This window comes from Hipposideros armiger, unplaced genomic scaffold (assembly GCF_001890085.2).
Source record: "Hipposideros armiger isolate ML-2016 unplaced genomic scaffold, ASM189008v1 scaffold_920, whole genome shotgun sequence".
In the NCBI taxonomy this organism is placed as follows: domain Eukaryota; kingdom Metazoa; phylum Chordata; class Mammalia; order Chiroptera; family Hipposideridae; genus Hipposideros; species Hipposideros armiger.
Genome location: NW_017732270.1, coordinates 79,231 through 151,319, shown reverse-complemented (window position 1 = coordinate 151,319; position 72,089 = coordinate 79,231). Strand labels below are relative to the sequence as shown.

Genomic DNA, 72,089 nt, shown 5'->3' with positions numbered 1-72,089 from the left:
TGGATTTTGAACTAAAGATTTTGCTATAAAGTGTAGGGAATTTTTACACAAAAATTCAGGTTTCCAGATTGTCTTTAAAACCTGAAAGTTCTAATGAAACTGGGTTGATATTCCTGCATGGCAACATACATACGCTGAAGCACAAGGCCAGCTGTCTCATTTGGGAAGGGCATATATGCTCTAGTTTGTTACCCTCTCCATCCCTTCCTATGACAATGCAGTTGCCTTGCTTCATTCATTTGTATGACCTGCTTGGGCCCTACAGGGCACAAGACTGGCCACCCTGGCAGAAGGTCAACTGCAACTCCTAGAAAGTTGACTACCAACATGTGCCTAAATGTGTCATCGCCTTCAAAGAAGAGAGGCATACATAAAAGTCAGGCACTAGACATTTGGAGATCTTTGCTTCCTATAATAGGGTTATGTTACATTTTTGCATGTTTTTAACATTTAAAATATTCATTTAAAGATTCAGAGCCAAATAAGAGCAGCATGGCAGAAAGCAAGGACTGAGGTTTTGGAGTCAGGTGCTTTGGATTGGAGCCCCAGCTATGCCAAGAATTAATGCATGATTTGGACATGTTCCTTAAAGCTCTGAATCTTTCCACAGATAATATCACCTGCCTCCTTGGTAGTTATAAGGGCCTCATGAACTGTTTAGTGCAGAGGCTGACAAACTTGTTTTAGAAAGGGCCAAACACTACATTTTTAGGCTTTCTCTGGGTCATACAATCTCTGTCATAACCACTCAACTATGCCACCATGACATGAAAGCAGCCATGAAAATATGTAAAGTAATGAATATGACTTTATTCCAATAAAACTTTATTTACAAAAACAGATGGCAGACCAAGTTTGGCCCATTGGCCATAATTGGCTGAACCACAGTTTAGTGCAAAATATATCTCAGTGCCTGGTCTATCAGAGATATTCAAAAAGTCGTACTTATAATTAATAATTTATATTTTTCCTGTATCTTGTATTCATAAGTAACAATTTGTCTTACTACTTGTCCCATTGAGTAAACCTAATGGAGGCTACTCAAAGCAACTTATAAAATGGAATTTGGCTTATACTTTGGTTTAGGTAAAAAGGCAATGGAAATATTTAGAAGATGGGTTCCCTATTGAATAGACTAGACTAGACTGTCCATTCACATTGAGTAGAATATCAGCCAATATCCAAAAATCAGGTGACCATCCTTGCCCAATAATGGCATCTCTGACACTTAGAGTTTTTTTTCTATTAACAGTAAAATGAGTTGGTTGGACTTATAATCTCTGAGCTTTTTTTTCTGGAGCTACAATGTTGATTTTAAAACAAACTCTAGAAATGCTATCCAAAATACTTAAGAAACTCATATAACTCAATAACAAAAAATAAACAATCTCATCAAAAATGGGCAGAGAACATGAAAAGACATTTCTCCAAAGAAGACATGCAGATGGAAAAAGACATATGAAAAGATGCTCACAGTCACTAATCATCAGGAAAATGCAAATGAAAACCACAGTGAGACACCACTTCACACAAGTCAGAATGGCTATTATCAAAAGGTCAATAAAAACCTGTAGGCGAGGATGTGGAAAAAGGGGAACCTGTGTGCACTCTTGGTGGGACTGCAAATTGGTGCTTCCCCTATGGAAAACAGTATAGAGGTTCCTCAAAAAACTAAAAATAGAGCTACCATATGACCCAGCAACTCCACTTCCTGGGTATTTATCCAAAGAAAACAAGAACACTAATTTGAGAAGATATATGCACCCCTCTGTTCATTGCAGCATTATTTACAATAGCCAAGATATGAAAGCATCCTAGGTGTCCATCAGTAAATGAATGGATAAAGAAGATGTGGGACACGCATACAAACACACGTACTCTCTCTCTGTACCTCTCTCTCTCTCTCTCAAATACTACACAGCAATAAAAAATGAAATCTTGCCATTTGTAACAGCATGGGTCTTCTGCTAAGTGAAATAAGCTAGGCAGAGAAAGACAAATACTGTATGATTTCATTTATATGTGGAATCTAAAAAAAACCAAAAACAAAACAAATGAACAAACAAAACAAAAACAGAGTCAGAAACAGAGACCAAAGGTATGGTTACCAGAATGGTTTGGAGGGATGGGTGAAAATGGGAAGGGGAATATAGTCAATAATATTGTGATAAGTTTGCGAGGTGACAGATGATTACTAGAATTAGTGGCATGTTCACATCGTAAGGTATAAAAATGTCTAATAACTATATTGTACGCCTGAAACTAATATAACCAATATAATATTGTATGCAAACTATACTTAAATTAAAAAAATATTTAACTCAGTAAATAAAAGAACTCTAGTTACACTGTTTAAAAAATAGGTAAATGATTTATTCAAATTTATTCAAGAAATGTTTACTGAGCACCTTCTATGTGCCAGGAATTGTTCTCTAAGTGCTGGTGATACAACAAGGCTCAAAACAGTCAGGATAGACATTGAAATGAATTATAGTCAAAACAGTCAGGATAGACATTGAAATGAATTATAGTCAGAAAATAATTGAAATATTTGGAACAGAAAATTTGAGTGCATCTTAGAATTGTGTATATAAACCCATACTGATTAGAGATAATTCAAATTTAGCCTGTCCCAACTGAAATGAACCCTGCAATGACACTAAGGTTAACGAGATCATCTTATATACTTTCATAATTAATGTGATCTGTGTGGTGCAAACTTATCTAGTCTACCCTAATTGGCTTCATGTAGATTGGCCCTTCCTTCCTTCCTTCATCTCTGCAAATTAGTAATAAGATGTGCATTAAAATTACCTTTCTTGTAACTGAAATTGAAACTGGTTCAGATCGAATTAAATTTCTCACTCCTAAATACTAAAGCTGGCTGTCAATAAAAGACATTAAAAAAAAAAAGATTATAGGAAAACCACATTTTATTTAAATTGACTTCAGATGAGGGCTTTTTTGTTGTTTTTGTTCACTTTTTTTCTTCTATAGTTTTTTCCTTTTCACTTACTACTTAATATTTTCCTTCTCTTTCCCATATTCCACTTAGAAATTACCAGAATATTGGGAATAAGTAATAGTACTGCCAATATTTTATTTCTATCTTTTGAAATAAGAGAATGTGCAACTTTTAAGAAATGTCAAACCACAAACAAATGAAGAAACAAAAACTCATAGACACAGACAATAGTTTAGTGGTTACCAGAGGGTAGATGAAGGTAAAAGGGATCAAATACATGGTGCTGGAAGGAGAACTGACTCTGGATGGTGAACACACAATGTGATATATAGATGATGTATTACAGAATTGTACACTTGAAACCTGTGTAACTTTATTAACAATTGTCACCCCAATAAACTTTAATTAAAAATAAAAAGAAATGTCAAACCAAAAGTTTATTTGTTTTCAAGGATTAAGATGCTGATTCTACCCCCAGTCCCAGTTCCAAAGATTAAAGGAATTGATCCGGATCTATTCAAGGTAATTAATGAATTATCTAAGTTATAAGAACACTAATTAAATGATACCTGAAGGGCACTGTCTTGTGTTGAGAGCTTTTGCAAGCTATATGGAACACACTCCATTTTTTGTACTCTTTCTGGAGAAAAATTTTTTAAAATATTACATCTCAACATTATGAGACTGTCTTATATGTTTAAAAACTCTTCACTAATGTATTTTTTTATTATATGGTTCCATTGCTATTGTTTTTATTGCGACCATAATTAGTCTCTAAATGTTATTTGTTAGATCACTTATTATGAGTTTCTTTTCATAAATTTTAATTTTCTTTGTTTCCTAGGAAGGGAAATTGGAAGAGGTGAACACAATCTTAGCTATTCACAACTATAAACCTGAATTCTACAACGATGACTCTTGGGTTGAATTCATTGAGCTAGATATTGATGACCCTGATGAAAAGACTGAAGGATCAGACACAGACAGACTTCTAAGCAATGACCATCAGAAATCACTCAATATCCTTGGGGCAAAGGATGATGACTCTGGGCGTACCAGCTGTTATGAACCTGACATTCTGGAGACTGATTTCAATGCCAGTGATGTGGGTGATGGTACCTCAGAGGCTGCTCAGCCACAAAGATTAAAAGGGGAAGCAGATCTCTTGTGCCTTGACATGAAGATTCAAAACAATCCCCCTTCTAATGATGCTACCCCTGCTACTCAGGAGCCTGGTGTTATCCCAGCAGAGGAAAACAAACCAAGACCACTTCTCATTGGTGGAACTGAGTCAACCCATCAAGCTGCCCATACTCAGCTAAGTAATCCAAGTTCACTGGCAAACATCGACTTTTATGCCCAGGTAAGCGACATCACACCAGCAGGGAGCGTGGTCCTTTCCCCGGGCCAAAAGAATAAGGCAGGGATACCCCAGTGTGACTTGCATCCAGGAGTGGTCTCATTCTGCCAAGCAAACGTCATCATGGACAACTCCTACTTCTGCGAGGCAGATGCCAAAAAGTGCATCGCTGTGGCCCCTCACGTCGAGGTCGAATCACGTGTAGAGCCAAGACTTAACCAGGAAGACATTTACATCACCACAGAAAGCCTTACCACTACTGCTGGGAGGTCTGGGACCGCAGAACAGGCCCGAAGCACTGAGATGCCTGTCCCAGACTATACCTCCATTCATATAGTACAATCTCCACAGGGCCTCGTACTCAATGCGACTGCCTTGCCCTTGCCTGATAAGGAGTTTCTCTCATCGTGTGGCTATGTGAGCACAGACCAACTGAACAAAATCATGCCGTAGCCTTTCCTTGATTTCTCGTGAGCTAAATATTTAATAGCAAAGAGTTGACTGGGGCATGAATGCTTAAACCAAAACAATGTTTAAATCTTTTGTGGCAGGGGATGGGGAGGTGTGGATTCTAAATGCCTTTTCCTGAAATGTTGAAACATGATATTAAAAAAAAAATAAGAGCGCTTAATCAGATAGATATTCACGATGTGAATTGTAAATATTTTAAAGAATTGTCTCAAAGACTGTCTAGTGGCAGTGATTGTCTTGTTATTGTGGGTGTTAATTTTGTGATGCTAAGCATTGAATGGCTGTGTTTGTAATGTATAGTAAATCATGCTTTTTGAAAAAGCGAAATATCAGGTGGCTTTTGCAGTTCAGGAAAATCGAATGCAAATGATAGCACAGGCTAATTTTTTTTAAACAATTGGGAACTAAAATTATAGATAAGAAGACAAAAATAGTTTGGATATGTAAAATTTATTTTGACACAAAATCGATGAAGATATTTTTAATAATTTACACTTCAAGCATGGCTATTTTATATTACACTATACACGGTATACTGTAGTTCATGCAGACCCATCTGAAGAATGTAGCAACTACAGCCTAAAGCTGGTTTCATGCTTTGGTCAGTATACCTAAAGAAAAACAAATAAACAGATTAGTTTCTTACATGGCCCTTTTTATACCTCCCCAAAACTTAAACACTTCCAAAATGTTTGTCATTACTTACATTATTGGAACATGCTCGTCTTACCTGAATTTTTAAACAAATATTTGTTAATTTAGAAAACTTTAAAAGGTTTGCACAGGTCAACTTATCATGAACCAAAAACAAACAAAAAACCCTTTCTTACCCAAACTTTGGTTCATGCAAGAGCACTACATACTGAGAGAAGTAGCAGTTATGGCTGGTTCATACTGACTGGGATGCTGAAGGGTGGCAGTTGCACAGGGTCTGAGTTTTTTAGGGCACGCAAATCCTGAGAGGAAAGCTCTAGAAACTCTGCAACAGGATCTCCTCAAACACAGCTTGGTTTTTTTTCCTAGTTACCTAAGAAGGGAGTGAGGTACAAGAAGCGTTTTGTATGTTGAAGCAGGTCGAAGTGAAGTTAACCAAATAACAGAATAAAAAGTGCAAGAAATAGGTTTTTGTGTCACAGCCCATAGCCAGACACATACTCATTATTTATGGTAACAAGAAACAGAAGAAACAAGATTTTAAATCCCCACAGATAACTCAAAATCTCCTTAAACCAACAGCGGAAACTATCTTCCTCACCAAACCTTATATAGGATTTATTTAAAGTAGTAAAAGAAGATGTTTCATCATTTTTTATTTCCCCTCTGAGTGGACTGGCCCCAAAGCAGGTAGTCAGAAGAAGGGGCCTGAGTAATTTATAACTTTCTAAAATTTTCAATCCCTTAATAACCCTAACATCATTATTAGGAGCATTGTGATAGCTTCCCACGAGGTTTATCAAAAAGAGAAAAATCTTATCTCACTGAAGAATGAATGCTTCTCATTTTAAGTATTTTTTAAAAGGTTAATAAAACTTTAAAGTTAGCTTTAACTTAAGCATTTGCCATTTAGCTCAGAACTTTTTAGGAAACAAGCCTAGTGGTTGGTAATTTTAAATTCCCTTTTTCTTGCAAGGACAGTGAAAAGCTAGAATTGGGTGTTTAAAGTTCAACATGTTACTTTGTCATAGATGTTTAATAGCTTTTCTGCTACCTTGCTGCTATGGTTTTTCTCTAATAGCTACATAATTTAGTTTCATATAAAAATTTCATCAATGTAGAACCTAATTCAACTTAAAACTGTGTTTGGGAAAACTATGTTACTATTTCACAATAGGCTGACAACATTTCTATAGCCAAAAATAGCTAAATACCTCAATCAGTCTCAGAATGTCGTTTTGGTACTTTGCTGGCCACACAAGCCATTATTCACTAGTATGACTAGTTGTGTCCTGCAGTTTATATTTAACTTTCTTTATGTCTGTGGATTTTTTTCCTTCAAAGTTTAATAAATTTATTTTCTTGGATTCGTGACGGTATGCTTCTCTTATCAAACACCCACATGCAAAACATCCTAAGCAGACTGTAAGCTGTTTTTCCCATTGAAAGGGGACCTTAGCGCAATTGGTTTAAACACGTTGACAAGAAGAATGGAGTCTTTTGTTATGTGCTGGAATATATAGATGGAGAGGAGACAGCTCCCTACCTCTCTTTTTTGGGGAAACAGGAGCCCAGCCCAGAATAGCCTGGCTTGCCTGGACTGTGCCCTCTAAGGCTCTTACAGTCGTGTTTTAGAGGCATTATAGTTTGCTTGATGTGTGTGTGTGCCGGGGGTGGGGTGGGGGGGGAGGGGCGGTGTAGAGTGATGCTTGAGTCTTTAAGCTACATTTCTAGGTTGAGCATGTTGCCTGGAAGGAGGAAAATCAGCTGTCCCCCTACCATTCCCACATTAGCACAAGTCAGTTTGTCAGACTAGCTACTTGTCATCATGGGAAGCAGATAAGCCAGTCCTGGAAGGGAGGCTGTGTAGGAGCCCGAGAGAGCAGTAAGCCCATAAAGCACGGACTTCTCCACAGTAGGCTCCAGGCAGTTCCCTACTAAATCACAACCTCCTGTGCAGGCGTGGGATCCTGAGAAGTGGGACTTTGTGGTGGCACCTAGAAGGCCACTGAACGATTAGTTATGACTTCAGCAAGTGGAACACATCCTGCCGTTGACTCTCGTAATACTAGAGAGTTTACATTTAATACAGAAAAAAAATTCTCTGCCTGCTGCCTTCTGCCTTTTGGCCACCGTTACCTGCAAGAGCCATGGGGAAACCCTCAGCGTTTCCTACTTTCTCATTTGGAAATATGGTTTGGAAAATCATGTCTTCTTTCACTGAGGTATTGGAACACATGCTTTAACAGTCACAAAGCAAATGAAGGTCCACCATTTCAAGCAGCAGATATTTATTTCTTACATGTGCTGTACCAACCTTATGATATTATACAGTAAGTTTATCATATAAACGTATATGGGTACTACAGGGAATTCAGCAGTGAAGGGAAAGGAAGGCCTGCTTACTTCCATAGATTGAAAAAGCACAATCTTTTCTATTTCAGGAGATTAATGTCATACTGAAGATGGCTACCCATGTGTTCCTGATTTAAATTTCCCAATTGTTCTAAGACAATTCTAACATTGAAATCTATTTTTGTGTGACAATATTTACTTATGTGCATAGTTTTACATCAAAATGCTAAATGCCCTTTCATGTTCCCTGTTTAGGGTAAGAAATAGAGAAAAAACTAGAGTTCCTTAAATCTAAACTCTTTAGTCTGGAATTCAAGATTCCACATAATTTGCCCAGGGGCCTTTGCAGGCTTAAAATGTAAGAGTTATGTTTAAAGGGCACAGCTTCTGAATAAGAATTTGACATTTGGCTAATTAACATTCAAGCTCTGTTCCCTTGGAAATCTAATAAGATTATTATGTCAACTATGTTACATAGGCAGAATTGCTCATGGTTAAAATGATCTCTGACTGGTAAATTCCATCTGGATGAGAAAGAACTCTAAATACCTGGAGATAAATCATACTTCGGACTTGAGTATGGTGACTCTTGTAATTGAGCATGTCCCCTATGAGGACACCAGAAGCTATGCATAGGATTGTAACAAGAGTTATTGGCTCCAAAGGGGCGTGGAGCTTCTAAGCCTGGGAGGGGGGGGACTCCTTTACCTGCCCAATATGAGACTCCATCCCTTGCACCGGAGCTGTCACTTGGGGAGGAGGAGAAAGAAAACACTGGACAGCTATATAAACAGCTGTATAGACTGCTATATAGACTGCTGCATGGACTTGGCCACAAATATCACTGTAAAGCTAAAAGCCTGATGCTGTCCTGTCCTACGTCCTTCCTGTCCTACATTCTCTTGAGTAGACTGGGGCCAAGTGTGGTCTGTGGTTGTCTGGAGGATGTTTACTTGAACCTAAGAAGAACCCCTTGCGATGCAGCAAGAGGCACTTGCCACTCCTTGAATAAAGTGTGTGCCCTCCCGTCTCTATGTCCTTGCTCATCCCTCTCCCCCCGTCGGAAAAGCTCCCAGTTTCCAATCTTGCCTATTGAAATCCGCCTCATCCTTCACGGCCCAGATCAAATGCCTCCTTCATGAAGCCCCCCAACCCCAATTCCCTCCATCCTTAAAAGATCATTCCCTCCTCTGAACCACTTTTAATGGTTCACTCTGGTTGTCAACTCACCTAACAACTGCCTAGGATGGGTTTACCAACATGTATTCTGGAGTATACCTGTTCCCTGCAATGTTCTTAAATGAGTGATTCTGTGGCCAAATAAGTTTGGAAAACACTTCATCCTACACTTCCTTGTGGGAAAGCCAGAGTGCATATTGACATTTTAAAGCTTCTACAATTAAAAAAACACCACTTTAACATTATTTCCAATTTATTTAACAATAAAAAATATCTAAAGGAGTTCCCATTATTATAGCTATTAACACTTGGGAAAAGCTACTCTTATAAGACCAACTAGCACAAAATAAAGTTACAATAAATTTCTGATGAATGTGAATCTAAACAAAGCATATTGATGTGATGCCATTAAACCTACTTTCTCAATAAAACTTTTTAAAAAGTAAAAAGCAATAGGAAACAAAAGAAAAAATAAACAGATGGTACTACATCAAACTAAAAAGTTTCTGCACAGTGATGGAAACCATCAACAAAACAAAAAGGCAACCTACTGAATGGGAGAAGATATTTGCCAATGATACATCCAATGAGGGTTTAATATCCAAAATATATAAGGAACTCATACAACTTAACACCAAAAAAACAAACAATCTGACTACAAAAAGGGTAGAGGACCTGAATAGATATTTCTCCAAAGAGGACATCCAGATGGCCAATAGACATAGAAAAAGATGCTCAATGTCATTAATCTTCAGGGAAATGCAAATTAAAACCACAATGAGATATCACCTCGCACCTGTCAGAATGGCTATCATTAATAAATAAACAAGAAGTGTTGGTGAAGATGTGGAGCAAAGGGAACACTCACACACTATTGGTGGGATTGCAAATTGGTGCAGCCATTATGGAAAACAATATGGAGGTTCCTCAAAAAATTAAAAATGGGACTACCTTATGACCCAGCAATTACAGTTCTGGGTATTTATCTGAAGAAATCTAAAACACTAATTTGAAAAGATATATGCACCCCATGTGCATTGTAGCATTATTTACAATAGCCAAGATATGGAAGCAATCCAAGTATCCATCGATAGATGATTGGATAAAGAAGATATGGTACATATGTAGAGTGGAATATTATTCGGCCATAAAAAAGAATGAGTTCTTGCTATTTGCAACAGCATGGATGGGCCTATTACGCTAAGTGAAATAAGTCAGAGAAAGACAAATATCATATGATTTCACTTATATGTGGAATCTAAAAAACTAAATGAACAATCAAACAGAAACAAACTCGTATATACAGAGAACAAATTGATGGTTGCCAGATGGGAGAAGGGTTCAGGGAATGGATGAAAAGGGGAAAGAGATTAAGAAGTACAAATTGGCAATTACAAAATAGCCATGGGGATATAAAGTACAGCACAAGGAAGATAGTAATATGGTAATAGCTATGTATGGTGTCAGGTGGGTATTAGACTTACTTGGGTGATCATTTCATAAGTTATATAAATGTCTAATCACAATGTTGTACACCTAAAACTAATATAATATTGTATGTTGCTGTAATTAAGAAATAAAGAATTATAAAAAATAAAAGGCAAAGCAGCTGCATGATTAAAATTACCACAGATTCTTCTCATCTCAACTCAGATACATTACTTTTTGTCATATATGGAATGACATTTTCTAAGGACTTGGAGGCCACAGAACATTCTTTGTCTTCTCTGTGACAACGACTTGCTGAAACAGACTTTGAATTTCCCCTTCTTCAGCTGGAAGACTAGAGGAGAATGATCAACACATAGGACTTACCAACAATTCTCAGTCTCGCTCAGTGCACCTTGTTTTCTCTGAAATCTGAGGCTTACAATACTGAGAAATGCTTACATAACTCTTCATGAAGAGGAGCATATTTTGCTGTGAAGCTACAGAAAGATATGTATCTGTTACTACCTGAGCAGAAATAATTCACTCCTTACTGCTGTCTGCTGAGCTTAAATTTATATATATATATATATATATATATATATATATATATATATATATGTAAAATCAATCACCAAAATGAAACCTCAAACATAATAGATTTTTGCACAGTTGTCCCAGAAAGCATTCTTTGTAAGGATATATAGAAAAGTAATTTTCTATTGATTTGAAAAAAAAAAAAGAATCTCTACATAATTGCTCTGTGGGCATTAAGAGATGTTACCAGCATTTTCTGTAAGTATGAAATAATTTGTCAGGAAATTGTATGCACTTTGGCTTTCCCAATAGTAGTACTGTAGTCAAAAATCCAAAGTGAAACTATTCTTATTGTGAGCTTTCCCTTAGATAGTACCATTTGATAAAATGATTTGCTTAGGATTTCGATTTTATAAAGCACTTTTATATGTATTTTTTAAAACATAAATATCTGTGTTGTAGGCAAGTCAGACATTACTTTTAACAATTTACAGAAGAGAGCATGAAGTTACAGAAGACCTAAGACATTTTCCCAGAGTTAATTAACTATTAAGTGATAGAGCCAGAACAAAAATACAGACTTTCTGACTAGTCCAGATGTCTAAAAACAATGTAAGCTATAACAATACTTGATGGGGGAAAGCTTCTGATCCTATTCACAGTGTAGAGAAAATGGAAAATTAGTTGTTTTATAGCATCCATGGATCCAAAGAATCACCTGCTAATGATAAAAGGTTCTTTTTCTGGTAAACATAGCTAATGGTATCCTAGTAAATGTTTAACAACTAATTCTCAGAGAGAGGGTGGGAGTGTCCAGATTCGTAGCATTTGCCAATTTCCATGGTGTAAATATTCCCAATGTGCCTGATTTTAAGCTATCAATGTTTCATCACTGAACACAAAGTTGGGAAAGGATTGTACAATCAGCTCTCATCAGACTGTATGACTGACTCCAGCACACCACTGAGTCTGCACAACCTTATAATTCCATCTAATGGTTGACATTTTTTATAATGGCTAGATTGCATTTCTAGCTAACGTTTATGAAGCACTTATCATGGGCCAGACACTGTTCTAAGCACTTTATATACATGAACTTATTTTAGTCCTCACAACAATCCAGTGAGGTAAATTCAATAATTCTATTATTCCCAGTTTACTGATACAGAAAGTGAGGCACACATAGTTTAATTAACTTGATCAAAGTCACAAAATTAATAAATATTAGATCTAGGATGCAAACACAAGCTCTCTAGCTCCAGAGCCCATGCTACCATACTTCCAAATAATAATTGTGCCCAAATTGTATATACGTAATGATAACAAAGGTCAGCCGATTAGTTAGACCTTACTAATAGCCCAGGCAGACACGTTCACATTAGGTATTGTTCATCTTCACATAACACAACATCATCTTCCCAGACCTAATCTAGACAACCATCTAGATTAATATGTGGGGGAAACGGGGATTGCAGAATGTCTGCTTCTGAGTCACTGTACAGCCGTGGTGATTTCATCTTGTGTCTCTCCCCTTTATTCCAAGTTTGCTGCTGGCCACAAAACAGAACTGGACCATAGGCTTCCTTGAACTAGTGATGCAATGAATTGGGGTAGGTCAAACTTCTTGATATTCTTTGCTCCCCTTTTTCACCAAAACATCTCCAAACCAGGCTGTGCAGAAAGGTGGTGATTCAGTGTCTCATTCCAGCCACTCAGTGGAGGGGCTGTCAGAGAAGACACAGATTCCAAGTACTCCCTCCCTACTTGTGAACCCAATGCTTTCAGCTGATTCTCCTTCAGAAGATGATCAAGGGTAAGTAAAATAAGTAGGTAAAATAAGAGTCTGTGCAGACCACCTCAAGCCTGATCCATGTGTGGGCAACACCTCCCCTGGGAGACCAGGATGGGAGCTGTCGTGTGGGCCACTTTCCAGGCAGTGAGGGACCTCGGATACCTTACAGGGTTGTTTGATGTGGGATAAAGCCAACGGCCTGCATTCCCAGGAGCCGGTGAGCGCCCACCTTTGAGCCTCAGGACCCCCATTTGTTGAATGAGGGTTCTGGGCAAAATAATCTAGAGGTGTGCTGTTCAGTGTGGTAGCCACTAGCCACATATGTCTCGTAGGTGTAAAATACACAGGAGGTTTCTTAAACTTAGTACCAAAGGCACAAGAACATAAAATATCTCATTAATACATTTTTATTCTGATTATATACTGAGATGATAATATTTTGGATATACTGGGTTAAATAATATAGGATATTAAAAAGTTTTTTAAAGGTTATGATTAACTAGAGAGAATTACAACATTATCAGGGAAATTTCATTTTTACCTGTAAAAGCTTGTGAACACACATGAAAAAAGTAAACCCTTAACAGGGATTCTTCTCATGGACACCCCCAAGCCCTTGCCTTCCCCACCTCCCTTCCTGAGGCCCACCTTTCTCTCTGAAAATCCATCTTTCTTCAAACCATCAAAGTGTGATTACCTCACCTCTTTAGAAAAACCCTGCCCCACTTACGCATTGTTTGCCTCATACCCTCACCCTCACCCCAGTTAACTGGTGAGATAGTAAATCTTATCTTACTGTCTTTATTAGTAAAGGTCAGTATTATCTTTCTTCACTGTTGAAAGGTAAAGACATTGAGCTTCCTGAAGTTCCTCAATGTGTACAAGTCACAGTGCTCCTGAGAAGCAGAGGTAGGATTCTCCCTCAGTGTTCAGAGCCAGTCTGCTTTCTACACAACAATGCTTCCTGTCATACCTCCCTGATCCCAGGAACAAACACATTCTCAGAGAGTCATCATAATGAGGTTTGAAGAACAGTTACTGGGCACCAATGTGCAGCAAGGATTTTCTAGAGGAAAAGGATACGAGTGTAACATAGGCTCTGCCTCAAGATTACCCTTGAGATGCAATCAAACAGGTAGACAGTTGTGATCCCCTGGAGTCAATAGCAGCGTTATACATAGGACACCATGAGAGCTCAAGGAGGGAAATTGTCTGCCTGGAGCATCGGAGGAAGGTTTCGGTAGGAGGTGGGGAAAAAAAACAAACAACCAAAGGTACTGCTCACATGTCTGCTCATTGGAAGGATTTTGCCTCACTATTGTCTTTCTAGAATACTCCTGATTATGACTGTAAATGTGGTTGGTGCCAGCATATCATGCAAAGTCATTTGTAGCAAACCTGAATTTTTCCCTCTTTAGTCAACTGGTTATAAGGAACTGCTCATGAGACTATACGTGTAGGTTTAAGGGAGAAGGAGCAATCAGGAAGAGAAGTTGTAGAAGTCTGAACTCTGTTCCTGCAAATGACTTGTGTATTCTGTGCCTGCTCGAACCCAATCTTATACCACTTCCACTTAATGATGGGTTGCTGCTACGCTCTGCCAACCTTAGGGTGTGATGGACTAGTTAACACATAGTTCATGATTGGCAACTTAGTTGCATGGTCACTTGGGGTCGCTTGGCTAGGCATTCAGATTCTTCCAGGGCCCAGTATCAAGCCAGGAACTGTTTCTCAAAGACTAGTTATTGGCAGAAGAAGATATGGTTTGCTCCAAAGCCATTAGGGGTCTGCACTGTGATTCTTTTATTGACACTATTCAGAAATTCTATACAGCAGCCCCATAGCAGAAAATCTGATGGTTGTTCAATCTGCTGTGTCATAGCTCCCAAAGCACAGAACTGTTTGTATTACAGCCTGGACTTGTTGAAATGCCTTTTCTTACTCTGGGCCCACTTAAATCTAGCAGCCTTACTATAGAAAAACATAGAAAAATACGTCATGACTTTCCCGATGACCCAGTAAATAAACTTTTCAGAGCAGTACACTCAAATATAATATACATTGTCTCCAAAATCCAAAAAATCTCATCGAGTATTTTAGTACTTACAGCTCAAGGTGAGGGATAGACTGACATATTCCAGACCACCAAAACCTCCCAAATCGCCATCTCTTTTGTCCTTACTCAGCCCATCCAACATAAAGAATAATGCAAAGTAATGTGGGACAGGGAAGGGACAAAGGGCCCTTTCCTAACACACATTTTAGTCCCGAAACTGTTTTTTGTATTATTGAAATAACAAATTATTATTTGATCTCTTTATATATCTTTTACTTCCTTCCCTCTTATCTTACCTCATTGGTCCTTTGTTTTAGTTAAAATTCTTGGTTACAAGAAATAGAAAACCAAAGGATGGCTTGAGAAAAAAGGAGAATTTAATCCATAAAGTCTCAATGGTATCTCACAGAATCCAAGAACAGGAATGAAGAATTGAAATGAGAAATTGAAAAGGTATGAAAATCCTGTAAAAATGTTATTCCATTGTTTGGTTTCAACCTCAGTGATGTGTCTCTCTCTCTCTCTCTCTCTCTCTCTCTCTCTCTCTCTCTCTCTCTCTCTCTCTCTCTCTCCCCAACTCCTTCTGAAAATTAGATTTTCTGTTCCCCAGGACAATTGGAAGAAAGAGGCAGCTTCTAAACAGTTGCCCAGTGGATATCACTTCATTTCCAGCCACTCTAAGAGAATAATAGAATAATTGATATCTGAATAGCCATTTCAAATATCAGGAGGAAGAATTGAATTTGCCCAGTTTCCCTGGCTCAGGTTTCCATGTTTATCCATGTGCTGTTGTCCGGCTGGGGAGCAGGGGAAGAGGGGAGGGTGGTGGGCAGTTAGTCACATGCCATAAACAAGGATACTAAAATTTTCAGAGAACGTAGGTTGGGTTGACATCAAACAAAACTATATCTACTAAAATCTTCTTTTCTAAGTGAACAGTTTCTTCTTTTTTCATTCCAGATTTTTATTTTTTCCTTTATTTTCTTCATTGCCTTTTGGTATTAAACTGACATCTATGCCCAGCTTCCTTTAAGTTTATTACATTCTGAGTTGACCCTTTTGAGATTTATAGAAAGAATTCATATTGGAAGAGCAAATGATTACTAAGTTCAACATGTGAAAAGAGGAGTTAGTCACTTGCCAAGTTTGGGCTATTGGTACCGGACCACCAGTCTAGAAAACAGAATCTAGCCAGTTTTTTCTAGTGGTGCAGCCAAAGGACATTGATCAAAGCATGTTTTTGTTATTTACATCTGTTCAGTTTTAGCTGACTGAAACAGATGATAAAATGTTTTCTTTTTCTGATTAACTCTCCAGATGTTAAATTATTTACTTAAGAGTCATCTTAATATATGTTTAATTGACCGCAGTAAGTTCCTCACCTACCAAGCACTCCGCATCACTACTTAATAGTGTGGTAAGAAGAGTGTTAGAAGGAATCGTTGCCTCTTAGAAAATCAACCTAGTGACAAAGTCAAAGGAAAAGGTGGTGGCTCTTGGCAAATTGTTGTGTGGGAAATAATCTAAATGTTTTTGATGGTTTGGGTGTTCTACCTCTCATCTCACCTTTGAAGAGCACATATTTGAGAAATTAGATGTAATCACAGATGAGGAGACTGACAAACTTACTCTGAACAGTGGAATGACTGACACATCTCAAACAGGCTGCCAAATCTACCTGACAGAGTCTGTGAACAGTTTGAATCTCTGAACACCTGAAGCAGGGGCTGATGCCAGGTCATTCACTGCTGTGGGCAAGAACTCCTAAACTGTGGTAAGTAGGAATCTTTTCATGATACCTTACCTGCATTTTTATAAGTTCTCATTGTAATAAATGACAATGGATTAATAAATGTCTTGTAGTTACTAGCTTTCATATGTTAATTCACATTATATGAATACTGGATTTTTTAGAGTGCTAAAAGTATGTCATTTAAAAGTTTAAATTTTTTAAATGGCAATCAAAATTAATGTAATAGCACCTTACACACAAATATTTAGTTGCATTTTTTACTAACTTTAGCCAAGTGTTTTCACATAAAATTTATTGTCTATTTACTTATGAGGCAGCTAAAAGAGTTATTATACACCTATCAGGATTGAGTGAAAGAACTTAATTGACTTGCGTAGGGCAACACAACTAGTTAAAATATCTGATACTAAAGCTCACATCTCCTTACTAAAAGTTCTGTGTTATTTCCTCATTTAAACTAACTGGACTTGTGTGTGTGTATGTGTGTGTTATATGGAAAATTTATGGTATATACATCAAAATGTTAATGATGGTTATCTCTGGCAAGTAAGAACATGGGCGTTCAAATTTTCTTACCTTTGATTTAATGTCATTTCCTGCATTTTCTATAATCAAGGTTTATTATTTTAGGATCATAAAATACCATTAACATATTTTTAGATTTCTATTGAAACATAGTGCTATCATATATCTCTTTCTCCTAAAAATCAAAATATGGGGAAATCAACTTGAAGGATCTAGTTTGTGTTTTTTTTCTCCGTTGAGGTTTTCGTATTTTGGGCTTCCTATTATTTTGTTTAATTTTCTTTGAAATTGTGTATGCACACACTTATTTGAATTACTGTCTTCACTCATATGAGCAGTGCTTTGAAGGGTTAAACCTAAGTTATTGCAGAATTTAGGAGTTTTCCAGCAGCTCCAATTATTGGGATTGTTCAGGAAAATCATTGGCACACAAATCTGTAATTATTCACGATAGAAGGAATATCTGCAAAATGAAAATGTCATCAATAGCCCTGCTCAGGAATGTGACTTGGAAGTCTCTGAAATACCCATTAACCCATTCTCTTATTAACGTTCTCCTTTCCACTACCTTAGTTCGGGTTCTGATTATCTTATGCCTCAATCTCCTAAACTGTCCCCCTGATTGCATCAAATTTTACCTAATTTGAAAAGGGATTATTTCTGGAAAATGGCAATATGAAAAAAAATAGTCAAACTCTTTTCCATGACAGATATATTATGCTCTATCATGTTTCAAATAATAGCAATTACTTAGTCTCTGCTGCCTAAAATACTACTCCAAAACTTTGTGGCTTAACACAACAATCATTTATTAGCTCACAAGTTGGTGGGCTGGGCAGTTTTTCTGTCTGTCTCAGCTAGGCTCACTAACTCGTTCATCTACTATCAGCTGATGGCTTGGCTAGGGATGGATGGTCTAGGATGGACACATTTACCTATTAGGCATTTGGCAGGCTGTTGGCTGGAAAGCCACTTCCACATGGTCTCTACACCAGACTAACTCAGGCTTGTTCAAAGCCGGGGAGTGAAAAAAAAGATGACAATGAAATGTGCAAACCCTCTTGAGGCCTAGGCTAGAAATTCTCTTGACACTCCTTCTGTGAAGTAATAAGGGCAATCTAAATTAAAGAGATGAGGAAATAGACCCATCTCTTGAGGGCAGGAGCTCCAGTGAATTTTTCGCCATTTTTTATCTACCACACTATCTGATGGGTCTTAATACATACATTAAAAAGTAAAGAAATATCCAATGACAAAACTAAAACAATTTAGTAGTGAGTTTAATGTTCTTTATTCAAGGGAAAACAATCCATGGATTGAGGAAATACAGTGCCTTGCAAGTAGCAGAGCACTCTGCCAGAGGGGTTTGGGGCAAGATCAAGTTTTATAGAGCATTAGAAGGACAGGATTGCCTAGGAGATTGGGGATTTCCTTATAAGGCCAGCAGGTCCTATTGTTCAAGGTGAGGTGAGCTAGCTAGAGCTGAGTTGGAGGATTATTATTATTGGTGCATGTTAGGTTTCCTTTCATGTATTTCCTTTAAGTGCAGGCTGATTTAGGTTTAGATTTGTGAAATGAACCAGGCCACTGCGGCGGCATTCATTTTGTAGGTCCTGACATACAAATTAACTTTATAAGAAGCAAAGGAAGTCACATTCTTAGCTACACAGCCAGGTTCCAGGAGTGACCCAACAGTAACTCTAACTTTTATTGTTCCTCAGAGGTATTCACCGGGTGATCCCTCCCCTCGAATCACCCCACCTTATTCCTGTGGCTCTGACTCTTTTTCAGTATCCCCCCCTTTAGCTTCCTGACTCAGCCTAAGAGAGAAGCTCTGATTTGGCTGGGTTGTCTCAATCCCTGTTGGGCCTCCCTATCAGGCAGAGTTGTCACACTAGATCACCTCCAGAGGGCGTGGTGTAAAATTTTCTGATTCTGGCCTGTTTTCAAGATTTCTGATTCTCAAGGAGAGTCGGTGAGAACTCCCTGCGAAGACAACAAGCCAGTCACCTGTTGACATTATCTCTTTACTTATTCACCCTGAACAACTCTTACCCATGCTTCTAGAGTAGGCTCAACCCTGCAAGAACTACCTCCACTGTAAAAGCTTTCCCACCATCCATAGGCAGAATTAGCAGCTCCCTCCTCTGTGGTCTTGTGTTTTCTCAATGTTGGGACTCGTTACATTTTGTAGTAATATCATGGAAAGGGGACTGGGAAGGGTGGGCAAGGGTATAAAAACATTTCTGGTAGGCAAAATGGGCTCAGATTGAAATTTCCTGGAAGGTGCCGTTTCTGGTGTTTACAGGTATCGTTATTGACTAAGCCTCATAGTTTTCAGGATGCTGGCAAAAGACAAGTCCTGTTATACTGTTAAATTAATTAAACAAGGCCATTAGACTGAGGTGGCTCTACTGCCATGGCATTTATATAAGCAAACCAGGATTGAGCCTGTGAACACCTCAAGGTTAAGAAATCAAAAGCTGAGGACAGCCAATCACAAACATCCAACTACGCTTTTAAGCTTTAGCCAATCAATAATCTCCTTGCTTTGCTTTAGCCTTTTCTCCATAAAAGTCTCTTCCCAGCTCTTGTTGGTAAAGTCCTCCTAACCACTTCTGATTTGGCACTGCCCAGTGGAATTGATTTTTGCTCAAATAAACTCTTAAAATGTTTATTGTGACTCAGTTTATCTTTTAACAACACCAAAGTAGCTTAAGAAGTTGATTGCCTAAAATCACTAATATCGCAGTAAGATATATTTCTGAGTGGTTCTCAAATGTCAATGGAAAAATTATATTTAATAATGCTTAGTTATATTACACTACTATTCTCTGACTAGAATTCTTACTAAATCTAAAATATTGGACTATTTCCTCTTACATCAGTATTGGAAATATAATTAATTGATCTGCAGATGAATTATTAGAGTGAATTTTAGTTTTAATAAATAAGATATCTTTGCGAGAATCAGAAAATCAGATTTTAGGCTGTGAATATCATAGGGGAGGAAAGTTTTTCTCTTCTACTCTTCTAGGTTCTGTGGCTGGTCTAAGAATTAAATTGCCATAAAACAGAGTAACAGGAGAAAAAAAAACAATTTTTTTTAAAGATTTTTATTGGGGAATTGGGGGGATGGGAACAGTGCTGGGGAATTGGGGGAAGGGGAACAGACAAGTTGCTGTCGTTTTTGTTCTTCAGTCTAGTTGTGGAGGACGTTGCTTCACTGGCCCAAGTTGGCACCATCATTGCGCTTTTCCCGGGCGAGGCAGATCAGTCGCCGGCTTCTGGACGGCCGCTCACTGCGGCTGCTGGCTACATACGGTAGCCCATGGCAACCCACTGCCACAGGGGCTGCAGCCTACGCCGTCGCCAGCAACTCACAGCAACCCAGCTCCAGGTTGAGCTGTTGTTCAGCATCTTAGCTGTGGAGGGTAGTGTCACTGGCCCTCATATGTGGGATCCGAACCGGGGTCCTCTGGCATCCCAAACCAGTTCTTAACCATCGAGCCACTCGGCCGGCCCAAAAAAAAACAATTTTAATTATGTTTTTAGGAGCCCCAGAAATGGCACTCCTAACCGGAGGTTTAGGCTTATTACCATCCTGAGCTGAGGAAAGGGATGGGGGACTAGGGCTTCAAAGAGGAGGAAGGCAATTTATGGGAAGATGAATAGAAAAAATGAAATGTTTGGTAAACAAAAATTGCCCTACCACATAGATAAATCTCTCACGTAAAGTTATCTCTGGTAATAGTTCTCTTCCTGGTACAGGCCCCCTTTCTAATGGAAAGTACACTAAAAAGGGTAACTTCTACTCTGTTTTCAGAGCTTTTTTCTGTGCCTTCAGTTTCTCAAAATAATCAGCTCAAAATAATTCTTATGCCAAAGAGGCATATTTTGGAGTAGCATATTCTGCTCCCCTTCAATATTTTACTTCCTTTAATAGAGCTGAACGGAAGAAATAACTAATTTTTCAGAAATAGAGAAAGTAGAACAAGATGAAGAACAGAATGTATTTTCCTAAAAAACAGCCATTTCAATAGTGTAACAAAATTAGGTGGCCTTCTCATTAGTGTGTTGTATTCATTTATTCAGATTGAACATTCAAATCATTTAACATAATCTAATTATATTAAATTATTTGTATTTTAAAATTTGGTTGAGGGCCAGCCGAGTGGCGCGATGGTTAAGAACTCGCTTGGGATGCCAGAGGGCCCCGGTTCGGATCCCACATATGAGGGCCAGTGACACTGCCCTCCACAGCTAAGATGCTGAACAACAGCTCAACCTGGAGCTGGGCTGCCATGAGTCGCCGGCGACGGCGTGGGCTGCAGTCCCTGTGGCAGTGGATTGCCATGGGCTACCGTGTGTGGCCAGCAGCCAGCGTGAGCGGCCAGCAGCCGCAGTGAGCGGCCGTCCAGAAGCCGGTGACTGATCTGCCTCGCCAGAGAAGAGCGCAATGATGGTGCCAACTTGGGCCAGTGAAGCAACATCCTCCACAACTAGACGACAGCAACTTGTCTGTTCCCCTTTCCCCAATTCCCCAGCACTGTTCCCATCCCCCCAATTCCCCAATAAAAAAATCTTTAAAAAAAATGTTTAAAAAAAAAAAATTTGGTTGAAAGATAACATGGAGTTTCAGGTTGAATTCTCTAGGAAGCCGATTATGAGCAGAGTTTAGCGTGTAGAATATTTGTAAGGAAGTATCTTGGGAACAGGAAGAAGAGAGCAGGAGTGGGCAGAACAAGAAGTCAAGATGCAATGCAGGCTCAAGAAAGCTTTGGCTGACCCCTCAGAGAGTAATGGATTTGGAATGGCCCTTCAAAATTGTCCTGAATCATCCCAAGATGTCCAGGCCTTCATACCCCTGCCTCAATTACATGACAGTAGAAACTGCTACAGCCATTCCAGAGAGCAATTTAGCATCATTTAGTGTAACTGAGTAAGCACATACCTTTGCCAGAATTACTTGTTTGTGTGTGTTTTGGAGAAACTCCGTTTATAAGGAAAAATGGTGTGGCAGGGAATAGGAGTCTTATCCATCATCAAGGGACTACATAAATGGAATTGGTGAATTCATATGATGGCCCTGTTCTGTGATCAGAAACAATGAACTAGATGATGACGATAACAACGTAGCAAACATTTAATGAACTACTAGGTAATGAAAATAATACTAGCAAACAGTAATTGTACACCTACTGTTTGCCAGGTCCTTTATTTACCTGTGTCATCTTTATTCAACCCTTTGTTATTTTCATTACAGTATTCCTAAATGTGGAAACTGAGGTATGGAGAGGTGAAATAATTTGCTCAAGATCACACAGCTAGAAAGTGACAGAACCAGAGTTTCAAGGTAGGAATTCTAGCTTTGAGAGGTTATGCTTTTAATCACTACCCCAAGCATAGATCTTTGAGATAGAATGTTGAGTGGGAAAGAACAACGTGGTTGAATTAGTGATGTTAACCCTGCCTTGTATCCTGACTCCCTGACTCCATCAAAGGCATTTTTGGAATAACCACATTCACCCGTATCCTTTTGAATAGCTCATAGAAGAGTATTTTCTAGGCTCATTTTTAAAGAATTGTTTACACTGGTTCACAAATAGTAACTATCATTGACAAAGTAGTACAACAAGGATCCTAGTTGATGCTTGCATTCCCCCCAAGAGGTGTGCAATGGCTTGGTGAAGCCAACAGGGGGCACTGCACCTCCCTTCGTCTCTGTATCTCAAGCTTTCCGGTCACACAGATTAAAGCCCCTAAACTTCCAAGCCACACAAATGAACAACAGAGGAGGTAGAAAAAGAGGGGTGAGAATGCAGGAGTCAGGAACAGGAACAGCTTCATGGGTGTGGGACCTGTGTAGTAGCACAGGGTCCCACATATAGAAGGTCCTGCTCTGTTTGGTTTAATGCTCTGCTGTTCTGTCCTGAAATCCTTAATATTTTTTAACAGGAGCCCCACATTTTCATTTTGTACAAGGTCCTACAAATTATATAGCCAGTTCTAGTCAGAGGGCTTAGAACCTGGCACTTCCAGCCACATTTAGCATTCCTAAGGAAAGATTTGATGCTGAATTTTCTTTTCTTTTTTTTTTTTTACAATCCAGGCCCAACCATAACATTTTTCAATCCCATCTCCCTCTAAACTTGGCTAGAGGATACTTTGCCAGTGTTCAACCAGTCTTTGAGCTATAGCGAATCAAATACTTTTTTGTGTGTTCAAATTCCACTCTCCAGATGGAAAAAAATGGGTGTGAGCCCAACCAACATACTCATAGTTCCATAGAGTCATAGACTTGCTGCACAGGGTGTCTTTTACCTAATTACTACAAGTAATGCTGAGAGCCAGGGAGCCGCAGAACTGGAACTGAAATTGCAGTTGAAGCCAAGATAATATGGCTCAGAAGTAGATATTGAAGTATGGGAATCAGATAGACAGAGAAAATCGAGCAAGAAGTGTGTCAAGAGAAGAAAAAGGCAATCCTGGCATTTGTCTGTTGCCCACAGCTAACTTTGATGTACCTTCAGGTCTCGCTTTCATCTTATCTGCTCAGAGACTCCCTGACCACTGTAGCTAAAGCAACTCCCATTCACTTTTTAAATCAGTATTATGGATTTGTGCTTCTTTCTTTGCACTTATAATTTTTATTTATCTGTCATTTATTTGTTTATTAACTATTTCCCTCTCTAAATGATAAGTCCTCTGGCCAGGCTCAGGAGCCATGTCAGTTTATTCCTGGTGTTCTCACAGATCCCAGAACATCGTTGGTGTTCAAGTATTTCTTGAAAAAATAGATAAGTACAATAAGTGCTGGTGATCTTAAAAAGACAGTGCTAGGAGCCAATCACATCAAAGCAGAAGGAGAGTATTCATCTTGCTCTCCTTAGTGTTTAGACCCTCAGGAGCTTGTAACTTGCTAGCATTTAACAAATATTTTTGAACGAATTAATAAATGAAGTTGTGTAAAACTTAAACACCAATGTTCATCTTAAAATGCTTACATACGTGAATCAGTAGCTTCTGATTTTTTTCAGTTGCATAGGTGCATATGCATTTATTTTCTAAATCAAGGTGTGTTTTAGTGGATTCTAAGATGACTTTTTTTTTAAATTGGGGAATTGGGGGATGGGAACAGTGCTGGGGAGTTGGGGGAAGGGGAACAGACAAGTTGCTGTCATTTTGTTCTTCAGTCTAGTTGTGGAGGACGTTGCTTCACTGGCCCAAGTTGGCACCATCATTGCGCTCTTCCCAGGTGAGGCAGATCAGTCTCCGGCTTCTGGACGGCCGCTCACGCTGGCTGCTGGCCGCTCATGCTGGTTGCTGGCTACACACGGTAGCCCATGGCAACCCACTGCAGCAGGGGCTGCAGCCTAGCCGTCACCTGCGACTCACGGTGGCTCCGCTCCAGGTTGAGCTGTTGTTCAGCATCTTAGCTGTAGAGGGCAGTGTCACTGGCCCTCATATGTGGGATCCGAACCGGGTCCCTCTGGCGTCCCAAGCCAGTTCTTAACCATCGTGCCACTCGGCCAGCCCCAAGATGACTTTCTTTATACTCCTTTTATTAGCATAGCATCATAATGTAAGTTATTTCTCTCTTATGGTGTTCCAGGCAGTTTCTGAGCAAATGTTCAGTGAATCCTTTCTGTTTCTCAATCAGATGGTATTTGATGACTAAAACTGTGAATACAACTGTGAAAGGCATTCCTTTTTTAAAGATGAAATCATGGGGAACTCATATAGTTTCTTGTTGACAGTTTTAACTCACCAGGATCTGGGGGCTGGGGGGAATGCTAACATTTATAAACTGGAAGAGAAGTTTGTGACTCATTTCAAACTAGAAAAATCAAGTTAATTTTCCTGAATTATTTCTGGTGTGTTGGTTTATTTCTATGTATTCTGACTATGCTAAGCACTATATACAGAGGGTGACAAAAAATGTTTACATATTTTAAGAAAGGAAAACTATATTAAAATTGTAATACTCAACATATACCAATACCCAAAGATGAATACAAGTCACGTTTGACTTCTGCAATTACAAGAGGGCTCAAAGTCAGCATCCAGACACTTCTGATTATGGTGCACTAGTGCTTGAGCAATGTTGACCAAAGTGTACACTTGTATACATTTTTTTGTCACCCCCATATATTAGAGCTTTCTTCCCCCAAGGAGCTGATAATGCAGCAGGAGAGATATTAATTCAAACAGTCCTAACAAATGCCACAAGAGGCCAGCATGGTCCCAAGTGTAATAGAAGCAGAGAGCAAAGAAAGGTATCACTGCTGGTTGATATAATTAGTGGATGCCTCATGAAGAAGGTAGCATTTCAGATGGGGCTTCAAATGGGCTCATTTCAGTAACTATTATGATATGAGTGACATGGAACATTTTATATATGCTAATTGGATAGAATCAGCAATTCAAAAGGCCATTTTCAATATCCCTACATGTTGTTACTCATGTCAAGGAAAGCTTACTTGGGTAGCCAGAAGTTTCAAGTTTCAACTCCTAAAAGATCTTTAAAAGTTAAAATAGTAATAATAACAATAATAATATGTGGGTTTGTGTGAATTTTGTGAAATTAATAAGGTAAAGAACATGGCAGAAAGATATTTTTAAACATTTTAATGAGCAATGTTTAAAATTCTAAAATTTTAGCTTTGTTATTTAGTCCACTTCTCTTATTTTAAAAGTGAAAAAAATAAAAAAAACAAAGGACTTTGGACGGTTAATCAACCTTCCCAATTTTACTAACTGGTTAGCAGCAAAGAGAGGACTCTACCCCGTATTTCCCACTTGATATAGTTCTCTTGACACCATGTTATGCTGCCTTTTAAATAGTAAATTATGGGTTATCCTATTACAGTTTACATTTTTCTGCTTGCCAAATTTTGGATTTCATAGAAAAACCATGTAATAAAAAGAAATCTCCCACCTCCCACTCAAAAACAAAAAAAAAGTAGATAGGGCAAAGTTGGCAGTGGATACGCTTTCAAACTATTATTGAACAAAAATTTTAAATTACAATAATTAATAGTTTTTTAACACTTTACACCAGGAACTGCATTAGGCAGTTTTAAAATGTGTCATTTCATTTAATCATCACAACAGCTCTACAAGGTAGGCATTATTATTAATGTCTATTTTACAGGTAAAGAAGCTGAGGTAAGTATAATTAAGAACTTGCCCTGCATCACCGAGTTGGTCAAGTTGGGGCTTGAATCCGCACACAGCCCATGCCCTTAACCACTAAGCTACCAAGACAAAACTCTGTAGATGGGAGATGGTATCCATTAACTGACTCTGAACCGCACAGACTATATTATGTGCTTTCATCTCCATCACCTTACTCCTCACCCACCCACCTACACCCTCACTGCTAGTACTTTATAAGCCTACTTATAAGCTACTCAAATAAATAAGGACTATTATTGATTCAACGGTGCTGACTCACTCATCAAAACTTAAACCAATGTGATTTATTCTTTGGTTGGGGAGATAATTATTGACCTGGCAGTCACTGGGTGTTGAGTCATGTTCTAGAAATAATATGAAAATACTAAAGAAGCACGAGATACAGAGCGGAGCGCCGGCTGGCTGTGGAAGGAAGGCTGGAGGTGGGGAACCGGGGCACAGGTGGGGCCAGGAGACGGGCGGGCCCATTGTTGCGGGAACCTGCCCCCCCCGGAAGCGGGGAGGGCAATCAGGGCGGACCAGGCCCCCAGAGGATGTGACTGGGAAGACCACAGGGAACCGAGAAACAGCAGGTAACACTCCAGACCCTTTTTCCGCGGACTCGAAATTCCCATTTTTGCCGTGGATATTCTTTCCTCCGTGGCTATTCTTTTCTCCACGCCTCCTCACAGTCTTCTGGGTCGGAACAGGGTTTTGACGCAGCCACTTCTCTCACGCCCGTGGTGCTCGTCTTGCTTTCGTGTTGGGCTCCTAATGACGCCGGGATGCTGCTGGAGGGAGCTAGGAGCCCCGGCTTCAGGACTGACAGTGCATTCATGGAGAGCAGCTTGAGGGGGAAAGAGGAGGGAATCTGAGCCTGTCCTCAGGGCGCTGAGGGCCGGGCTGAAGGTCGTCGAGGAGAGGCAGAGGCCAAAGAAAGAAACGGCTGTGACCCATCTGTGGGGATGGTGGAAGCTGAGCTTTGCAAGGTCACAAGTCAGTCTCTGCTTCTCACCAAAGAATTTGACAAGCACTGAATAACCGGCTTGTCATCTAGTTCACTGGGCAAGACCATGTTTCCACTGAAGTCATCTTGACCTAGGAAATTGGAGGCGGGGCAGTGAAGACACCTGGAAATGAATTGCATGGCGTGGCCAGTGTCACAAAAGGATAGCATGCAGTAACAGCCAGGAAATATTTATGACGGTTTTATAAGGGAAAACACTCCAAGGGTCTCATTAGGAAAAAGCAACTGGAAGAAAATCAAGCTCAAATTAAAATGAAATTAGTTCAGGAGCCATGTTCTGAGACAAAAGCCTAGTAAAACGTTTTTTTATTTAAAATGTTAGGAGCCAAAAAGGGGAAAAAAGGAGGGAGCGTTTTGCATTAACTACTTCAGATTATCTTATAGTTCTAGTAAACAATAACAGTATATCAAATAGTGATTTTTTTTTTAATTTTACCCCAATAGGAATTTTGCTGTGTTTACTATGGTATGCTATTATAAGTAATCTCCTGCCTTAAGGATCAAGTTTTAACTATTATATTTAAGGGATTTTATTTAGAGTTTTACTTGTGTATGTGATATAGAGGATAATATTTCAATAAACTGAAAATATACAGCTAAAATTCTCTCTTAGATTAAAAATCCACTAATAGTTGTTAATGTAATATAATAAAAAAGAGGAAGGAAATGGGATTTCTTTCTGAAGTAACAAATTGTCAAGCAATGTCTATGTTTTGGTTACCTCATTTTAAACAGTAATATGCCCCCCAGAATTACGTTGAGTAATTACTTTAGGAATTGTACTTACCTTTTACTTTGGACTAGTTGCCACTACCACTTTCACACATCATGCCGTGTCACATGCTCTTTTCTCAATCTAGAATGCCAAAATTTCAAATTTGTATTTTCTCCTTCCCCTCGCTAGATAAAACTCTAAAGACAAGGGCCTCATATTTTTATATTGTATTAATCCCGATTCTTCTAGAAACTCTCTCAAACTCAAATATAAACACTGGCTGCTTTGCAATAGTCGATTTCTCCATCTTTACTGGACTTCTTTTTTTTTTTAGAATTGCAAATAATTTTTATTTTTATAAAAACATGCAATAAGATGTAATTAAATCTTTAAAAAGCCTAAAAGCTTTCAGATCTACTTACTTTTTTTTCTAATTTATTGTATTCGTTTAAGATTTTTATTAAAGTATAGCTAACATACAACATTATATTAGTTTCAGGGGTGCACCATAGTTATTCAACATTTATATATCTAAAGAAGTGATCACCATGATAAGTCCAGCAACCATCTGACACTGTACCACACTATCACAATATTATTGACTGTATTCCCTATGCTGTACATTACATCCCCATGACATATTTGTTTTAACCTGGAGATTTGAATCTTTTATTCCCATTCATCTTTTCCTCCCTTTTTTAATTTTTCAACTACAGTTGACATTTAATACTATTTTATATTAATTTCAGGTGTACAGCATAGTAGTTAGTCGTTTATATAATTTAAGAAATCATCCCCCTGACTAGCCTAGTACTCACCTGGCACTATACATAGTTATTACCATATTATTGACTATATTCCCTGTGCTTTACTTTACATCCCCATGACTGTTTTGTAACTACCAATTTATATTTTTAATCCTTTCACTTTTTTCACCCTGCTTTCCAACCCCATCCCATCTATCATCCCAACAAATCTAGTACCCATCGGATACCATACATAATTATTACAATATTATTGACTATATCCCTTATGCTATACCCTACATCCCCATGACTACTGTGTAACAATCAATTTGTACTTCTTAATCTCTTCCCCTTTTTCACTCATCCCCAATACCCCTCCCATCTGGCAGCCATCAAAATATTCTTTGTATCTATGAGTTTCTTTCTGTTTTGTTTGTTTATTTTGTTCTTTAGATTTCACATATAAGTGAAATCTCATTGCATCTGTCTTTCTCTGTCTGACACTCCACTCAGCACAATTCCCTCCAGGTCCACCCATGCCGCCACAGATGACAGGAACCCATTCCCTTCCATGGCCAAGCAATATTCCATTGTATATATGTACCACCTCCTCTTTATCCACTCATCCAGCGACAGACATTCAAGCTGCCTCCACATCTTGGCCATTGTAAACAATGCTGCAATGAACATATGGACGCACACATTCCCTGAAAGTAGCATTTGGTTTCTTCAGATAAATACCCTGAAGTGGGATTACTGGGTCCTTCTCTGTCTCTTCTTATAGCTTTGTTTTAAAGACTATTTTGTCTGGTATAAGTATTTAAGTATTGTTACCCCAGCTTTTTGGGGGTTTTTTATTTCCATTTTTTGTGAAATATATTTTTCCATCACTTTACACTCCATCTGTGTGTGTCTTTCAAGCTGAAGTGAGTCTCTTGTAGGCAGCATATGTAAGGGTCTTGTTTTTTTATCCACTCATCCTTCCTATGTCTTTTTTTTAAAAGATTTTTTTTTAATTGGGGGAAGGGAACAGCGCTGGGGAATTGGGGGAAGGGGAACAGACAAGTTGCTGTTTTTCTGTTCTTCAGTCTAGTTGTGGAGGATGTCGCTTCACTGGCCCAAGTTGGCACCATCATTGCACTCTTCCCGGACGAGGCAGATCAGTCGCCGGCTTCTGGATGGCTGCTCACTGCGGCTGCTGGCTGCTCACGCTGTCTGCTGGCTACACACGGTAGCCCATGGCAACCCATCTGCCATCACTGGCGACTCACTGGCAGCCCAGCTCCAGGTTGAGCTGTTGTTCAGCATCTTAGCTGTAGAGGGCAGTGTCACTGACCCTTATATGTGGGATCCGAACCGGGGCCCTCTGGCATCCCAAGCCAGCTGTTAACCAACGCTCCACTTGGCCGGCCCCCTCCTATGTCTTTTGAATGCAACATTTAATCCATTTACATTGGAAATAACTGTTGAGGGCCAGCCGAGTGGCGCGTTGGTTAAGAGCTGGCTTGGGACACCAGCTCTGAGCAGCAGGGCCCCGGTTCAGATCCCACATGAGGGCCAGTGACACTGCCCTCTACAGCTAAGATGGTGAACAATAGCTCTACCTGGAGCTGGGCTGCCATGAGTCGCTGGCGATGGCGTAGGCTGCAGCCCCTGCTGCAGTGGGCTGCCATAAGCTACCGTGAGTGTCCGGCAGCCAGTGTGAGTGGCCAGCAGCCGGCATGAGCTGCCAAGAGCTGCCGTGAGCAGCTGTCCAGAGGCCAGGGACTGATCTGCCTCATCCGGGAAGAGCGCGATGATCATAATACCAACATGGACCAGTGAAGCAACGTCCTCCACAACTAGACTGAAGAACAAAAGGACAGCAACTTGTCTGTTCCCCTTCCCCCGATTCCCCAGCGCTGTTCCCCTCCCCCATTCCCCAATAAAATCTTTAAAAAAATAAAATAACTGTTGATAGATATGTAGCTATTGCCATTTTATCGTTCATAATTTTGATCATTGGTTTTTTTCATCTTAAAGAAGTCCCTATAACATTCTTTGTAATACTGGTTTGGTGATGATAAACTCCTTTACCTTTTTTTTTGTATGAGAAGTTATCTATCCTTCGATTCTAAATGATAGCTTTACTGGGTAGAGTAATCTTGGTTGTAGGTCTTGCTTTTCATCACATTGAATATTTTGTGCCAATCTCTTCTGGTCTGCAAAGTTTCTGTTGAGAAATCAGCTGACAATCTTGTGGGAGCCCCTTATAAGTTACTAGTTGCCTTTCTCTTGCTGCCTTTAGGATTCTCTCTCTGTCTTTAACCTTTGCCATTCTAATTATAATGTGTTTTGTTGTATGCCTGTTTTGGTTCATCTTGTTTGGGACTCTCTGCACTTCCAGGACTTCTATGTCTATTTCCTTTGTCAGGTTAGGAAAGTTTTCAGTCATTATTTCTTCAAATAGATTCTCAATTCCTTGCTTTCTCTCTTTTCCTTCTGGTACCCCTATGATGCAAATGTTGTTACCCTTGATGTTGTCCCAGAGGTCTCTTAAACTATCCTCATTTTTTTTGGATTCTTTTTTCTTTTTGCTCTTCCTATTGGGTGCTTTCTGCTATCTCGTCTTCCAAATCATCAATTCAATCCTCTGCTTCATCTAGTCTGCTGGTGATTCCTTCTAGTGCATTTTTCATTTCAGTTATTGTATTCTTCACTTCTAACTGGTTGGTTGTTTTTTTTTTCTAATGGTTTTTATTTCCTTTTTTTGTGCTTGCTATCTTTTTGTTAAAGTTCTCACTGAGTTCTTTTAGCATTCTTGTAACCATTGTTTTGAACTCTGTGGTAGCTTGCTTGCCTCCATTTTGTTTAGTTCTTTTTCTAGAGTTTTCTCTTATTCTTTCATTTGGGGTGTATTTGTTTGTTTCCTCATTTTGGCTGCCTCTCTATTTGCTTCTATGTATTAGGTAAATCTGCTATGTCCCCCAGTCTTGGCTAGGTAGCCTTATATAGTAGGTTCCCTGTGGGGCCCAGTGGTACAGCTCCCTGGTCACCTGCACCAGGTGCTGCAAGAGTGTCCCTTGTATGAGTTGTGTGTGCCCTCCTGTCATAGTTGAGCCTTGGTTGCTATTGGCACATCAGTGGGTGCGATTGACCCTCAGGCTGATTGGCTGTGAGGTTTTGCCATGTCCACAGCTTACAGGCTGCTACGGGGGTGGGGGAAGGCTTACACCACTGAGTGGGATTCACCCCAGCAGGCCCTGGTGCCTGTTTAGATCACCCTTTGGGTGTGCCACTTGGGCTAATTGGGTGGGGCTCTGCTGTGGTCTGAAGCCATCCTCCAAGTATGTTGGTGCTAGGTCCTCTTGTTAGGTCTCCAGTGCAGGCCCAGGTTACTCACTGCCTCTGACCAGCCAGGGACTACCTGGTAAGAGCTACAAGGTGATCTGCAGTTGTTCGCTGACTGTGCTAACCCTGGAGGCACATGAGAGAGGCCACCCTGCAAACCAAGAATATCTGCCACCTGTACCAGGCCTGGGGTAGCTCCATAAAATGTCAGGACACCCTGAGGCCTGCTGCCACCTGCCAGCTCCCTTAAGGTTCAGTCGCTGATAAAGTTTCATGCGATATGCAAGTTGGGTGAGGCAGGGTCTCAGGAAGTCACTAGAATGGGAAGAGTTGTGGTCACCAGGTTAATGTAAATTCTAGTTTGCCAGTGCTGAGCCTGAAGCTACTCAGCAAACGTCTCAGCACATTAAGGCCAGTCACTGCCCACCTGGGGTCTGTCAGACTCTGATAATTTTCCATAAAAGAGTGCAATGCAGATGGGGCTGGCTGCTCTTGGAGAAAGTGCCACCAGTGTTGAGGGAGTTGGGTGGGGCAGGGTTCCAGTGAGTCAGCAGGGCAGAGCTGTGGATCTCATCAGACCAATCAGATTCAGATTTGGCTGTAGGCAGAGGGGGAGGGCTCAACACAGGAAAGATAGAGCCAGCCTGCTGGCTATACAGGAGGAGGACCCCACTCAGGGAACATGCTGACTATCCTCCAGTCCTCGTTCTGAGGTGACACAACTTAGTCTGCCCCTGTATGCCTCTGACACCCCCTGAGTTACTGTCCCTCCACTAGAGCTCAAGGTGAGTGCCTGGGAATGAAAGAGTCTGTGTGCAGGACCTTTAAAAGGATGCCTGAGTTTCCTGCCGCCTTCCATCCAACCCAAATGGTCAGAATCCCCTCTGTTTTTCACAGCCAGATGTTATGGGGGTTCCTCTTCCTGGCACCAGTACTCTGGGCTGGGGAGGCTGGTGTGGGGGTAGGGTCTCTCCTCTGGGGGGAAACTCTGACTGAGATATCCCTCCCGGTTCTCAACCACCACACAGAGGTTTGGGGTTAGCCAGTTCTCAGTTAGCCAAACTCAACATGGCTTTTCTTTAAATCCTTATTTATAAAATTTCTGTTCAGCCAGACTTCAAGTGGTTCTCCAGGTTGATTGTCCTATAATTTAGTTGTGATTTTAATTTGTGCACAGAAGGAAGCAGATACAGTGTTTATCTACAGTGCCATTTTGGATCTTCCTTTACTGGATTTCTTACGATTGTTTTCATAGGACTAAAACTGCAATTCTTTTTCTCTACTTCAGTAGTCAGCTGGCTATACCTAAAGGTATTCTTAAACAAAATAACAAGAGAATATAAATACTGAGTGATTGCTTTGACAATATTAATTTCCATATGTCTTTGTTTGCCAAACAGGTTACCAAACAAAATATGAAAAATAAATGTATTTGTCTACTCAAGGTGCCATAACAAAATGCTATATACTGGGTGGCTTAAACAACACAAATTTATTTTCTCACAGCTCTAGAGGCTGGGAAGTCAAAAATTAATGTGCCAACAGGGTTGCTATCTGGTGAGGGCTCTCTCCTTGCGTTGCAGATGACCACCTTCTCACTCTGTGCTCCCATGGCCTTTCCTCAGTATTAGCACATGGAGAAAGAGAGCAAGATCCCTCTCTCTCTCTCTCTCTCTCTCTCTTTCTTCTTCTTCTCCTCCTTCTCCTTCTCCTTCTTCTTCTTTTTCTTTAATGGATGTCAGAGACAGGGCTGCAAGGCTAGTCCTTTCTTAGAGTGTGCAGAAATACCTAGTCTTCTTCTTCTCATAAGGCCACAGTCCTATTGGATAGGGCCCCACCCGTATGACCTCATTTAACCTTAATTATCTCCTAAAGACCCTGTCTCCAAATACAGTCACTTTGGGGTTTAGAGCTTCAACATATTAATTGGGTGTTGGGGAGCACAATTCAATCCATAGCAATAAGCACAGTACCAGGAAATACAGTAAAAAAAATATATGTAGCATGGTAGTTAAACAAATATTTTAAATATTTTAAATAGAGAATACCTATATTTAACCCTCCATCAGGCGCAATTGATCTTACAGATTCATTGCACACAAAGATGCCACCATGAAATATGTCTTTACTGTTCTAAGTCACAAACACAACTGGCAATAGGTTATGGTAGAGGGGGAAGATACAGAAACGATGAGTCACAATACTTAAGTTAACTGTTAGATATTTGAAAATTTGTGTGCAGTGAATCTGTGAGATAGTTGCACCCAACGAAGGGTTAAAGATCATTCATCAGATTTAGTAATACATCAGATTTTAAGTCCAGCCATACGAATGGCAAGGATATGAGTGTTGAACAGTGGCAAAATTAGTTTTTCGGGACAAATAATTTTCACATATGCACATATCAATGCACTAATTTTAGATTTGTTTAGAGAAAGCTCAGCTGGGGTGGGAGTGAAGAAGAGTGGAGAAGCCTAAATGCATTTGACTGTTGTTAATAATGGAATAACAAAAATTCTCTGAGTGTAATGGAGCTTACGTAGGTGCTCTATGAATGGAGTACAGAAACTTTAGCATTTGAGTTATTACCACTATTGTAGTGCTTTAGATTTTGTTTGTTTGTTTGTTTTTAACACTATTTACTCTCTACTAGTTTAGACATGAATCAAAGCAGCGAAGGATGTATGAAAAAGATTAGCAGTGTGAATCTTGACAAACTTATAAATGACTTCTCACAGATAGAAAAGGTATGTCAATATATGAAACAGTTATAGTATATAGGGAAATGTGAAACAGATTTTAACCAATGGAAGGAGTTGGGAAGAAAGAAAAGTGTACCCCCCCAAAATGAACAGGGTAAAGATAATGGAAATGTACTTTGCTAAGCCCTTTCTCATTTTAGAAATCTATATTTAAAATATATCTGGTTTTGGCTTATTTGTACTAATGCATCAAAATGTTTCTGGGCCAAGGGAACAAATAATTGATATACTTTTGCTAACCTTAGTGGGAAAGTACATACTTAAATGTACAAGATGTCCATAAACTCAGGAATGGTTTAAAAGAATGGAAGTAGACTCAGTCCTCAATCTCTTATCATTATGATTAACTCAATTTTTTTTTTAGTCTTTCAAATTCTATCTTTTCCCATTTCCTTCTCTTTTGCCTAAGCAGACCTATTTGAAGTCCTCCCTTGCTAACTCGGGACAAATTACATGGTAGACCAAATCTAAAAGCATATATTAGGTTTTTTTCCCCCTCCTCTGCCTCAGAGAGGAGTACGAATAGCTGTTGAGAAAATGTAGATGGATAAATTACAGATTTGGGGAGTGGGTTTGTGAAGTGGGAGGGGAACTAATACTTACCTCTATTTTCTCTCCTTTTATTATCATTTTTTATCTACTCTTTTCATCTGCACAATGTAGTATTGCCATAATAAAAGAATTTTCATTATGATTATTATTTTAAGGTAACATTATGGGCTTTTTTAAAACAATGAACTTAGGTTTTCTTAACTAAGTGATTCTTACCAAACTAAGGGCAAAGAGAGAGAGAGATTTAGCACTGTCAGTGAGAAAGGAATTGGGGCAGTTTTGGAGATTAATTTGGAAATATCTATCATATTTTTAAACATTTTAAATAAGAAATATTGTTCAATTTTTGATGTGATAATGGTATTATGATTGTATTCTTAAGAGACTTATCTCTTAGAGATACATATAAATGGTAATATTTATGTACACAATAATGTCAGAGAGTTGCTTTGAGATAAATGTAGAAATGATGACAATAGGGAAGTGGGTAAAGATATAGATGACACAAGATTGGTCGTGAATTGATGATTTTTAAAGGTGTTTGAAGGGTATATGGTGGCAGTTATACTATTCACAAAGATACCAAAGAGATATGTTCAATAATGTTTATTCATTATCTGCAATAGCAAAAAAAAGTACAAACAACACAAATTTTCCTCACTTAGGGACTAGTTAAATAAATTGCAGAATACTCATAAATGAAATTCAATGCAGCTGTTAAAAAGAATGAGGTAGACCTATATATGCTTATATGACATCATCTCCAAGATAATAGAACTAAGCTGAACGTTCAAGGTGCAGATCAGAATATAATATGATCCTTTCCTATAGTTGTATAATCATAAAATATTTTGGAAACATATATAAGGAATTGTTAACAATAGAACTGAGGGTTCGAGTTATGTCATATTTTTCTTTTCATAACTGTTTTTATTTTTTACCATGTGACTTTTAAAATTAAAAGTAAATTAGGAAGTTGACTTATTTAAAAATATATGTCAGGCTTAATTATTAGACATTCAGGTATTAAGTGGTTTGTATTTTTATTAGTCTTACAGTCTTAGGTAAAAAAATAAAAGTAGCAGCATTGATTTGGTAATAATATATATTGTTTCTTCTACAGAAAATGATAGAAATTAGTGGAAAGAACAATATACTGGATATTCAGTTGGAAAAATCGAACTACTTATTAAAAGGAATGCAAACAAAGGAAGTCTCACTTAAAGAAGGTTAGTTCTTTACTGACTGAAGAAATACTAATTCTAACGAGAGTGCTTTTTGATACAACAGTGATTAATACTGCCCCATACATTTGTGAAATATTTGAAGTTCACATAGTACTTTCCAGGCTATCATTTCATTTTATCCTTAGTATAGCCCTGAAAGACAGATAAGACTGGTATTATTACTCTACTTCAGTAATGAAGAAACATAGCATACAAGAAGTTAAATAATTTGCTGAAGGCCACTCAGCTAAGAAATGGCAAACCCAAGAATCAGTCTGACACTCTCCCCTCACTTCTTTGCCACCCATGCCAGTGTGTCGCTCGGCTCCCAGTGGCCGCCCTCCTAGCTGTGCCCTTGCTCAGCCTGTGCCTTCTCTGCAGCCAGCTGCCCGGTAGGGAACCTGGGAGCCTGGGCTTCATGCAGTGAGGTGCTGCTCCCTGAGAATGTGGTGTGCTCTGAGGGGTTTGCTCTGGGGGACAGACAGACTGGTTAGTGTGGGGGCAGAGACTGGAGAGAGAGTACTTTTCCCTATACTTATTTTTCATGTGTGTTTTATATTTGAAAAAAAATAATTAAATGCTTTTTAAATATCCAATTCTACTTATTCTAAATCTAATGACCTTTTTACTAGGTAATACACTGCAGAAGAAAAAGAACAAGAATGACAATTTACAGAGCCAAGTGTTCACTTAGAGAGGAAGAACAAACCATATAGTATATATATGATTGAATTTGTTCAACAACAAAAAATGAGATCTTGATATTTTATTTTCCAAATTTTATACCAGATAAAGAATTTCTTTGCCAGTTCAAGATGATAAATAATATTAATACTGAGGACCAAGTACTGTAAAAAATTCTTTTCATGTATAATTGTATTTAACGTTTCCAACTGCTTCATAAAATGGATGTTAATGCCCAAATTTCTAGTTAATGGTAGAGGCTAAATTTGAGCTCAAAATAATTATTGATTTACTAAATTATATAGTATAAGAAGTAGCTTTGTATTCTGAGCTCTGGTTTTTAAGAATTAAAGAGGGTAGTAGTATTCTTCAAGTTAAATTATAAAGTTTAATAGAAATGATAATTTGGGTAAATGTTTGCGAAGAAAATTGAATCCAGTATTCTAAAATAATGAATGGTAGTCTACCTTAGGAACAATTCCTTATTCCTTTGTTAAAAAAAAAAAAATGTGTTGGGAGGGCCACCTTGTGTTCAAATTGTGAAAATACAGATTTTTGAAACATTCAGTATACTTCCAGTTTTCAGGACTTTTCAGTTTGCTCATTACTGGCTGAGGTACTTTCAGCGGCCATATTTATTTGTTGCTGGATTCATCCTCTAAAAGACACAAAGACAAGTTATGACTCAGTCTACACTCCCTTGATTTTTCAATATAGCAGCTAACAGTAACATACATGAAGTAGATAAAGTCAAATGTAATTTAACCATCATTCTGTTACTGGGAACTAGCAAGAGAGAAAATGTGGAGGATGGTGGGAACTTTGTCTGAGAGTAGGTGGTGGCAACAACAGAGGGCTGTGGGGAGAAGTGAAAAACCACAATGGTAGAACCTTCTAACTGCATAAAGCTTTTAACTTCCCCAAAACACTTTAGTTTCTATCACTGTACATGCACACTGAGTACAGGACCTCTCACTGAGGGTGATGTTTTGCATTCTCCCCTCACAGTAGTGGTTCTTCCATTTAGTCAGTAAATAAAATAATTATTGAACACCTATGAAATAGTCACCATGTTAGATGCAAGGGATATCAAAATAAAAAAGATATCATCTTTACCTGAAAGAGTTCACTATCTAGCGGGAGAAACCACAAATAACTAAAATGCAATGTGATAAATGGAGAAAAGAAATCTACACAAATTTTGGTGGGAGACAAAGGAGAGAGACAATAACAGCAACAATAACAATATTAAATATTTGTGAGTGAGTTTAGAAAGTATATTTTCTCATTTGGTTGTCAGAACAGTCTTATATATAAGAATAGTCCAGTATGTGAGGTAGGATGGGTATTACCCGTACTTTTATTTTGCAGAGGAAGAATATAAAACTCAAATAAATAGGCTAAGTAGCTTACCCATGGTAAGCTTGAAAGTGAAGAAGGGAAAACTCTAATAGTTCCACTGACTCCAAGTTTCATGGTTGCCTCAGCATATCCTACAATTCTTGAGGAAGTATTGGATAAGTAGGTCAAGAGCACAGGATTTGAAAAATCTGTGTTCTAATCTATACCTTCCATTTACTAACTGTGGAATCTTTGGCGAGTAACCAGACCTCCATGGATGACTTCCTACCTTTGTAAAATCAGGATAATGATACCAGTTTCTCAGTATCATTTTGAATACAATGGGGGTAATGTGTATAATGCACTTAGTGTAATGCCTGGCAGAGTAAATATTCAATAAATGGTACTATTATTATACCTAGATAAGTTTTTATTATTTGATACATATGTGGTATTTAATATTTAACCACCAAAACACATGCCTAATTAAAATGGCAGCTAGTCAGCATGTCACACTAGTGCATGCCAGCTGAATATTGGGCATGGGCCTTTAAACTGAAAGAAAGAGAATAAGGCTCAGTATTTATTAGCTGTTAAGCCAAGCACATAGAGGTAAAATTCCCCTTAAACCTTAAAATGTATATTTCTTTGTTAAAATATTAAGGTATTCTTTTTTTAATTTTTCATCATTATGTATTTAGCTAGTTTAATTGTAAATTTAAACTAGTACAACCTGTGTTTCCTAACCTTATAGTAAAAATGTGATAGCACAAAGAGTCTTTCTCCGGTTCTGTTTTTGCCCTCTTTCCAACCTACTCAAATTACCCTGAACAAGTTCTCCTAAGCTCCCCGTCTTGGTGTCAGTAAAATAGTTACACTTCATTTTACACTTCAGTGCTAGACTGCTGGGGTTCATGTTCTAGCTCTACCACTTACTACAATAGTTATAAGTGTGACCTTGGGCAATTGGCTGAACTTCTGTGTGTCAATTTCCTTATATGTAAAATGAGAAAAATACTAGGACCTACCTCGTAGGGTTAAGAGGGCTAAATGATTTAATATTTACAAAGCATTTAGAATAGCAATATATGTTATTATTTTCAGGCCAGAGCTTCTCCACTTACCCCTTTCTTGCTTCAGCTTACTATGATATTGCCTATCTATGAATCAATCACTCAACAAATATTTATTGAGTGCCTACTAGGTATGAACTGCAACTGCTCTAGGTATTAGGGAGAAATAGTAAACACAACAGAAAATAGTCCCCGCTGTCCAGGAGCTTATAGCCAAGTGGACTGCTTAAAGTTACAGAAGTTTCCACCATGTTGCTACTCATCAAAGGTTTAGCTGTTGCTGGTGATAACCAAGAATATACTGAAAGCTTATATGCGCATATCAGGGCACTAATGCTGCAATGAAGGCTCCGTCTCCCATTATGCCAGAAGTCATTGGCACCAAAGTTGCTGATGCCCTGTAACTCAACACCTTTTTTACTCCTTTTATTGCTACTCCCTTGCCCTAGGACTCAGACATAAATACTAAGAGGACAGGTTGGAGGACAGTGAGGAAGTAAAGCAGTATCTTATTCCAAGTGACATCTCACCAGCTTCAGCTCTCTATCTTTGAACAAAACTTAATGTACCTTGACTCTCTGTCCTTGGGATGTTCTTTCATGGAAAACTCACATGGACACAATCCTCCTAGTTCCCCAGACAGTCCCAGGTGTGCCTGACTTCCAGGACAGATATTCCTAAGGCGCCTGCAGGGAATCTCTGCTATACTGGATTTATTGTGCCTTAGAAAACTCATTACTAAATACTGGATTGCATTTGACTTACCTGGGTAATTAAAAATTAGCTATTATATAATTTAATTTGAGATACCTGGTTGTTTTATTAAGATTTCATAATTGTCAATTAAATATTATTTTATTTTAAGTATTTCAATTTTGAGAGATTAATTCCAAAATGAAAGCAAATAATCTTCAAATAAATTTATCTTTTATGTTTTAGAATGTGCTACTCTTCATAACATGATAAAAGGGCTACAACAGACCATTGAATATCAACATAATGTGAAAGGTAAGTTAGAAAAAAATAAAATCTAAAAAATGTATGATGGATTTGAGCACCCTTAAAAATAAAGAGTTTTTAGACCATTGACAAGAAATTTCTTTTAACCTGGTCTTGTTAAATTTATCAGCTCAGGGAAGGACTCCTTACTACTTAATATCTTCCTCAATTATTAGGAAATAAAAAATGCCATGCTGAACAGAACAATTCAATCAGGGATATCAGGGTTTTACAATCTGTCATAATAATTACCCTTATTACTTTCAAATGTTTAGAAGTATATTTATTCTCAGTAGTACTCTTGGTCTTTACTAACCCCATGTTCAGTTTTGAAGGGTAGATATTTACTAGTAATTACATGATGAATAGTCTATTCAAACTGCAGTGATAGTTTACTATTTGATTTTTTTTTTATCAGAGACTAAGGCTGCATTTGTGTAAATGAAGCTGACACATTCAGCTAATCTTATTTTTGCTAGTCATGCTAACCCAATAAGCCTGCCATGAACAAAACAGACAAAGCAACCACGTGTTTTATCCTGTTCTGATTCAGCTACAGTGCAGTATTTGTGGGATTTTCCTCTACTATATTGGAAATTAAACCAAACAACCTTCAAGGTCCCCTCCAACATAAAACTTACATCAAACAAGAATCTCTCATTCTTGTTTGCTTTTATCATAAAGTACTTTACATGTGTAGGTAAGATATAATAGTGATCTTATATGCTATTTATTTGATTTGGCATGTTATTCCTTATTGTCTTTATATGTTCTAATTGAGATTTATCTTTTTTCAACAATTACTATTAGTTCGTTTTCCCCCATTGCTTTCCCTTAAAATATTTCCTCAAGTGTTAAAGAAACAAATATAGAAATTGTATTAGAAGACTTCACAGTTATTGTCAAAAAGCAAGAACAGAAAGGATTCATTTTCCATATCAATATACCACTAAAAACTGTTCTGGAGATTAAGGGTAATAGATGGGGAACCATACCATCTTCAATGCCTTTTCTTTTGGCTAATTCGTGCAGGCTTCTCTCCCATAAATATTCACTTTTTGGTACTAGCATTCTGCTCATTTTTTCCCAGTGTTTTATCCCCACCCCACACCTGGTTTGGGCTTTCATTTTCTAACTTCAATGCTGATGATCAGAACAACTTTTCTCTTCTCTGTAACGAAATATAACACTTAGCTGCATTTTCAAAATATGTGAACATTCATAATTATTTACAGTCCCATTCTTAGGATTTAAATGGTATTTAACATTTTCCAGGATTTTGTTTAAATGAAGCATCTACTAGAAATTAAAGTTAAATATTTTGAAATTCCAAAAAGTCAATAATGAATATATTCTTTCTTTGTAAAAGGATATCAAATATTAACCAGTAATCAAGAATACCATCTTTGCAAAAATGTGGTAGTACAAATTTTTAAGTAGCTATTTCTGAAAATGGATATTCCTTGGTGCCTCTCAGGAAGAAATAGTGATTCACTGATTTCACTTTTCCAGTGATTCTACAGGCCTTGGTTTGGGTAAAGTGATAGATGTGAACTACCTACCTTTCACCTCTTTCATCCATTTGATTGTCAAGATTGTATGGTTAATTTCCTTATTTAGGCTACAGAGTGGTTACAAATGGTTGACTCCCCAGAAACTATATTCTCTCTTTCTTAATAGAATCTGGATTTTTTTTTTCTGACATTCATTCTTCATCCAACCACATACTTCAGGGGAAGCTAATTATACTCCAGCTCCAATAGGAGGCTCCTGGAATAAACTCCCTCTCTCCCAAAACTAAAGATGACCTGTATTCTTCTGGTTGTTGATAAGTCTGCATATAATACCTGAATTTATTGCAGATTTCTTGTTTCCAGCCTGAAAGTTATGACAACATTGAGGATAAGCAGAAAGAAGAGACTAAAAGGACATGGTGTCTTGATAACATTGTTTGAGCTTGTGAATCAGTTACCTTCTAGGCTTAAGAGTTTCTTCAGCTACTGTAAGAGAAATGATACCTCCCTTTACTCTCATCCATCTTTTCAGTAGGGGCTTATGGGCTACGTAAAAGATGATGCATTGAGATGCAGAAAGAAAACATTGGAATTTCTATTTACAATTATTTTTATCTGAAAACCAAGACAAATAATATAATGAATATTTAATAATGGAGTGTTATCCCTTCCTCTCTCTGTATGTCAATTATGCATCATTTATGATACATACACAAGATTTCTCTTCTCCCAAGCAGAATGTGAGTTCTAAAACTGAACAGCTGCATCTTTGTTTTTTGTCCAGTCTCAACGCACTGATATATGGTATAGTTTACATGTGCCTGGGTTTCTATATTATATTAGCTACTTACAATAAAAAAAAACCTTTCAAAATGGACAAGCAGCTTTAAGAAATAATATGCAGATTAATGATCATATTAATAATACAAATACAAGTCAACAAAAAGGAAGTAGCAGAGCTGTCACTTCTACCCCTGTACAAGTTCTTCATCAGACATATTAAAAGGTTAAAAATGAAAATCTATCATACCTGATGAAATGTCAGCCAATGGTGGCCAAGTAACTTCTGTAGGGAGAAAATTTATCTATAGCAAGATTTTCAAATGGAGTATTAGAAATGGTTCCATCATTAAATGATTTGAGAGCTGAAAATATGTTAACTTTAACTATTTTCACTCACACATTAAACTTGGCAATGGAACACTAAATTCAAAGAGTGATCAATGATTCTCAGTGATTTTAAGCCCTTTTGTTATATGTTTGTTTAAAAAAAGAAACCTGTTGAGAAGCTTATAAGAACAAGTAACATGAAAGAAGGTAGATATTTGACAAAATTTCAAATGCCAATTGTGTAATTGGTGTTTAAGAGTGAAAAATAGTATCATGATTTATAGTTAAGTACAGCCAGTGATGCGTTTGTTCTATTAAAATCAAGTATCAAAAACAATCTGAATATTGAAGACAGGTTTCAAATTTCAGTATCAAAGAGTTAAATCTATACTGTAAAAATTATTGATGCATTTTCAGTTCCATTGTCTCACTTAACATCTATTAACATTAGTAATAATTCAATAATTAAAGTTTTATAATACTTTAAATAATATTAAAATAATTTAACATTTTTCTCCTTAGTTCACCTTTTTAATTTCTACTTGTATCTCTTTTAAGAATTATATACAATTAAAATATAGCATATATAGACATGTATAATTTATAAATAAATAGACATGAATTGGGGAGTACATGCTCATTATTTTTAAGAGGGCATACAATTGTAAAAGTTTGAAGACTTTTAGTTTAGAATACCACATCTGTGTGTCACTACTTTTTAGATTTTGTTACTTACATTGCCAGTCTATTGCCTGCTAACTTCTCATCAGTTACATGTGAAAAAGTGGTTGGTCCCTCTTGCCAAGGTATTAAACCATTTGGGGCAACAAATTTGGAATTTCATAGCTTAAGGGAAAACTTAAGTCTTTCTCATTCTCATGAGTGATTAGATGATCAAGTTAAGCATATTTTTTGAGATGATGTCATTGCCAGGGACCAAAGAAGCTCTTCCTGTTATTACTGCTAACTTGACACTGAGAAGAAAAGTCATGAAGCAATATTAAGGAATTACATTTGATATGCTGTTCATCAGGGTGGAGAGAGGCAAGGGCCCATCATGCAGCTTGTGCAAAAGCGTTGGCATCCTTTCATAATATGGGCTTTTATGTCTTGTTGCTTGATTCTCCTATCTCCTATCCCCCAAATTTGGTCTTTATAACTTGAAGAATGGATCTATCCTGTCTTTGAAATAAATGTGTATTTGGAGTTTAGGATATGGACATGGCTGATTAGAAATGGAGTATGATTTATCACAATATATCAAATAATAGGAATTTTTCTTGTATTTTACTATGCATATTATTCTATATGCTAGTTTAGGAGAACCCCAGTAATTCATTGTATGAAAGATAGTGGTGTCATGCCTTCTAACTTATGGCAAGTGGTTACTACTAGGGCAAAGAAAACAAAATTCAGAGATTATTCTCCATTCAAGAAAAATTATCACCATATAACCAGTCCAGATCAAATGAAATTCAGGAATCTATTTTAAGAATTCAAACACGGGGCCGGCGGAGTGGCTCAGTTGGTTAAGAGTTGGCTTAAGAGTGCGAGCTCTGAGCAACAGGGCTGCCGGTTCTATTCCCACATGGGCCAGTGACGCTGTCTCTGAGCTGCCAACAGGTGGCAGGATGGCTCAGCTGGTGTAACAAGATTGCCTGTTTGATGGTGGGCTACACCCACCCACAACTAACACTGAACTCAGCACCTTGAGTTGAGCTGCTGCGCGGATGGCTCAGTGGATAGAGCGTGCGCTCTAAACAACAAGGCTGCTGGGTTCAACTCCCGCATGGGATGGTGGCTATGCTGACCCACAACTAAGATTAAACACAGCACCTTGAGCTTAGAGGCCACGAACTGCTGACAGGCAGCCAGATGGCGACTGGCGCCCTCCACAATGAAGACTGAAGAAGAACAACTTGGCTGGTCCCCTTCCCCAATTTCCCAAGACTGTTCCCCTCCCTTAATTCCCCAATAAAATCTTTAAAAAAAAAAAAAAAGAATTCAAACACATGAGCAGTCATAGGGAGACAAGAGAGATCCATGAAATCAGCTGCAAATACAGAGCACCTCCAAAATCAGTAGAATTCAAGCTTATTTTTACCAGTTGTAAAAATAATTTCTGGCAACTTAATATTGTTTTTATCATGTCTGAACTGAATCTGAATAACTTGAGTTTATTTATGCCTTTATATTCTATCAGGGTAGGTTTCAAGGAAGACATTGTTATGTATAGTACAACTTTGTTGTACAAAATTATACTAAGCAAAATGATTTAATCAAAATTGATCATTGATCAGAAGTTTTTAAAAAGGGCAATAGCACATAGCTCAGCACTATTCTATTTAAGATAATAATCTGAGAAAGTAGAATAATCTGTGATCAGTTATTCCTAAAGAAAAAATTATTGCTTAAATTAAAAGTTGTTTGACTCAAGTCCAGCCCGAGCTGAGCAGCCACTGAGCTGCCAACAGGTAGCAGAATGGCTCAGCTAAAAAAAAAAAAAAAAAAAAGTTGTTTGAAAAATGTGGACATACTTTTCAACATACCATATTTCCCCATGTATAAGACACAGCTTTTTTTGAAAAATTTGGGGTCTAAAAATGGGGTGCGTCTTATACAGTAGTTGTAGATTTCAAATGCCATAGATGGAACTGAGGACAAGGCACTATATGAAGACAGTGATTCGTCATCAGACACAGATGAGGACAAGCTAATGGTTGGGAGTTTTGACAGTGATGAGGAGGTGTATGAATTTTATGATGAATAAAACTTGAGTGAGTTCAATAACTTTATGTAGTACATTTTTTTTCAATTTTCGGGCCCCAAAATTAAGGTGCATGTTATACATAGGAGCATCTTATACATGGGAAAATACAGTAATGTGAAAAAGATTTCCTACAATAATTTGACATTTAGCTTCTAGTATATCATTGGAAGAATGCTATGTTTCTATAATCATCTTTTGTATGGGAAAATTATCTGTTGTGAATATATATTTCAGAATCTTAATTATTTAAAAATTGCCTCCTTCTAGAAGAAATTTGTTAGAAGAGCATCAAACGGAAATTAAAGAACAAAACCTATGAACAAGGCTAGATATTTAATTTTCAGGGATATGTGCACAATAAAAATATGGGTCCCCATGTTCAAAAATCAGGAAAAATATAACATTACAGGTTCTAAAACATAAAGCTTTTTTCTTTCTTCTGTGGTCCCCCTCAACTTGTTTTTTTTTGTGTTTTTTTGTTGTTGTTATTTAATGTTGCTCTAAGGAAATATAAATAAATAAAAATTTTAATTATGAGCATGAATTTTGCCATTTATCTTTATATTGTGTAAACTATTTTTAAATACAAAGATAATAGCATTTAACTCATGCAGAATCACAAAAGTACACAATTAATACTTCATAGCTGTACATGCATATCTATTTCATTCTCACCAAAAAAGTGGAAATGCTGCACAAAACTACCTCAGCCATTTTTTTATTCATTTTACTTCTTGATATGTACATGTTCTACCAACACTCTACTGTCAGCTTCCTAGCAGTAGAAGGAACGAAAGGAAAAGGAACTGTGAATTTTCCCTCTTTCCCTTTCCTTCTGTGTCATCATTTTCAGCATAATTGGTTGGCTACTAGAGGGAGGTACAGAAGTTAAAAAAGGATATTATAGAGAGTTGCTTGGTCATTTGTGTTTCTTAGAATGCCATTGCTTGCCTTTTGCATTTGAAGCAAGTTCTAGTTCAAAGGGAAAGTGTGCCCTCTCAGATCTTTCAGGGCTCTTGCTTACTTAGTTGTAGATAGAACACGCTGACCTTGTACTTTTACCTTTGGGTCTTGCTGAACTCTAAAGCATCATGAGTCCACCGGAATTCTGTGTTCATGGGGCATTGAAAATGCTGTGTATGAATGTGGCGGCAAGGCATGAATATTGCTCACACACGTGTATTCTCTGCTCACAAGCATGATCTTCGTCCCATTGGAATTTACTGACAAATATAAATTCAAAGACAAAATTATTAAGAATTTCAAGACATTAATGGCAGAGTATTCAACCAAGCTGGCACCTTCTGAGTGCAGGGCCCTATGCAACTGCAAACCTAAAGATTTTCCTCCCAGTTTGATACTGAAAGAGAATAACCAATTTTAGAAAATACATTGCAAAATTATTAGAACCCAAGAGATAAAAGTGGATTTTGGCTAGGTAAGAGAAAGTTTACTTGTCAAATATCAGGACCAGGTGGGTTCTACAGTGGTGGAAAATGCTATTGGACTTTATGGCCACTCCAGCAAGAGTAGCAAGAGCCTTGCACCTTAACGAAGTAGCCAGGGTGGGAATATGTGTTTCCAAATCGAACCTAGAATCTGGTAGGATGATGGAACAAAGCAGTGCTAACAATAACCATATGTTGATTGCACTACAGATGAAAGCCAACAAAGAGCCAACTGAAATATAAAGTATTAAGGAGGTTAGCTATGTCTTCAATAGATGGCTTTAGTTCACAGATAAATCATGTGGTTTTGTTTAGCATACTTATAGATATGCCAAACCAGATAATGTCCAAGTAGTATAACATTTAGCTTGTTTGATCAATTTTTCTGGCAAAGGGAAGACTTATAATCATTGTTAAAATGTCCATTTTCCTGAAGTTAATATACACATTTAATGCAATTTTAATTAAAATACTAAATTTGGGGTGGGATAAATGATTATATAGAATAATCTTATAGTTCATTTGACAAAAGAAACAGATAAACAAGAAAACTATGAAAAATAAGAAGAATGTGAGGAAGAGGGACTTCCATTACCAGATAACAACATGCTCTAAAGCTGTTAGAATGAAATTAACATGGTATTGGCATAGAAATTGAAAGAATAAAGAACTAAATGTAGAAACAGGCCCCAGTATTTGTCAATGTAATATATGACACAAGGAATATTTCACTTTATTAGAAAGAGAATAACATTTTAACACATGGTACTGGCACAACTGGCTTTCCATCTGGACGAAAAGAAACTTGGGCTCTTTCTCACCATCAAAAATAAATTCCAGATAGATAAAAGACTTTAGTGAAGAAAAAAAACAAAACTTAAAAGAAACTCTAGGACACAACATGTACAACCTGGAGCTGTGAACCAACCTGGGACCCTCAGACACTATATGAAGAAAAAACAGACTTACTAGAGTTTCTTAACAAGAATACAACAGAAACACCAACAACAATGAAAAAAGAAGTTGACATGTTGTTTTGTCACACCAAAGTCAAAAAACATGTTTTCAAATACCAATGTAGTTTATATCTACGATATACAATGAGCTCTACAAATTGACCAGCAGATATAAATAAAAATTTTTAAATGGGCAAAAGATATGAATAAAAAATGGGAATGTGTATTTGTGTATGCATATGCATGATCCAGAGGTTAAGAGCATGGAGAAAAACAGAAGGATACATAATTACACCAGTGATGTGGAGGCGAAGGGAGAAAGGAGAAAAAATGAGGGAGAGGAAGAGGCATAAAGAAATGAAAGAAAGAGAAAAGACTGTCACAAAAGTATCTCAGCATGTATAATATCCTATTTATGTAAACTTATAAAAATGTATTTACATACATGCATAGAAAAATTAAAGACTTGAAGGAATATCCACTTTTAGGAAATAAATTCTTTGCAAAGTAACATGTATAGTACAATTTTATATTGATAAAAACAAATAAAACCAGTAGAAATGTATGGGATGTTTATATACAATTGTATACGCTGGGAGAAAAGTAGGGAAGGGATACAGACGAAGCTGTTAACACTGATAACTTCAGTAAGGTGAGTAGTAGGGGAAAGATGATTAGTTTCCCTTCACAGATGCTTCACTTACTAAAACAAACAAGAATACTTTTATAAATTGGAAAACATCGAACACCTTTTCTTTAGCTTTTTTTTGTCTGGGAAACTCTCTAACTGTCCTTCAATTCTAAATGATAGCTTTGCTAGGTAGAGTAATCTTGGTTGTAGGCCCTTTCTCTTTTGCTTCTATTATCCAGTCAGTTGCTAAGTCTGCTGGTAATTCCATCATCTAGTTTTCTTCATTTTCCTTTTGTCTCTTACTGCCACTGGCCTGATTTAGGCTCCTGTTATTTCATACTTGATCTACTTTTATTGATATCCATTCCTCTAGAGTCAAAACCCTCCCATTCATCCTCTACACTGCCAGATAATCCTTTTAACATTATAAGGAATCATTTCATTTCACTGTTCAAAATTCTTTGATGACTCTGTAACCTATGAAATAAAATTCAGTCATTCACATAGAATATGTCTACCTCCTATTAGGATATGGCCCCAACCTATTTAAGCACATCCTTCTCACGGTTTACACTCCAACAATACTGTACTTGAATTGTAATTTCCCCAAACGTGCTGTAGCCACTCAAACCCAAAGCCTTCTGTACAGTTTTCTGTATCTGGAATGACCTTCTCCATCATGAAGTAACCTTATCATTTAAGTCTTAGCTCAAGTGGTTCCTCTTCTGTAAATCCTTTCCTGACTTTAAGCTGAGTTAAGCTTTTCTGACACAGGTGCATTTTAGACACACTGCATTACCGAGCAATTATCATAATATAGAACTATTTACACATCTGTCTCAGCAATCGGCTGTAAATTCTTTGAAAAGCAACAATTATTTTTTGTTTCACCATTCTCAGTGTCATGCATTCTGTGCACATGTACTAGATATATAGTAGATGCTGTTTGTATGTGTTGAATGTATACATGAGTGAAAACTTGAAATGTTAAACAGAGTCATATTAATTGAAAAGTGCTGTAAGTTAGGATGCTCTCTGATTTTTACACAGGTGAAAATGAACAACTGAAAAGAAATGCTGATCTTATGAAAGAAAAGTTAAAATCTCATGAACAGGTGAGTTTATATATCTTTATATCAATCAAATTCCTGTAGAGCATTTGTGTTCTCAAATTAGAAAAAAAAATTTATTGAGTAAACATGTATAGGTGTGCATGTGTGTACCAGAATTTTTAATAAACAAAAATTTTTTAAGAAATAGAAATTTTGAGAACCCTAATCTTTTTCAGACTATAATTTACTAAATCGCTGCACTTTTTCTTTCTACCACAAAGAGATGTAACTATTTTGCTACATTTTTAATTACATTAATAGAGTTTTTATTCTAGAGTATACTCTATTAACTAGCACTTTTAAACTTTTTTACTATAAAGAGTCTTTAATCTTTATGTTTTGAGTAATCTATTGCAATCTTATTGCACCATCTAAATGAAGGGAGCATTATATGGATTACCAATTCTCTCCCAAGGGCATCCCTTAGTGGTGGCATCTTCAGGTGACAAAGTCAATGCGGAATGAAAGGATACATAGATTTGTCTCTTGTTCTCAGAGCAGCAACTGCTTTGGACACCCACTTGAGTCAGGAATGGTTTATAAATGCCACTCAGTAATTTCCCATCTAGAAATCAAGATGCATGCATATGAAAAATGGCAATTTATGAGATTCACCCCTATATTCATCTGCCGAACTTTAATCAAAGACAGTAGTTGGATAGGTTTGGCCATTTCTGCAAGTTTTCTGGAAGGATAAGTAGCACAAATAGGAATCTAGACTATATCCCCTTGAATTTGTGTAATCTGGATGAATGTACCTCTGTTTTTAATTATAGCCATCTAAGCCAATGGATCGTGACTTGTTTTATGTCTTTAGTACCACTGAATATCTACTAAAAGTTGTGAACCCTCTCTGAGAAAAATGTTCAAGGATACACACACACACATATGTATGTGTCTAATTTTGCATACGATTTCAGGAAGTTAATGGATCCTTGAAAGCCCATTCACTGGGTCTAATCTAAGAATTTCTGACTTAAATAATTCTTATTGGCACTCTTATTCATTCAACAAATATATATCAAGACATATACACTAGTGATTATAGGGAACACAACAGTGATTATTAGGAAAACAAAGCCCCTGTCTTTTATGGTGTTTAGAGGCTTTTCTTGACCTTTTGCCTTCATTATTGTCTTTCTTACTATCCGACTTCATTGTTCTTCCTACTTGTCTTTTCTTCTGCCTGGGAGTGATTTCTTTATGTAGGAACATACCACTGGGAAAATTGTAAATTTTATCTTTGGGGAATTTCTCTCCCAACACCTCTCTCAATGCCCCTCTCCGTATTAGCATAAATCACCCCGCTAAGCTTCAACAACCTAAAAAGCTAATCTCAGGCACCTGCTGAGCACTTTTCAAACCCAAAATCCATCCTTTTCTAGCCTGTCATGAAATTAACCCTTCACTTTGGTTGTGCTTAACCTCCTTCTGGGAATTAAGGATGTTTATATAATTTTCAGAAACAGAAGTTCAGCCCAGTTTCGAAGGGATTCATCCTACCATAGGGTGAGCTTATTGTCTATCGAACGGTGCCTACTGTTAGCTCTAAAATATAGCTTTGGCTTTTATTGGACATATTTTAATGTCATGGCATTTATTCATACAATTAAACAAAATATTTTAAGTATCTATGATATGCTAAACACTGGTGATGAGTATTCAGAAAACAAAGGTAAAAAAGACATTATCCAGATGATATCTATCTCCTTGAGCCAGAAATCAGTCCTTCTCAAAGCGGATTATTCAAACAATGAACAATATCTCTCTTCTCTAGGTTTGATTGCATGTCAAAAATTAATATAAAATTTGAAAATTTCACCTTTGTAATTAATCAAAACTTGTATATACATATTTAAATTGAAACATGAATATAATTTTAATCTTTAGGAATATAAAAATAATGTTGCCAGACTTATGAGTGAAATGAAAATCAAAGAGGAGGGACATAAAATAGAAATAAGGAAACTTTCTCAGGATATGCAGAAAAAAGGTAAGTTTTTATTTTTAATTTACTAAATTCTAAGACATCATTTAAATGAACATTCAAACTTTTTGCAGTGATAGCCAGTATTCTTGAATGAACACTGCCTTGATACTTTTTAATTTAGGTTTTGTACCTTCCTATATATTTATGTGATATAAATTACATTTCTAAATTGGATTCATGATGTTTGCACTTAATATTATTTAATATGAAGCAATTAATGTCCTTATAAAATTAATATAAAATATATAATTAACTTTGATATTTATAGGCTCAGCATATTGAATATAATTTCACTAATGAAATTTTCTTCCTTCAGTAAAGCAGGTCTGAACCTATATTGAGAACTAACTAGTTTCATAAGGGTATTAAAAACTTTTCTTAAAGAGACCATATTTATGCATATCATATGTAAAAATCAACTTGAAATGGGTAACTGGTCTGAATATAAACTTACATCTATAAAACTGCTTAAAGAATGCATAGAAGATAATCTTTGTGACCTTGAGTTAGGCACAACTTCTTGGAAAGAAACAAAAAACACAATAAATTTTTATCTTTATTAGAAAAATATTCTAAACTGAACTTCTCCAAAATTATTAACTTCTGTCCTTCAACACTGTTAAGAAAATGAAAAGACAGGTCAGAGACTAGGAGATAATGCTTGTAAATGCATATCTGATAAAGGACTTATATCCAAAATATAAAAGAAATCTTAAGAATGCAATAATAAGTCAAGCAACTCAATAAGAAAGTATGCAAAATATTTGGATGCTTCCCCTGAGATGTGAGTATACAGATGGAAAATCAGCACATGAAACATGTTCAACATAATTAGTACATAAGAAAATGCAAATCAAGGGCCAGCCGAGTGGCATGTTGGTTAAGAGCTGGCTTGGGACACCAAAGGGCCCTGGTTCAGATCCCACATATGAGGGCCAGTGACACTGCCCTTTAGAGCTAAGGTGCTGAACAACAGCTCAACCTGGAGCTGGGCTGCCATGAGTCGCCAGAGCCGGCTTAGGCTGCAGCCCCTGCTGCAGTGGGTTGCCATGGGCTACCGTGTGTAGCCAGCAGCCAGTGAGACGGCCAGCAGCCACTGTGAGTGGCAGTCCAGAAGCCGGCGACTGATCTGCCTTCCCTGGGAAGAACGCAATGATGGTGCCAACTTGGACCAGTGAAGCAATGTCCTCCACAAATAGACTGAAGAACAAAAGGACAGCAATTTGTCTGTTCCCATCCCCCAATTCCCCAATTAAAAAAAAAATGTAAATTAAAACCAAAAGATACCACTTTGAACCTTTTAGAACTAAAATATTAAAAACTGTCAATACCAAATATTGATGTGGACGTGGGGCAACTAGAACTCTGATCCCTTACTGGTGGGACTAAAAAATTATACAGCCACTTTAGAAAAGAATTTTGCAATTTCTTTGAGTCCTCTGAGAAGAAGATAATTATAAAATCCCTATAGGTTTATAAATTATTTCTGAATAACCTATGGATCGAAGGAGAAATCCTAAAGGAAATTAGAAAATGTTTTGAACTGAATTACCTGGTCTACACATCAAAACTTGCATGGCACAAATAAAGCTGTGTTTATAGGTAAATTTATAACCTTAAATAAGATGTTGGAAAATGTTAAAAATCAATTATCTAAATACCTATATCAAGAAGTTAGGGGAAAGAAATCAAACTAAGCCCAAAGAAATTAGAAAGAAGGAAGACAGATAATAATGCAATTACAAACACATAATAAAGAAAATCAGATCCAAATTTTGGGGGGTGGGAGGTTGTGGGTTTTTTTAAGATTTTCTTGGGGAATTCGGGGGAGGGGAACAGCGTTGGGGAATCAGGGAAGGGGAACAGACAAGTTGCTGTCCTTTTGTTCTTCAGTCTAGTCGTGAAGGACGTCGCTTCACTGGCCCATGTTGGTATTATCATTGCGCTCTTCCCAGCTGAGGCAGATTGGTGACTGGGCACTGGACAGCTGATCACGGCGGCTCTTGGCAGCTCACGTCAGCTGCCTGCTGCTCACGGTAGCGTATGGCAGCCCACTGCAGCCCCACTGCAGCCTACGCCGTCCCACCTCACAGCAGCCCAGCTCCAGGTTGAGCTGTTGTTCACCATCTTAACTATAGAGGGCACAGCATCACTGGCCCTCATGTGGGATCCGAACCAGGCCCTGCTGCTCAGAGCTGGTGGCCCAAGCCAACTCTTAACCAGTGTGCCACCTCGGCTGGCCCACATCCAAATTTTTTTGAAAAGATTAATAAAGTTTATTAACTCCAAGACTGATCAAGAAAAATGGAGAAAGTACAAATAATGTCAGAAATGAGAAAGAGAAAATCACTTCAAATTTTAAAAAGTGAACCCCATAATTAACTTCATAGCAAACATCTTTCTGCCAATATATTTGAAATTTTTGATGAATTAGACATCTTTGAGGGGGAAAAAAGCACACAAGAAGAAATAGAAAATCTGATAAAGAAAAATGAAATCGTACCATTTGGGACGATATGGATGGACTTAGAGACTATTATGTTAAGTGAAATAAGCCAGTTGGAGAAAGACAAATACCATATGAGTTCACTTATATGTGGAATCTAAAAAACTGAATGAACGAGCAAAGTAAACAGAAATGGTCACAGAGATATAGAGGAACAACTGATGGCTGCTAGTTGGGAGCAGGTGGGGATGAGGGAGAAGGGGAAGGGATTAGACAGCATAAATACGTAACTACAATATTGCCACAGGGACATGAAAGACAGTTCAAGGAATATAATTAATAATGTTGTAAATATTTTGTAGGGTGTCACGTGGTCACATGTCTTGCTAGGGAGACTGCATCATGGATGGGGTAGAGGCTTGATCACTGCACTGTACACCTGAAGCTGATGTTGTATAATATTGTATGTCAACTATAAGTGAATATAGATATATATATAGATAGATAGATAGATATAGTCATGGGACATGGAGTATAGTGTGGGAGTGGAGTCAAGGGAATTGTAATAGATATGTATGATATTGGGGGGGAAGTGGGGCAGTGGATTGGAGGAGGGAGGTTGTCACCTCGAGGGGTAAAAAGTATAACTATTGCACTGTGTTGTACAGCAGAAACTAATTCTAAAAAATGTGTATTTCACAATAAAAAATAATTTAAAAAAAGAAATAGAAAATCTGAATTGTTCTATGTTTATTAAAGAAATTATATCTATAATAAATATGTTTCCCACAAAGAAAACTCCAGGCTCAGATGGCTTTCCTGGTGAAATTCTACAAAACATTTATGGAAAAATAATGCCAATCTTACACAAAATCTTTCAGAGGATTAACAAAAAAAGAGAAGGAAACATTTTCCAGTTAATTTCATAAGGCCAACATAATCTTAACAAAACCTTTCAGGGGAATTATGATGAAGCAAATCACACACCTGTCCTCCAATGTAGTATCTGAAGATGGACCCATTTCAGTGCTTTAGTTCTTATTTTAACCACAACTTCTTTGCATTCATATCATCAGCAGTGCTGCCTCCAGGCACATGATAGATATAGACTGAGACCAGATTGAAGTCCATTTCTCTAAGGTTTTGGATAGCTAAATACATCCTTCTGGACTTTGCCTAATCCCAGGCTGAGATGGGACCTTAGCGTTAGGCCCTGCTCCTAAATCCTGAATATGGGTAAGGTTGACTGGTGAAGATGAGAAAAACAGCTTCTAGACAAAGAGAAAATAAAAGCCAAGACATACAGAGGGGTAGGCATGAGACGTGCTAGGGAATGATTGTCCATTTCTTACCTTTTCTTTGCACTACACAGAAAGGTTTGGCAAGACAAAGGCCAAAAACTGTAGCTAGTGCTGGATTCTTTTTGTTGTTGTTGTTGTTGGCTGAGACATCCTGCCACCTGCTGGCAGCTCAGCGGCTGCTCAGCTCGGGCCAGGACTCGAACTGCTGTTGCTCAGAGCTCACACTCTTGAGTGAGCTCTTAACCAACTGAGCCACTCGGCCGGCCCTAATGCTGGATTCTTTGACTTCTCAAATTGTTTTTGAGAAAGTGATGGCCATACTTAGAGGTATGCTTTAGGAAGACTAACCTGGCAATAGTGTTCAGGGGGGTAGAGGCTGGTGATAGTCTAAACACAGAGTCCAGCTGAGGAAAAATGAGGCCTGAAACTAAGTAAGTAAGTAGTGGATTAGTTGTGAATGGAGTCCCTTATTTGGGGGGCTTGTTGTAGATTAATTGACACTTTTCTCCCTAAAATCAAAGGTTTCCTTGAGGCTCCTATCCTCAAGGTGTCATTTACAGGAATAAGGAAGTTGAGAGAAGAGGAAGTTTGAAGAAGCATAAGGACATGGTATGAATATCAGAGAGGCCAAATTGTATGGAATAGAGGATATCAGGTGCTTGATGTAGCTCTAGAGTAATTTGGGGCCCTCTGTACCTAAGAGCACAGGTTTTGTATCCTTCTTTAACCACTGAATCTCCTATTTATTCTCTAGGCCATTGATGTTTAAGAGTCCAAATTAGATTATTTGTTTAAAATCATTCAGTGGATGACTTTTGTGTTTCAAGCATTTTGTAGGAGCTTGTCAAAAATACCTAAAAGCTACCTTGCATATAAACAGTTTCTAAAATACTATCTGTTTTTATTAATAAAATTTACTTTCTTGTGGATTGTTTAAAATAGCAAATAAATATAAGCTTATAAGATTTTGGAAATGTTAAGGTGAATTAATTTTATTTATCTTTGTTTTATTCAGTTGAATTAATGGAAGAAAAGAATAAAGAACTGATAGAGAAAAAAGAGGTGGAAATTTCAGAATTAAATGCAAAATTAAGGACTCAAGAAAAGGAAAACCAAAGCAAAATAATCAAACTACAGCTAGAGGTAAATGTTTAAGACTCTGCTAAATGTGAGGATGCATCCCTTAGTGTAGACCACACTTTGGTTATCTTTCATCACAGTGAGAGAAATTTCAGGAGTAGGAACAGTTCTGTGAGAGGGCTTCACACACGTTCATTCTCCATCACACACAGTGCTCAAACCCATATAACTGTTAGCTACACTGTCTTTCAGCACTTGGCCTGAAGGTGGGACTCTTCAGTCATTCAAGAGGTCCTGGCTTCCAGAGTGGGTATTGTTTCCTCTGCGAGCAGGAGTCAGATAACTCAGGAAATACCTGCATTTTACAGCTGAGTCTATGCAGGCTTCATAGCACCTCCATTCTAGCTGTGGGGAGAGTGTTCTAATCCTTAAAGTCACTCTTCTCGGCAGAAATTGGTGAACCCTGGTGAACCAACTAGAAATTCCTTTTTCTTTAAGATAAAAAGAGACAAATTTCTCCTTAAATGTGTAGGAAAATACATATCATAGAGCAGACAAACCAGATTTTTAAAAAAACTTAAAGGGGGCCGGCCGAGTTGCGCATTGGTTAAGAGCTGGCTTGGGACGCCAGAGGGCCCCGGTTTGGATCCCACATATGAGGGCCAGTGACACTGCCCTCCACAGCTAAGATGCTGAACAACAGCTCAACCTGGAGCTGGGCTGCCACGAGTCGCCAGCGACGGCATAGGCTGCAGCCCTTGTGGCAGTGGGTTGCCATGGGCTACCGCGTGTAGCCAGCAGCCAGCGTGAGCGGCCAGCAACCGGAGTGAGCAGCCGTCCAGAAGCTGGCGACTGATCTGCCTCGCCCGGGAAGAGCGCAATGATAGTGCCAACTTGGGCCAGTGAAGCAACGTCCTCCACAGCTAGACCAAAGAACAAAAGGACAGCAACTTGTCTGTTCCTGTTCCCCAATTCCCCAGCACTGTTCCCATCCCCCCAATTCCCGAATAAAAATCTTTTAAAAAAAAATTTTAAAAAGAGAAAAACTTAAAGGAACTTCATATAGGGCATCTCAAAGGCTGAGGTTCATTCTTGGCTGGAAAGCGTTTTCAGTAGGTTGTTTAACCAGATGTCAAAAATCTCAAAGATATTGATATTTTGACAATATACTTGTCCTTTAAATTTTTTTTAAAATTTTACCCATCTCCCTTTCTACCGTTTTTTCATCACTTTCTCCAAGCCTGATTCCCACTTTACCTCATTTTGTCAGAATACACCCGCTTAGTTAAGATTAACTTTGTTTTCATGTCCCTGAAAGTTTGGTATCCCTGGGGTTCTTGGTGAGGCACAGTAGTGAAGACTGCATAATCATTGAGTAAAAGGGGACTTCGTTGATTTTAGAGGCTCTTTGCTGCTGCTACTGCCTTCTGGTCAAGTGTACCCACAAACCCCAGGGAGGGCCAAGTGGCCAACTGAGACACCATAGGGCATGTTTCAAGACCTACCATCAATTTCTAATGCATGGATTGGGAATGTGCATTGTTAGCCACCTGGGGCCCTGTTAGCCCAAGTCTGGTGTTTGACTGATATACAGAACACTTTTTGCTATTTATTTTCATTGTAACTATCCCTCTCTCTTCCCAAAGTAGAACAGAATCTCACAGAGTTTATTCTTAGTCCACAGAGAGGCTACACTAAACTCAACCTGAAGGGAGAAATTATAATGGAAGATTTTGCAAAAAATAAGACCTGTAGGAATGGCCTGAGAATTTTTTTAACCTGATTCAATTTAATGTCAAACCAGCAAGAGGTCAAACTAAATCAACAAAATCATATCCAAATTCTAATATTCAGCCTCAAAGTCTATACAGAAGGGTGTGTATGTTTTCCTCCCATGACTATTGATTGCACATTTTCTTTACAAAAGTACAAAGTGATGTGAATATATTTTTTTCTATCTTTAAGGTAACTAGATTCTCAACCCTTTTAACTAGATTCTGATCCCCACATGATAGAAACACCTGATGTCTTGAGAAAAAGATGATGCTGACCCTACCCAGAATCTCTGCCCAATATTTAGTACTTCTAAAAAGTTCCCTAGGTAATCTTGACATGCAGCCACGGTTAATCTTCTTTGGGTGTTCTTTGCTCTTTCTTAAAGACTTTTCTATCTTCTGTTACACAGAGAATACACTTAAATGACAGATTATATATAAAAGGGTATAACAGATTATACTTATATTTATAGAAGCAATTGTTTCTAACTGTTTAACCAGAATGTTCTCAATAACTTTCTTTTTAAACTTGACTCAGTTTGATGCCAAACTAGCAAGAGTTCAAACAAAACCAAAATCATATCCAGATTCTACTGTTTTGCCACAGAGCATCTACAGAAGGGTAAGTTTTTCTTCCTTGGCTGTTAAGAAAATAAACACACTAATGTGTTTCCATAAAAGTTGTCTAATATTTACTAACAATACACTAAACAATTTTTCTTAAAATATATCATACAATCAGAAAAGTATTAATTTTGAATAATCTTTAAAGGTCACTTTCAATTTAAACAAATAAATCTTAGTAGTAAATTAAACCACTAGAGAAATCCTCTGACCCTTTGGACCATCTAAGGAATTCCATAATATATTTTGAACTATGGCTGACTTACGATTCTGAAGTTACTTAGGCACTCAGATGGTAGATTTTCTTTTTATTCAACTCTTTCATTTGTGCTTTACAACTTTAAGCTATATAGGGAGAAGGGAACAAACTACAACAAGTGATGCCAATGTGTATATTTATAGCCTTTAAAACAGTTTCACCCCATTAAATCCCACAAAAATAAAATGATAGACCTTTCAAAATAAGGTGTCTTTTTTAGTACCTACTTCTACTTAAACCAGAAGTATAGTTTTTATTGTTGTTTTGTTGTTCCCCATACTTAATCTTATTATTTCTGGATTGCAATAACGGAATTTTTCTGCTTCATGTAGAAGCTTCAACATCTTCAAGAAGAAAAAAACAAGGAGATTGCAGCTCTTCGGAATACCATTCACGAGTTAGAGCAACGCCTTTCTGTTGGCAAAGAGTCTCACCTTAAACGTAAACGGTTTTGAGTACAGTAGTCAACTCATTAGTGGCTGTTTAATTTCTTTAAAAGCAGTTGAAAAAATTCACTTCCACTTAGAGTCAATATAACATACTGCCTAAATAATCACAATGAATAAAAGACAGCTTTAAACTTTTTTTTTTACTGAGTTTATTGAAACAAATCCACACTTTGGCCAACTTTGTATTGCATTCTCGCTTAGCAGTATTAACCATAAAGGAGTTCAGGTTTATAGGGTGTAGTTTACCTATTGAACCATCATTGACTACGGAAATACTTTCTAAGCAATCAAGAGCTAGACAACATTCTTTTATCTTTCCTCTTACATCTTTCAAGACAGGCATTCTCAGATTTTAAAGAGTGTGATGTGATACCAGATAGATAAAACAATATATAAAGCTTTCATTCATATGTGATAGTAAAAATCAAGATACAAGTCTTAGATATAAAAAAGTATAAATGGATATTTCAAATGTAGTCATAGCAAAATACTCATATGTTGAGTATTTCTGGATCTTAAAAGACAGAATTCACTTCTTTCTTTAAAAATTTCATTAGTTAAAACTGTAAGATGAAAAAGACAAAGATAATGTTGTTTTGAGAAATAAGTAAAGAAAAAATGAATAACATGTCTTTGTTGTTCTTCCTCCCTTCTAAATTGCTAATTATCCAACAGAAACCCCTAGGTCATAGTTTATGTTCCTGTTCTCATTAAAGCAAGTAGAACACTGGAAAAAGAAAAATAAAGACATATTAACCAAATGCTGCAATCACCTTTCAGCTGCCCTGTAATTTAAAAAAAATGGTTTGGGTCACAATTTGCTTTGACAAAAATCTTTAAATTTGGAAGCCAGGATAGTAAATTTCTCCATGTTTGCACAAATCCAATTCTTATTTTTTTTATCATTATTAACTAGGTAGCTTATAAAAATGCTGGAAATGAAATTGGGTCTAGACTGACTTGAGGAGTATATCCCATTTTAAATATTTAGTTTGAAGGTCATTTTCACATTTCTGCCTTATTTTTTCAACTTCAATTGCTGCTGGCTTCTGTGGGCTGGAGCTGCTGACTTGCCTGTCAGGCAGCTGGAGGCAAACGTCACTGTCAAGATTCAATGACATTTTCCTCTGCCCACAGTCCCTGTCAGCTACATAAAGAAGGGAGATTTTCTGTACACTGTCAGGTGATTGCAGACCCTGTGTTTTCAAATACCAGATGTCGACAATGTCAGCATCAGCTCCTAGGAGCCAACTCTGAATCTTTGGGCAACTTTCAGAGTAACTGATTTATTCATCTCTTTCCTCAGAGTTTCTTGTGTGAAAGAGAACTGAGAAATGGCACATGTCAGTTCTTTGGGTGATCCTGTCTGTGAGGGTGCTTGAGCTTATGGTGGTGATGGAGGCTTGGAGGAGGGGGATGCTCAGATGCGTTGGGCACTTCTGGTTGCTGGTTCTCTGAAGGCTGACCATTCCGGACGTGCTGATGCCCATGCGTGTGATGGTGACGTGGCTGCGGGGCCTCGGTTGTGTTTCTCACAGTAACCAAAGATACGTTTTTACAGAAGTCTTCATCTTCCAGTGTCTGGAAAAAATTTATAAATCATTTATCAACACCTTTATTGATTTAGCAGGAATGCATGGAAAATGATTTGTAGAGTTAACATATATAAAATTCCAACTAGAATTTAGAATTGAACTGGCTTTGTTTTTCTAGCATCATACTAATGAAAAACAAAGCTGATATTAATCTCAAAACCTAGGCTTTTTATTAAAGTTTGATTCCCATCTATACCTAACATAAAGTGCTCCTAGTACATAGTTTGCACTTAATCAAAGAATCCTCAAGCCTCTTACAAACGAATTAACATTCATGTTTTGAAAATAGATAAAATAGGGTATAATACAATTAAATTTCAACAATTCACCTCAGCTTCTATACTAGTTAAATCAATAGCAGGATTCAAATTTTCCTTTTCTTAACAAGAACATTTCCTAAGTTATCAAGAATTCTGAATAGGAACTTGAGAGATACATAAGGCTTAAAAATAAAGTTAAACCGGGGGGCCGGCCGAGTGGCGCTTTGGTTAAGAACTGGCTTGAGATGCCAGGGCCAGTGACACTGCCCTCTACAGCTAAGATGCTGAAAAACAGCTGGACCTGGAGCTGGGCTGCTGTGGGTCGCCGGCGACGGTGTGGGCTGCAGCCCCTGTGGCACTGGGTTGCCATGGGCTACCGTGTGTAGCCAGCAGCCAGGGTGAGCGCCGGCAGCCGCAGTGAGCAGCCGTCCAGAAGCCAGCGACTGATCTGCCTCGCCCAGGAAGAGCACAATGATGGTGCCAGCTTGGGCCAGTGAAGCAACATCCTCCACAACTAGACTGAAGAATAAAAGGACAGCAACTTGTCTGTTCCCATTCCCCCGATTCCCCAATAAAATATTTTAAAAATAAAAAATAAATAAATAAATAAATAAAGTTAAACCACTGTTATTTGTATCTACAGAAGCAAAACTAAGTACACTGGTTAAACTAACTTAAATCGACTGCGGTAAAATCAACCAAATATCAAATCCTAAAATCAGCTGACCTACATGAAACCTTTTGCACCTTTATCAACAATGCATCAAGAATAATATTCTGAGGCAAACTAATTTTTCTCTGGTAATTCAAAACTGCCAATAAACTCCTCAAAATCGGTAGTTTTTCATACCTCAGCTTATGCCAGGAAATGTTTTGAACTTCACCAAAGCTTTGTTAATGTGTCTCTACTGTAGTGCTATCAGCCGAAATTACCAAATGACTGCCCATTGTCCACTGAACATAATATTCCATTCTGCATGAATCTAATTCTTTAATTTGCTGAAAGTCCTTCTTTATTGGTTTGTGTGCCCACAAATCATAGGCTCAAAATTTATAGATATAGCAATGCAATACGAAACCTCAACCTACATTTATTTGTAATTACTTTTGAGAACTTCATAGTATTTGATTAAAAACTTAAATGCAATTTGATAAATTTTAGAATATACTGTGTAATGTTCTAAATGTTCAATGATTAAACAAACACAAATAACTATAGTAGTCTAATTAACTTCAAGGAACCAATTACTATATTTCATTGATTCTACAATGTATTTTTATATCTTTGAAATCAGAATGTATCCTACTATTGATGGTGTGATAGCCTTGTGTCCTACTTTAACTGACAGCATTTTTTTAATTGTACATAAAATAATGTGTCATATAATTGGTGGCATCTAGGATACAATGAAATAGAAAAACTCCAATTCGATTCGGCATATCAGATACATATAATAAATTATTCCTTTCTATAGATGATTTGTAAATTTTGAGCATGTTGTAGAAATTATTTCTACCTTTGTTTCAATATAACTAGGTATATTTAAAGTATTAGGCATTTGCAAAAATGCAAAATACTGAAATAATCCCAAAATATGAGGAATGAATATAGCTAGCATTTATTAAGCACTTAGTATAAGGTAGACACTGAGGTAATACTTTATTCGCATTATCTCAGTCTCCCCATCTTTAAAAGGAGTAAAATAACCCTCATAGGATTATGAAGATTAAAATGTGAAAAATGACATAACTAGAGTAATTAGCCCATTGTGCTCCTCAGCAACTAATTTAATTAAATGATTCTTTAAAATTTGAGATGACTTCCTTTAAAGCTGGGAAAAAACCCGAACGAAGTATAGCTTACAAATAAAATTCAGAATTGTTTTTAAACCTGAATTTAAGTTTTGCCAATCTGCCCTATCAAGCAAACACGGTTCGCAATTATTTTCCTTCTCAATATGAGGGGGAAAGAGTCTAGTTAATAAAAGTTAAAACTCCTTGAGTATCTTTTTTATAAACAATATTTAAATATAGTGCTTATTATAAGGAAAAAATATTCTCATGTTTACTAGGAAAGAAATATCAGTAATGAGTAGAAAACTTATTCCATTTTCAAGTAAATGTAGTAATCCAACTGCAGAATGCGTAGACAGTGTAAAAGCTTCTGGAAAAGCTGACAAAGTCCGCGTCCTTAAAAAATTGAGTACTTATCTGGACCCCAATTCCGTTTCAGGTAATGCGGTGCGTATGCTTTGCTTTCACTGTGTTCTTCTGTGAACCACGCTCAGGGTATTACAATAAGATCATTTTATGTTGACTGAGTTCTTCGAGCATTTATATTCCCACCACATCACTTGGTGGTAATTGAAATATGTGATCTATGTTGTTATTTATTTTCTGAAATCCTTCTAGATAAAAGCGGCAATATGGACCTTGAAAAGATGTTTGAAAGTGTATGTTGCATAACAGGAAGTGTGTGTAATTATAAAAATTACTGTTGTAGTTTATATTTAGTACACCAACAGAAACAATGATTAGCTAATTGGTCATGAAACACTAACTTATTTAGATAGCTCTTAAAAGATTTTTCTCTTTTCTCCCAGTAAAAAATAATTAAGAAAAATACCATGAGAGAGCAGTTTCCACATTTCTTCTCACAGTAAGCAATCTTAATGGCTTCTTCAACATAGGAGAAAGTTAGGATGGAGAAAGGCCAACCAATATGATATACAAGACGGCCACATCTAAAAAAAAAAAATGGACAAATACAATGTCATTACAATATTTTCTGTATCATGATCCTATCAAGCATGGTCTGGAATAGTATTACATAGGTTTAATGGTCTTATAACTAAGACACTTTCATACCTTCAGTAAAATTTCTTCAGTGGAATCTCAAATAAGCTCCCTGGCCCCGCATACCAGGTCCAATGGTCATAGCAAGACCACAGTGAGTCTAATATTAGCATTTTGCAATATTATAGATACATCACTATGAATAGTAGCAAAACTGTATAGTATAGTCATTGTGACTGGATCAAATAAAATTTTGTAATTGACTTAAAAATTCTACCAATGCCCAAACCACTGACTTATCATAAACTAGGCTCTGCAAATCACATGAGCTTTTCATAACTGCAGAGGTAGCACAAATGACACACAAGAAATCACAGCATAACAAGGAAATCCTAGAGTCTTGGCCAGTAGCCCATTTACTTAAACATACATCTGATGCAACAAAAATTTCCACACAATGAAATAGAATTATAACACTTGGCATTATCAGAAATGGTGGAGTTGAAATGTCCTTCTTGCTCACATTTTATCCCATATATACAATTTTATGTGAATATTAAAGGCTTACACTTTGCAACTGACTAAATTAGAAGTTTGTGGTCCTAAAAGAATGACATGATACTAAAAACATTTAGACTAAAAGCGAGTAGGGCTTAGGCCTAGGCAAAGTCTGGCTCACCATCTCTGAAAAGCCAAAAGAAAACAGCACCAGCCAGGAATGTGACTAATATCAAATAATGTATGCATTGAGATTCCCTCAACATACAAATGTTTTATTTGTTCATGGAATCAAAAGCAGATTCATGCTGGTTAAACCTAAATAATTAACAAACTTTATAGCTCAGAAATTCAGTTATGTAGCCTGAAATTATTAATTATTACAGATAAGCAAGTGGTCTTCAAAGTGTGGTTATTCATCTGCAGAATTCTTAGGTTAGAACTGCATGTGACGTACAAACTGATCCTTCTTGTGGTTTAACCACGATGCCAATTTACGGGGGGCGGGGGGAACGTACAGTCAATTTTCTTTATGTCCCTACTGAAATGGTGAATTCTTTTATGTGAAAGAAAATCATTTCAAAAATATTAAAACCAAACATTTTAATGGGCTCACTTTGAAACTAAGCATTTATTTGGTAATAAAATAAAAGCAGATATCTTAAATCATTTCCTATTAAATATGAAGTCTTTTAATTTGTGGTGTGTGTGTGTGTGTGTGTGTGTGTGTGTGTGTGTACACACCTGTCATATATGAGGAAGTCATCTTTGTTTCCATTTAAGAGAGTCCAGACATCTGTTTGGTTTTCTTCTTGTTGATAAACAGGAATATGCTCTGAAACCTTATTTTTAAGATACATATAGTTTAATCGAGAATGGGTTCCTTGATGATTAACAACAACATAGGAGATGTTAGAAAAACCTTCTTTCTCCAGTTTTACTCGCAGGTCTTCTAAACTATTTGGGGAAAATACAAAAAATAGAATAATCTCATTAAATTTTATTAGTGACTTCTCTCTTTCTCTCCACTATTTTTTCTAGATGAAGGTCTCTTACTACTTTTTACTTACTCATACCTCTTTTTTATATTGTTGTAAAGAACAAAAACTTTCATTTTTAAAATTATTTATTGAGCACTTGTGTTCAGTTAAAGCCTTATGCTAAATGCTTGCCAAACATTAGCTCATTTAGTCCTCAAATTAATCCTATGAAGTGTATATTTTTAATCCATCTTACAGTTACAGAGAATTCTACCCAATAAATATTTGCCAAATAACCCAACAAATATTTTTACACATAAGTGTTATATAAACTTAACAAATTTATTTATTTACTTATATTTACATATATATTTATATGTGTATATATAGAGGGTGCCAAAGAATGCATACTCATTTTAAGAAAGGAAAACTGTATTAAAATTGTAATTCTCAATAAATACTGATAACAAAAGATGAATACAAGTCACATTTGACTTCTGCAATTACAAGAAGTGCTCAAAGTGGTTATCACCAGCGTCCAGACACTTCTGATTACAGCAAACTACTGCTTGAGCAACGTTGACCAAAGTGTCCTCCTGTACACATTTTTTGGCACCCCCGGTGCACGTGCATGTGTGTACATGATATATATATATTTTTTGCACATATATTTTTGCATATATATGTATAATTTGTTAAATGACTCAAGATCTTTGTGGCATGTCTAGTGTACGTTCTACTCTGGCAAAGCACTCATCTTTACTTGCTCTATTGAAATAATCCATTTGCAGGAGTACATGTTAGAACATTTTCATTACACAAGTAATACATATTTAGTAGGACATTATAAAATAAAGATCCACAAAAAGTAGAAAAAATTTCCATAGCATCAGGAAAACCACTGTAAACATTTTGGTGTATATCCTCCTCATCTCTATCTTCTAACATGTTCTATTCGAAGATACATAGTTTTTCCAAAAATGTGATTTACTAACTGTATATTTTCTATTTTTATTTTATTTTATGTGTTTGCATTTAATAGCTTCTCCCTGATGAAATCCTAGCCCACAGAAAGGTTATCTTACCTAGACGCCTGCAGAAGGCAAAAGTGTCAGCTGGCTTGAAGAAGAGCAACCACAGTCACTGAACTGTATGAGTTCAGCATTGGGTCTTGATCCCCTATGCTCCAGGCTGGAGGCTTCTTACAAAAGGAGCTCTGCCGCTGGCTCTCTGTCCCCCCACAGGGGAGAAGACAGAGAGCCAAGACCAACCCCAGGCTTCTCCACATTGCGGTGTTGCCCTGGAAAAGAGAAAACCTTTCTGTCATCTTCACAGGTGACTTCACAGCCGTAACTAGGAATTTCTATAAATCAAGCAGGTATAATTCTCTTTCCTGTAAATATCTAGCCATGAATTCCGTCTCCATATTGTTCATTAGATTGGACCTCCATGCACCAAATCTCCCCATGAAGGTGAAAAGATCTACCGGGAGCAGGGGAATTGTCAAAGCACCTCTTGACTATCTGGCTTAGCAAGACACTTCAGTAATCATGCTATGGAGATTTGCCTGAACAGGGAGCCCAGTACTTCTCCAGGAGACGATACACATTTAGAAAAAGTTTGAGACTGCGTCCTCTGTAACTAAGAGACGTTCTACAAACAGGATTTGATTTTTATTTGGGATGCAACAAGTTCTCATTGCTTCTTTCCATCCTTTACCAATCTAAGGAAGGAAAGGGTAAGCAGGGGATTTTGCACAGAAAGGAAAAGAGCCAGCATGAAAAGAGAACCCAGGAATAATGGAGATGGCAGTGAGGGCAGTCTACCAATACAAAGGTGGCTTCTGTGGGCCCTTAACTCTTGAGGTTCAAACCTTCTATATTTATACAGTTCTTGGATATGACTCCCTTTTCTTGCTCTTATTTACTCTTTAAAATCTAGTTCTACTCATATGTCAATATTAAAGGATCTGAATCTCTTCAGATAGAAAACTACCACCCAAATGTTACTACCACATCCAAGGTAAGTATGGACCAGTGAAAAAAACATACCAAGGAGAAATACTACAAATCACTGCCCCCTCTGCCGTTTAAGACTCACCGAAATCTACACTCAAGTGTATTTATTGGCTACCACTTATTTTCAAGAAGTTCCTGTGACTAGATGGCACATTCTGGGGGGAAAAGTGCCCTCTCTGAGTAGGAAAATTAAATACCTGACCAGAAATATTCCCAACACTAAGGCTAACTCTCTCATCCGAGAGCTACAAATAAAATAAGTGAATTGTAGAGAGTTGGTGAAAAAAGGAACACATTCAGTGGAGACAACCAGAGAAAGAAAAATCCACACAGGCTCAATCAGGCTCATTTTGATGTAAGTCTGTGGAGAGAGATCAGGACAAAACTCCAGAGCTGGGAAGTTGGCGCATTTTCAGGCACTGATTTGGGACTAAAAAAAAGTAAAATCACTTTTTTTTGGGGCGGAGAGGGGTGATTGGAAGGGGGTGCAGGGAGAGCAGGAGGCTAATGATAAGTTTCCTAGAGTGAGCCCAGAATTAAGAGGAGAGTAGAAAGGCTAAAATCAGATTGAGTTGGGCTCTAGTGCACACTGCAAGATGTAGATAGAACCCTATTAAACCTGATTATCTTTTACATTATTTAAGACCACAAAATTCCTATCTATATATCATAAGAGCCTAACGGTGGTAGGGGCAGGGGTATTAAGAGACGATAATTTATTAAGGCCATCCAACTATTATAATATTTTTAAAATTCTAATATTTAAAAAAGGAGAGGCTATAATCTGGATGAAATGTAGGGGATTTCTTTAGTATAGTAATTATATTGACGATACAATTATCCTTATTATAGCTACCATTTATGGAGCATTTATAAAACTGTATGCAGGTGGTGCTAAGCACTTACTTATATCATGTCGGTTAATCCTAACAACTATGTGACCATTAACCCCTTTTGCAGTTGAGGAAACTATGGCTAAGAGAGAGTTTAGACATCTTGTCCAAGTCCACACAGGTAGGAAGTCACAAGAGACACTGGATTCAAACCAATTCTGCTAAATCCAAAACATGACCTCTTAAGCTACTGTAATATATTGATGGTTTTTAGATAGATCACCCTCAATATAGCTGCCAGGGTTTTGTTTGTTTGTTTATTCCCTAGAATGGCAAAGAGAACATTGAAATTATTCAGGCTGTTTTATTTCTTACTGGAATGACTAGATTTCCCCCTACTTTCTAGAATATAAATTCAGTAATTATAGAACCGTCAGCATAAATTCAGCACTTGGTACTCTCACTTTGCCATACAGCATAACGTTCCAAATGGCTAAACAGTCAATATAAATGAAAAGACTATTTTACTCATTTCCTTCATTTAGTTTTTTGATGAAAAAATAACTAAAGCCATTGGCAGAGGGTAGTGAATTACAGAGTTCACGCTTTCAGATTTTCCTCGGTTATAATCAATAGGCTATTCAACTGTGTTTAAGTCATTTTTACATAATAGACTTTTGATTATAATTATACCTGTCAGGTGTCTACATAAAAATAATGAAGATAAATAACAAAATTGGATTTACTGGAGGTTGATCCAATAACACTGAGAAAATAGTTACAAATTTCACTAATCTCACCACTTTTCAATCACAAAACCTAGATATGTTGGCCATATACAGACCGACATTTGTTTAAAATTCCCCATTAAAAGGCAAGTGATGCAGAGCCTTTTTCCATTGTTTTCCCTTGAATTTCAGACTGGCCTCTGAGGGTCCTTCCTCATTCATCTGAAAGCACCCACTCACCACTTAAACTGCAAAATTTTGCATTTAATCACAGACCACCTGATTTTGACATGGGTTTTAACTCTTTCAAGGGTGACAGTTTCTGCACAATGGACAGAACCTGCTCTCCCTTCTGGGTTTTTTTGTTGTTTTTTGTTTTTTGTTTCCCTGTAACTGCTCACAATATCCATGGGCATTTCTACAGCACTGTAGAATGGCCATATTTCATCTTTGCTCTTCAAATCCACAAGCTGTTTTTGCCCGTTGAGTTTTCACTCTGCATTTCAGCAGGAAATACTTCAGCCTCAACATACAATGTTGACTACTGTATTTTTAAAGTATCACAACTTTCTGCAGAATCAAAGTGTTACATTTCTCCAGCCTCCCCTGCTTCCATCTTCATGCTCCGCTGTGCAGAAGGCAGGGCAGAAATCCACAAGCCCCTCAATGTGCCTGCTCCCTGCAGAACAGCACCCACCACACCCAATGTTAGCGTATTTTGTTCTCTTCCTTCTGTATCATTTTTCTTTACCTATCTCTTTTTGTAAAATCTGTTCTGAGGAAAGAAACACTTTGTCAGAGGCAAAATCATATTATTTACCAAACTCTAAAAGAATCAAGGACTGGAAAACACAAAGTTCCTACTTACACAACACCCGCCCCCCGGACGAAGCTGCTTCCTTTCGCTCTGCTCTCAGCCCCGCTGATCCACAAAAGCACTGGGAGACACTGATATATATAGTCCTGTTGTTTACCTCAACCCTCAGCTAATAGTCCAAAGTGCAGCGCTCACTCTGCCTGTGACCTTGCCAGCAGAGCAAACCCCTGACTCCATTATTACAATCAACTTAAAAGAAAGTAGCAAGTGCTGCCATGCACAATGTGGGGGTGAAGGAATTTGGCAATTACTGATTTAGTCCCTATCCTTTTTAGTCACCCCAGTATCTAGGACTTAATGGTACAGTCGGGGGCGGGAGGAAGGGCTCAGGGTAAAGAGGGCGTCCAAGTCATGTTTTTTTCCAAACTATAATAGGGAAAAACATTTGCTGAGCCAGCAAGTTAAGCTGCTGCTTAAAAAAAAAAAAAAAAAAGAATTTCTTTTTCCTGTTGCTTTATAGTGGTTAGGTGTTAGCCTAACCCCAACTGTGTCAGCTTTGTTAGAAAAGTCACCTGCTGTTTCAAAGCTTCCTGGTCTCCTGCTGTTACCTGCTGGGATTGTTTTTGCTATGTTTAAAACTTGAATCTATGTGGGATCTCCCCAGACCTCTGCTTTTTTTCATTTAAGGAAAGGAATAAGAAAATAAGCCTTCTATCTGAGGGAAACCAGGCCTCATTTTCATTATCATGGAAGTCCTACTTCCCGGAAGACCTGTGTATCTCACCGAATTTTTTTAAGAATCTAAGGTAAAATCTTTTTAAGTGCCATACAAATAAAAGTTAGTAGTGGTAGTAGTTGGGCATGGAAAAGGGTTTGGACATTCCAAAACATACAAATAAAACAGAAAATTTTTTACTCTTTCAGAAAGGTGTAAATTTTTTCCACCAGCCTGCAGTGAGCACAGGGTAGGTAAGGTAAAGAGCAATGTCAAATGATGGCATCCTTGGGTAGTGATGGTTTTCAAATAAGCCTTGTTTTTACTTCCCACACATTGTATCCAAAAAAAAAAAACCCTGTTGATGGCTGTGCCCTGGGAACTGTGGTATGAGGTGCCAAAAGTAAAAAAGAGGCTCAGATGTTATCCTTCCTCTAAAGAAACTTATCAAAGTAGAAGTTCCACATTTGAAAGCCAACTTCTGTGTATTCACAGTTAGCAGTAGGTATTATCTTTTTTGGGTCCCAGATCCCTTTGAGAACCGAGTTAAATGCTTAATTTTTTTTAATGCACATATACATACTTGCTTTTTTAGAAGACTCTCGTGAAAAATTTTTGTATAAAGCAGATTACCCTTCCTGCAGGTAATTTTCTTGACAAATTTAGTTATGTTG

At 37.5% G+C, this 72,089-nt stretch overlaps 3 protein-coding genes across 8 annotated transcripts in view; 2 read left to right on the top strand and 1 right to left on the bottom strand.

The window, feature by feature from the left end:
• The window catches only part of GHR (growth hormone receptor), a 234,468-nt gene extending 227,649 nt beyond the window's left edge, over positions 1-6,819 (top strand). For all 5 annotated transcript variants that reach the window (XM_019630530.1, XM_019630525.1, XM_019630528.1 and 2 more), the window contains 2 exons: positions 3,418-3,487; positions 3,810-6,819. In XM_019630530.1, coding sequence (XP_019486075.1) covers positions 3,418-3,487; positions 3,810-4,778 — 1,039 coding nt within the window. In that variant the 3' untranslated portion in view covers positions 4,779-6,819. The remainder of the gene's footprint in view (positions 1-3,417; positions 3,488-3,809) is intronic.
• Positions 6,820-15,132: 8,313 nt separating this feature from the next.
• On the top strand, positions 15,133-60,599 carry CCDC152 (coiled-coil domain containing 152). Of its 2 annotated transcripts, XM_019630532.1 has the most exons (10): positions 15,133-15,250; positions 16,462-16,571; positions 34,727-34,820; positions 36,511-36,616; positions 40,651-40,719; positions 50,190-50,254; positions 52,142-52,244; positions 57,004-57,131; positions 59,382-59,465; positions 60,059-60,599. In XM_019630532.1, the coding sequence occupies exons 2-10, from the start codon at positions 16,528-16,530 to the stop codon at positions 60,179-60,181; spliced, it is 816 nt and encodes a 271-aa protein (XP_019486077.1). In that variant the 5' UTR covers positions 15,133-15,250; positions 16,462-16,527; the 3' UTR covers positions 60,182-60,599. The 2 variants fall into 2 exon arrangements, with proteins under 2 accessions (XP_019486077.1, XP_019486078.1); XM_019630533.1 differs by lacking the exons at positions 15,133-15,250; positions 16,462-16,571 and adding an exon at positions 22,389-22,431.
• On the bottom strand, positions 60,308-70,862 carry SELENOP (selenoprotein P). Its single transcript, XM_019630531.1, is given in 5 exon segments — positions 60,308-61,756; positions 64,657-64,774; positions 66,069-66,281; positions 67,390-67,604; positions 70,752-70,862. Coding segments are annotated over 4 exon segments (825 nt in total). The 5' UTR covers positions 67,593-67,604; positions 70,752-70,862; the 3' UTR covers positions 60,308-61,465.
• Between the last annotated feature and the right edge of the window lie 1,227 nt (positions 70,863-72,089).

Coding starts and splice junctions, on each gene's coding strand:
- CCDC152 (XM_019630532.1), top strand. CDS start 16,528: ATGCCAGGTCATTCACTGCTGTGGGCAAGAACTCCTAAACTGTG. Junction 36,617..40,650: donor GGAAGTCTCACTTAAAGAAG/GTTAGTTCTTTA, acceptor TTTATGTTTTAG/AATGTGCTACTCTTCATAAC. Junction 59,466..60,058: donor CACAGAGCATCTACAGAAGG/GTAAGTTTTTCT, acceptor TGCTTCATGTAG/AAGCTTCAACATCTTCAAGA.